General features: G+C 42.2%; 3 protein-coding genes across 6 annotated transcripts; 1 reads left to right on the top strand and 2 right to left on the bottom strand.

Annotated features, from left to right (window-relative positions):
* Positions 1–7,296: 7,296 nt before the first annotated feature.
* Positions 7,297–14,954, bottom strand: TFAM (transcription factor A, mitochondrial). Its single transcript, XM_084210579.1, has 6 exons — positions 14,650–14,954; positions 13,483–13,553; positions 11,569–11,718; positions 10,103–10,198; positions 9,224–9,280; positions 7,297–8,235 (listed from the first exon to the last, which is right to left on the bottom strand). The coding sequence occupies exons 1-6, from the start codon at positions 14,930–14,932 to the stop codon at positions 8,017–8,019; spliced, it is 876 nt and encodes a 291-aa protein (XP_084066705.1). The 5' UTR covers positions 14,933–14,954; the 3' UTR covers positions 7,297–8,016.
* Positions 14,955–17,336: 2,382 nt separating this feature from the next.
* UBE2D1 (ubiquitin conjugating enzyme E2 D1) lies at positions 17,337–31,598 on the bottom strand. The gene is made up of 7 exons (XM_084210333.1): positions 31,492–31,598; positions 23,598–23,661; positions 23,479–23,510; positions 22,464–22,541; positions 22,100–22,205; positions 19,828–19,921; positions 17,337–18,212 (listed from the first exon to the last, which is right to left on the bottom strand). Exons 1-7 carry the CDS (start codon positions 31,513–31,515, stop codon positions 18,167–18,169), a joined length of 444 nt encoding a protein of 147 aa, XP_084066459.1. The 5' UTR covers positions 31,516–31,598; the 3' UTR covers positions 17,337–18,166.
* A 1,272-nt stretch (positions 31,599–32,870) lies between these two features.
* On the top strand, positions 32,871–50,410 carry CISD1 (CDGSH iron sulfur domain 1). 4 transcript variants are annotated; one of them, XR_014616360.1, is made up of 4 exons: positions 32,871–32,949; positions 38,572–38,777; positions 43,089–43,327; positions 45,079–50,409. XR_014616360.1 is itself a non-coding variant. In XM_084210648.1 (4 exons), the coding sequence occupies exons 1-3, from the start codon at positions 32,919–32,921 to the stop codon at positions 43,176–43,178; spliced, it is 327 nt and encodes a 108-aa protein (XP_084066774.1). In that variant the 5' UTR covers positions 32,871–32,918; the 3' UTR covers positions 43,179–43,206; positions 45,079–50,410. The 4 variants fall into 4 exon arrangements, 3 of the variants coding, with proteins under 3 accessions (XP_084066774.1, XP_084066773.1, XP_084066772.1); XM_084210648.1 differs by having other exon boundaries at positions 43,089–43,206; positions 45,079–50,410; XM_084210647.1 differs by having other exon boundaries at positions 43,089–43,206; positions 45,076–50,410.
* The last annotated feature ends 4,068 nt before the right edge of the window (positions 50,411–54,478 follow it).

Genomic DNA, 54,478 nt, shown 5'->3' with positions numbered 1-54,478 from the left:
TCAAACTGATTTTGTTTTGTATTCCCTAGTCAGAGTTCTTCTGGTAATCCAGAGGAGGAGATGCATAGATGAATTTGGCCCTTTCCTTTTTCTAACCTCCTTTTGAGTCATTTGTTAACACTCCTACCAAAACCCAATAAAATCCTCAGTAACCACATTTTCTGGACCTTGCTTCCTCATATAAAAGAATTTCTTGATATGGGTAATTGAGGAGAAAGATTTAAAAGACAGTAACAAATAAATAGTTTTTAAGCATTATGAAAATCCATCCCAGAAACACAGACTGACTCTTAAGGGACCTTGCTGTGATTCAGTTTCTTATGTCAGAAAAGTTCATGCAGTACAAGCACCGTGCCAAGAAATTGTGGATGTCAGAAAGCAATGCTGACTTTTTTCCTTTATTTCTTTACTGACATTTAGCAGGTAGTGGGAGCACTCCTGAATGTGGGGTAAAAGCTGCCTTCCTGCTTTTTAAGGTGATGCTGGTAAGACCCTCTCAGGGAATAATCTGATTATTCAAAACTAGTGCTGGTACGTATATCTTAGGTTAAAATGTTAAATATTCAGCAGCAGCAATGGTGACAGATCTTTTGGGGGGTTTTGTTGTTGTTTAGTTTTTTGGGCTTGGATCTTTTTTAAGTTCTGAGGCATTGTGCATTTTCCCCACTAGTATGGGAAATCAAATGGTGGAATATGAGGGGAAATCTAATACATATTGTAAAATCAGTAGACTTCCAAAATTATTTTCCTCCTTTCTGTAGATGTATTCAGGAACAGAATGGGAGCCTGCCTTTGCCAAAGTTCAGCAACAGATTGCTCTGTTTGCATTAGGAAGGGAATTGTGAAAGCAGCTGGAGCAGAGACTATAAGGAATTCAAGACATAGGATTTCACTGCTGTCTGCTAATGTACAGTGACTGTGTGGATGGGGAAGCCAAGAAACTATTTAGAAAGTTCACTTTTTCCAGGCTGTAACATTCCAAGGTAAGCAGCGCTTTGACCCTCACTAGCTTTTCCTGTGTACCACACTCACTATGTTGTGTGGCACTCACTGCTTCCTCAGGGAGCTGCACCACCCCAGGCAATCTTTCTACTAATTTTAGTAAAAATGAACTAAGAATATTGAATGAAAGTCATCCTGCCTTACTGCCTTAAACAATAGAATTTCTTTATATGGCTGAGGAGAGAGACTTTAAAAAAAGCCCCGAGCAAACCTAAAACCGTGTATAAAATCAAATTAGTGTGATTGTAAACAAATGTCATACTGGGAAAATGCAGCCATAACCATGTGTGTTAGTCTTGAAGGAACTGTACCAACAACCACTCACTGTGGTTTTGTCAAACCCATTTTTGCCAGGTTTAATTATTGATGGTTCATGTCTCTATTCTTGCTAACTTGAAGGCAGTTTCTTGTGCTGTTCACAGGATGTGGAGCTTTTAGGTGTTACTCTGGAAGCCCCTGGGTGAAGAGAGCATTTATAGTAGTTCAAATTATCAGTCAATTGGCAGAGCAATCTCCTGGCCTTTGGAGAAGGCTACTGAGCAGAATAAACCTTTGGTAGAGGCCTGCAATTATCTAGTCTAGATTAAATCTTGATGAAAAACAATGCTTCTTTTAAAATCGAGGTCATGGAAGAAGGAAAGCTGCTCCCTTGTTCGAACCATGATAGAACAACTGCCAAGCTGTTCTGGTTTTCTCTGGGGGGGTCTCTTGCAGTTCCCCTTTGAGTGCCAGTTTGCTGGAGAGATGTGGCTGTATCCCCCAGTATCCTGCCTGGACCAGCTTCCTTTCTTGGCAGCCCCTTCTCTCCTTGGCAACATTTTTGTTGGCAAGCTACAGTTGATTTGGAAGAATATTTAACAAGCTCCCTTTGTGCAATAAAGTAGATAGCTGCATTCTTTTTAAAAGTTATGTTCTTCACATGTCACTGTATCAGACTTGCTAAAACACAAACATGCAGCCACTAAGCAGCAAAAGTACCAGTTTGTAAAAGCAGTATTTTCTCTTGTTCTGCCCTGCAAGGGCTGCTTCTTAGAGTTTATTTCCTTTATTTTGTTGATGGAGATTAAACTTAATGGAACTTTAATATTCTCAGTTCTCTCTGGTTTTGCAGGGAATGTTCTCAAAAAAACTCCAGAGTGGTTCTTATATTTTGCTTCAGGAACTAATCACTGTACAAGCTGTCTGTGTGCCTTGCCCTGTTGGGAAATAGTATTTTTAATCCACTCTGTTAAGTTTCTTCTCTTTGATGATTTGTGATTGTGCTGCCTCAGTTTAGACGTTGGATGAGGTAGAAAATATATTTTATAAAGAAACCTATAATTATTTGTAACTTTTCTTTTATTATAAATGCATGTGCACAACAAGGTACTGAAATACCAACGAGAGTGGCCCATAACTAGTTCTGAGCATTTTTATGAACCAAGACATTTTGCTGTAATCCCTTTCTGGTTCTCTTGAAGAGTTCAACATGTGTGTGGTAAGGGAAGGCACCAGGGATCACTTATTGTTCAGAGCATTAACTCTCTAAGTACTGCAGTAGTGAATGTGCATTATACTTAGTGAAGAAATTTGAATACCTGCTCATTGAAATAACTGTGGTGAAATAGCTATGCTTTTCACAGGTCCTTGTTTTAATAGCCCAAGATAAGCTGCCTTGCCAAAGCTTGGGAATTGGGGTACAGCTAATGATGCTTAACACACAGAACAGCTTTAATTTATTACAATGAAATTTCTGGGAGGAGACATGTTAGAATCTGTTAGGGAGAAAAGAATATGACTACTGTTGGCTTACCTATCAAACTTTGAATAAAACTATAATGGGATATAAAACAAGTGGGAAATGATAAGAGAATAATTTTGCTAGTTTTTATTATTTGGGGAAGGGTATATTTTTAATAAGAATTTTTTTTTTTAATAGGGTTACCTAATTGAACAAGAAGCCTACAAAGTAAGCCTTGCATCATCCCTGTTTTTTTGCTGGAATGCTCATTGGAAGTATCACATTTGACCTTTTGTCAGATAAACTGGGCAGGAAACCAGTGTATATCTCAGGTAAGATTGTTGAAAGGTTTTTCTTAAGTATTCTAATTTCCATATACTTCTTAAGTATTCTTATTTCCATGTATATGGGAATAAGAATACTTAAGAAGTATTTCCATATACATATGGAATATCTTTCTTGCTTGCCCCTGGGCCACCCTACTCAAACACTGCTCGTGGGTTCCTTGCTCTGTCAATAACCTGAATGAGCATTTCACTGGGAGTGGAGCAGCACTGGAACTGGTTAGTGTCAGTGTGCTGAGCAGCACAGAGGCCATGGAGTATTAATGGGAGGTGCAAAAAACTGTTTTTGCCATGGCTGTCTCTACTGGAGCATAGTATTCCACACATTACCTAACTATATTATTCAAATGAAAAGTATTTTGCTTCTTTTTCAGGGGGTAGGGGGGGCCACTTTACCTGAGCATCTTCAGGAGTGGGTTACTCATGCCCTGGTGTTTTGTTTTCCAGCTGTATTTGTAAACAAAGGGCCTTGTTAAATAAGAATGCTGTCTCAAGGAAATGCCAGGAATCTTCTTCCTCCTCCTTTCTTTGTAAGTGGTTCACATGCATTATAATGATAAGAAAAAATATGCAGTAATTAAGTTACTTTTTCTTGTTGTAGTTTGAGTGAGTAGCAAAAATGAGGATGACATTTTTCTTTATGGGTTTGTGAACCAAACAAGATTCAAATTATATTGTGCAGGAAGAAGGGGTGTTAAATGAAAGTCAGGGTTACCCAAAAGACAAGCTTGTGTTTCTGAATGCTCTTACAGCTGTGGTGGCCAGCTGTGTGCCAGCTGCCCAAGAAAACTTGATTACAAATCTGCTTGAGGAAGGGAAGGAAGGCCTGCCAGAGGCTGCGAGCTGGAGCGTCTGCCAGTAGCACTGCCTCTTGCCAAGGCAGGGTTTCAGCACTCCAGAACTTCTGGAAGTCATCCTAGAGGGATTTCAGAGTTTCTTTCCATGAGATGCATGCAAAGGGAAATAAGTGGGAGCACTTGAAAATACATAGCAGAACATGCTAAAAAGGTATCTGCTTGCTTTTAAAGTTCCTTATGCCTGTTCCTAGTGCTGGGTGCCCCTGTTTTGAATTCCTACACTGGCACTATCATAATAATGATTATGAACTCCTTCAGTATGTAAGGAGTTAAGTGCTAACTTTGTCTGGCCTGTGTTCTTAGAGAATGTTCTTTTAAAAGAAAAAGTTCCACACCTCGTATGTTCCTGATGACTAGTAAAGCTGTAGAAGAAAAAAAAGAATTAGTGTTGTAGGTTGCCTGGACATTAAAACAAGGAATGTCTGGCATACAGCACAGATTGAACAAAGCTCTTCTGATTTAGTTTTTTTAGGTAGATCTGCTCTTGAAAGAAGTTCTGTTAAAGACTACACTAAAAAACCCACCTCTCTTCCTGTAGTCAAAGAATACAAAGCCAGAGGGCATCATAAAGAAGTTCTGCATTATCTATTTTCCTGTATGGTGTTCTTTTTCTGATGAAGTAGAATTACTTCCCCAAATACTAAAAATACTGGGATCCTTCAAAGTAATGAAAGTTAAGTTAGGTTGTAGGATGTATATCTCTGTTGAGAGTGCCAGAGAAAATAAATGTTTTGTTCAAAATATTCCATTCCTTATTTTATGGCTCATATAAAAGCTGCAGCAGGGGGAAATAGTTGACAAATATTCACCTCTGGGGAATGGAAGTGTGATAAAAAAGGCAGTGAATGAAGCCACACAAGCACCATGCTTGTGAGCACAGTGTTCCAGGCTGCAAGAGGAGTGTGGCTGCCACACACTTGCCCAGCTCATGTTAGCAGTCAGAAGGTGCAAGTTCAACAAGAGCTGTTCGTGCTGCTTCCTATTCCTCTTCCACCCCTCTGTGGAAACCTCTAGGATTCAAGATGCAGAGAACATGATGGTAGATGCAGCAGAGAAGGGAAGCAGGGAGTTTGTGTGATTTACCTGTGGCAAGGGGAAGGTGCAGCCCAACACTGGGTTTTCCTTGTACAGCCTGTTTGATGGGGCAGCTGTTTGCAGCCCAGCCACGAGAGTTAAAAGTCAGCCACTTCATATATGCTAGAAGGAAAGTGAGTATTCCAAATATGCCGTGTGCAATTTAAATGGTGCTAGAAGAAATGGCTGCCGTAGGAACGTCTTCTGTCCTGACACTTTGTGAGATATAGCTGCTTGGACTGAGGACTTTGTTGAAGCTGTGTGAAAGTGATTGCGCTGGAAATCAGGTTTTACAGGGTAGAGGGAAGGTCAGCAAATGTATTCTTTCCTGGCACACCACTCTTTCTGAACTGCAGATGGAATTGTTTCACTCTAACAATGGACTCTGCCACCTTGAGAATGTGATGATGCTCTATATATTGTTGAGCAGGAACATGTGGATCACTAGTGTGATTTGGCTGGTTTACAGACTGCAAAGGGGCTGTGAAGGCCAGAAATGGCTTTTTGCTCTGGAACTTTTTCTTTGGGAGTAGTTGCTGGATGTTAGCTGCTGCGAGAGTTAGAGTGCAAGAGGGAAAGCACATATCTCCAGGGAGTTTGATGGAGTTCAGTGGGTTTGTGCCTATAAAGTGCAAAGCCAACAATGAAACAATTCCTCTTCCTTTCCCGCAGATCACATTGTGTCTCCAAGAGCTCTTGCCTGAACTGCTCCCACCGGAACGGGGCCCGGCCAGAAAAGCGCTTGGCTTTGTCTGGGCACTGTCCGCGCTCATGAGAACCACCACACGGTGGCGCTGTCGAGTCGCAAAAGAAGGACACGCACCGAGCCCGGCTCGACACCACCCCCGAGCGGAGCCAAGCTGGAAACATCCCTGCTCTCAAATCAGCTGTGTCGCGACGAAAAGATTTCCCCAGTCCTCCCCTTCCAAGAACACACCCTTCTTCGCACTACACTCAAAGAGCAGCACGATCTCCTTTGCCCTAACAAAGCTTTTTGCTCTCACAGATTCTGGCCACAACCTTGAAAACATCTGGCAAAACCAGAGCTCACTGAGAAAGCTGCCAGCTGAGAAAGCTCTTGCTGCCTGTAACTTCAATTGCACCCAGCGATTTACCAGGTCACACCCTGCTATCAGCGCTTTCCTTCTCAGCTCTAGGTACCATCTTAAGCCTTCAGTCTCCCAGAGTCCGGATCCAAACAGAATAGCACCAGCGACTGCTCGCACACTGAAGGTCCCAGGACAAAAAGCTCAGCAGAAGCACCTGGGTCTGATGGCACACTTCTCATCCAGCAGAGGCCAGGGCTTGGCCAGATAAAATATCCTACAAGCAAGCCTATTCATGTCAGTTGTGCAAATTTTCTTAGTATTATACATTTCTTGCACAAGGTTATGTGAAAGTTTCTAAAGCAGCCAGTTTGGTGTGAAACAGCTGGCAGAAGTGTCTCAGTCATCTATTTTTAGGTAAATAATACTGATGGTGTCAGTCACATAATGCCCAGGTTTAATCTTGTAAGTCAGCTCTGGTTGAGGCCTGAGCGTCAGCACATCTGTGCCACTTGGTTTGTTCAGCCTGGAAAACTGGAGATTAAGGGGAGACCTCATAGAGGTCTCTAATATCCTCTTGAGGGGCATTGGAGGGGCAGGTACTGATCTCTTCACTCTCGTGACCAGTAACAAGGCCCGGGGGACTGGCTGGAGCTGTGTCAGGCAGGATTAAGTGTTAGGGATCAGAAGGTTCTTACCCCAAAGGCTGCTCAGGCACTGAAAAGCTCCCCAGGGCAGTGGTCACAGTACCAAGCCTGTCAGTGTTCAGGAAGTGTTTGGACAACACTTGGGCACAGGGGGAATTCTGGGGTGTCCTCTACAGGGCCAGGAGTTGGACTTCATGATCCTGATGGGTCCTTAACTCGGGATATTCTGTGATTCTATGTGCACTGAATGGTCATCTCCAGCTGGTTGGCACTGGCATTCAGAGCTTGTCTGTAATTGCTTCCAGTTCATTTCTGCAGTCATCCCCAGGGCACTGACAGACTGATCAAACACAAAGGGTTTGAGGAAAATGCCCCTTTTTAGGTGACACTGTCCCTGGCCAGGTTGGATGAGGCCCGAAGCAACCTGATTTATTGAGTGGCATCCCTTCCTCTGGGAGGGATGGGGGAACCATTCCATGAATATTTTGTGGGTCACTCAGAACAGATGAGCTCCGCCAAACACTGAAGAAGTTGGCCTGCATTCTAAAAATAGATTCCTCAAAATACCTATGAGATTTTAAGATGGAGAAACCCCAGGAAAGAAACCAAACACTTCTTCAAAATACCTCTATTTATTACACGAAAACTTAAAGTCCAAACAGTTCACATACTTCTTTTCCTTCTAGGTCGTCCCAAATGTGACAACAGCAAGACAAAAATGTGTGTATGTATCCAAACAAAACCACAAAATCAAATATAAATCAAAATCAATAAAGGTACGTTCATACAAAACTGACATGGTCTTTAAATGCAACAGAAGTGGCATACACAGATTAACAGGTACAAAAAGACAGATGCATAAAATAAAAGCTAGCATTTTATGTTTCTTGTGCCTGATGAAATTTAGAACATCTCACTAGCAATAACATGGAGGGAATACAACACAGCAGTGTTATCTCAGATTGCAGCTCTTATTTACAGAATTTAGATGGTAACATTGCAGAATATCCTTTCTTTCATAAAGAAAAAGTAGTTTTTATTTTTCATTTAAAAATACCTTATAAAAGCTGGATATTATCAACCGTTACTGGAGAGCACTGCTGCTGTCAGTGGGTATCAGTATTCACAGCTTGATTAATCAATTGCTATTCTACAGTTCAGGCTACACCTGCAGTGATTATTTCAGTCAGTTCTGAGAGACAGTAACTCCTCTCTTACCTGATCACCTTTCCAAAGGGCCCTTCACGGGCTTTCCACATTTCAGTGCTAATGCTGACTGCAGCATTAACACAGCAGGATAGAAATAAGACAACCAAAGGGGACTTTCTATTCTTCAGATTTTTTTAATTTTGCCTTTTTTCCACTTGAGGAAGCTTTGGCTTTGGCTGTTTCAGTTTGCTTTGCAGTTTCAGCAGGTTTCTTTTTTAACCTTTGCCTTTTGGAACGCACCAGGTCTTCACGTCCCAGCTCAATCATTTTAGCTTCCCATGACTTCATTTCATTCTCATACCGAACCTTATCATCCTCAGCAAGCTGCAAGTACGGCTGAAAGAAAATAAGGTATCAATAAGTTACACAAGGGGCTTTCTCTGGAAAACTGCCACACACAAAGGTGACTTAGACCAACACCTGTGCAGTGAACAGCCCAGGCATTTGCTTTCTACCCTAGCTAATTGAAAAAAATAACCAAAAAAATCAAACTTGCAGAAAAATACAAAGGTTTAGCACTAAGTTGCAGTTATGTCAGCAGCTGGCCATTCCCAAAGAGGAAATTTATTCAGTACTACTACTAACAGTTAAGGCTTTTTTATTTGAGCACTAGTGTGAGATAACTGGACTAAGCAAGGCCCAAGAACAGATATTGCTGTGGAATTATTTAAAATTATTTTTTTACAGTAAGAACTTGAACCTAGGGTATGTGCTAAGTACACATTAAAAGCCACCTGGAAGATGGGCATTCAGAAGGAAGGACAACAGGGTACAGAATGCCTGAAAATGCCAAGGTTTAGTTTAGATTTCAGTACAGCACCCCTCCACTTTTGATTTGCTCATCTACAGGTTCATAGTTCAATAAACTCAGAAAGCTGGCAGAAAATTATCCCCCAGACAACCGAAGTTAATAAATTACCCTGCACATCACTTGTGGGTTTCTGTTACTTTCCCTTGTAAGAAGTCTTTCCACAAGCAGCAAATTGTTATGCTGGTGTTTAAAGATCTTATGGATGATTATAAAAAATCAAACTGTTGTATATTATTCCACCTTCTTTTCTAGATGTTACTTAGCATCCACTTTAAGGCACACCAAAATTCCATCCTATCCACTGACTCACATCTCAACAACACTATGGATTAAATGGTCACTACTGCAATAAAGGCAATGACAATCTTTTTCAAGATGCATGAAGATCTTGAGTATTTTCCTCAGAATTGTAATTTGAGCAACTGAGTTCAAGACTTTGTACAAATATATCGATTTTGACTCAAGTTTTTAATTCTGATGAGATCAGAGCCTCATTCAAATCCTCTGACATACCTGCTTTTGGGAAGGAGACATTTTTTGCCACGTATCAAATAGTTTCTTCAGCTTTGCCTAGGGGATACAGAACATGCAATACATGAGAGTTATTTTAGGAGTAGACTGACTTCAGAAGGGTACAGATGAATACTGCATGAGTGAAAGTCAAGCATAAACCAAAGCAAAAAAGCACAAAAGCTTGCTTCCCCTTACTTATCCTGCTAATGTAAGTAATAAACTATATAGTTCAAATCAAGCTTCTGGGCATCATCTGAGCCACATTTACAGTGCAGGCCTCAGCTGACTGGAGAAACCTGCCTTGTACATGGAAAACTGAAGAATAAACTGTCCACCATCCTGACTTCTGACTAAATGTGTAGGCTAAGGAACACATGAGGCACACAGGGTGGCTCTGCAGCACCTCCAGTGCTATAATCCACCAGTGTAACTTAAACCACCCCAAAGTTTAGTGAAGAACTTGTGAGTTTGCTGAGGAACTCTTGTATTTCCATAACACCAGCTGAACTATAGGAGGTACAATAAACTGCTACTGCTAGAACAGGAGCACACCATCACAGCTCTTTGAAAAACTGCATATCTACATCAAAACAAAAGCAAGAATAATTATCTCCTTACAAAAGGAACAGATAAAAGTCTGTAACATTGAGGTGGAAAAAATAGCACAAATGTTTTAAGTCTGTATACCCACACAGCATTTTTTTATACAGGTCATGCTAGCAGTATAGCCAGATGGCCACAGCTTAAACAAAATAACCTAAGCAATGCAGCATCCAGATAGTGAACTACTGAACAGTATCTCTGAAAATGACAGTATCTAAAGTAGATTTTTCTAAATACAATGGATATATTTTAGAAAAAGAATCTTTCCTGGCTTACCACAGGTGAATTTCCCTCACTTTCTTGAAAATTTTCTGACAGGAAGATGTTAAAGCCACTACGAGCTCTTTTAGGTTTTCCAAGCAGATTCAATTCCTTTAAAAACAACAAGAGAAGTTATTCCATCTACCAAGCATGCATTTGTTCCAAAACTAAACTCAGTATTTATATTTTATGCAAAAATCAAACACAAATTCTTTCTTTGGTGTTTTATTCTGTAAACTGGACTGTATGTCAAGATGCTCCTAGTGCTTTTCAAGACTAATGTTAAACTACAAAAAGCTAACAACTTGAGTTTTCACAAGTTGTTGAAAAAGCATTTAAAACTGATTCTTACTTCAGCTAAGTCTTCCAGAAACCAGAGTGCTACTAAATTCAACTCTGTAAGGAAGTCATGATGACAGATTTTCTATTATTCTTCAGTAAGAATCAGTAAGGCTTCAGTTTCTGGTGTGAAATACTGCCTGCATGCAGAGAAGAGGGCGCACACTTATCTGTGGGAGGTGAGAAGGTGGAAGAGAACTGTGTTTCTGTTATCAGCATGCTCTGCCTAAAGGGATGATGGCTAGAGAATGAAAGTACAGCAAGTTATAGATGCGATTACACTTCCTATTTTCTCCAGTCCTGACATTCCCACTGGAGCCTAGGTGCTGTAGTTTAACAACTGCTTAGGTATTGGACATGCCAACTGAATTCCTTGTGGTGCCATCCTCTAAAAAGGATCAGCAGAATCATTAAGATTACAAACTCCTTTTAATTAGGGGTCTTTTAAACCAAACTTGTTTTGCTTTTGTCAATTAGGGCAATGTCAGAGTTTAATTCACAGCAATAAATAAGCTATATGTAACCTCTCTGATCTTTCCAGACAAACCATAATATGGTACTGTTACACGTGGTTCTGTCTCTAAGGATTTATATATAAACCAGCCAAAAAGGAATAGGGAAGATGGTGCCTATGAATATGCTAGTAAAGGACACAAACAGATGTCACAGTAGCAGCTACACAGTGGCAGAGCCCAAAAAAGCAAGGAAAAAAGGCTACTTCAAACAGCTGCTACCTTGTAGGGCCTAATGAGGTAACAGATACAAGGTCTTTGTGAAAAGCCATTTCTGGATGTCTTCCCACCTGAAGAAAGTGTTGCTGGTCCAAATGTCTTTTAGTGCCTATTCTTTCTCTGGTAGCTCTAGAAATAGGGAGAAAAAAAGCATAGAGAAGCTACCTCTAACCACAAAGATCCATGCTAGTTCTGTGCTCTTCAAGCATGGCAAAGCCACAAAACTAGCTGCTAACACCAGTAATTATTTTAGTCCATGGCATTTTGGGGGGGTTGTGTATGTTGTGTCTTTTTTTTCTATTCTGAGTTGCTTTTGTATATCTAAAACATGCTTCAACTCTGCTTTGTATACTAGACAAACAGACTTCAGGCTCCTTGAGAGAAAAGAAACCTGAACTTCAAAATACTTACTCTTTTTGCCCTGATTGATCTTCTCCTTGCCAGTTGTTTTCTCCTTTCCTCTTTCAGAGCTGCAGCCTGGGCTGGAGTCAGTTGTGCTTTATAAGCAGCCAGCTGCTCCCCGTATCTTTTCCAGTCTGTCTTTCTTGCTTCCTCATAAACCTACAGCACAAACCACCACCAGCCTTAAAGTTAAGCTAGATGCTTTCAGTCAGAAGCACTTGATCCTTAGACAAGCTAACACTTCTAACCTATTAGTAGAAAAATTACAGACTGAAAAACCTACACCATAACATCAGGTTTTCATCTGTTTGATTCTCTGTTCCACATTTCAGAGAAGGGAAAGGTACACAGAGTGAGAAGTCCAAAAGGGATGTGAGAGCACCTCAAGTCTACTAAATATCTCCTTTAGGAAATGGAATTTAGTTCCTCTAATTGCTAACTGCAGTCAAGGAAGAATAATCATTACTGGGCTATAAATGGCATTTAAATCGACCAGCAAGTCCTAGAGTTGCTTTACATTATCCCTTGAAACTGCCACTCAGAGAAACTTCATTACTTATGCCTTAATTTGATTACTCTTAAAGAAATTTACATGAAGCAAAAGAAGTTGGTCCTTTCATCAGAAATAAGTGAGGTTTCACCTACCTTATACACAAGAGCAGAACAACTTTACAAAACTTGCATTGTACATGTCATGCAATATTGCCATTCAAAAAGGAGAAAGAATTGGTTTGCAGCCCCACAGCCACATGGAGTGAGAGCTGTGTCATTTCTCTGGCAACAGATTAAACTATTAAAGGTCATGTGCAAGTGCAAGAACAAGAAGCAAAGTATCCTCCTGTATTGTGTTTGCATGGCCAGGTTCTGGTGGCCAGGGGAATACAGGGATGGCTCCTATGAGAAGCCTGATGGAGCCAAGGCCAGCCAGCTCCAAGTGGCACCTGCTATTGGCCATCAGTGACGGTGGTGGCACCCCAGGGTAACAGAGTTAGGAAGGTGAAAAAGAAAACTGCACAACTTCAGCCAGGGAAAGGAGGCAGACCACATCAGAAAAACACTTCTACTGATCCTAAGGTCAGGGAAGGAGAGGCAGGAGGTGCTCCAGGCACCAGAGTTGAGCATCCCCTTCAGCCTGGAGTGCAGCCCAGGGGGGACAGAGATCACCTGCAGCCCATGGAGGAGACCCCACTGGAGCTGGGGGATGCCCAAAGGGGGCTGTGACCCTTGTGAAGCCTCTTCCTGAAGGACACATGCTGGAGCAGTTCCTGAAGAACTGCAGCCCATGGGAAACACTCACTGTGAGCAGTTCATGGAGGCTGTCCCCTGAGGAAGGGAGCCCAAGTTCTCCCACGGAACAGGAAGGAGCAGCTGAGGTCAGTGCAACACATGATGGACTGACCTCAGCCCCCATTCCCTGTGCTCCTGCACTGCTGCCAGGAGGAAGTAGAGAAAGTGGGACTGATGTTGAGTCTGGGAAGAGGGGAGAGTAGGGGGAAGGTGTCTTAGGATATGAGTCTTTATTTCACATTATCCTACTCTGGTTTCCCCAAGTGGAATTTGTTCTGCTCTGACAGTAGCTGGTGAGGGACCTTTCCCTGCTTTATTCAGACCCACAGACATTTTGCTGTGTTTTCTCCCCCCTGCCCAGCTGAGGAGAGCAGCTGAGAGTGGCTTTGGTGGGCACCTGGTATTCAGCCAGGGTCACCTCACCATACCTCCCCTGAGTTATTCAAAGCTCCCAATTCTCCCAACTGTTTTGATGTCTGAACCTTTGTCCACAGGTGCTTTTTCAAGCCCTTTAAAAACAAATCAACCAACCAAAAAACCCCATCAGACTAAATAAAAAAACCACAAGACATCAAAGCAAATAAATCCCCACCACCTGTAGAGTTCAAAGTACTCAGGGAAAGGACAGAACCGTACCTGTTTCTGTGATGCTGGTAACTCCTTCCACGCACCTGCCAATTTTTTAATCAGTTCCGTGTTGCTGGCTTCTGTACGTTAAAAGAGAAAGGCGGGAAATAAAGATCAACATTGTATCTTTAGTAAGCTTCTTCAACTTTTCCCAAGGAAAGCTGTCCCAGGTATCATCTTCCTGTACAAATGTATTTTTATCTTTTGTAAAACTAACTCACTGTGGCAGTTAAAGGGCACTGTAATATTTGGGGGATGGGGAAGAGTCACTGCTCACCTGAACACAACATGCAGTAATAAACTGAAGCACCATTTCAAGGCAGCTATTGTTACTCCACAACAATATCACATTTTTTGCCTTTTCAGCTGGATCCTTTTCTGTACAATGCAAGATAGTCTGAATTTGGAGGTGGGAGCAGGGAAGAAACTAAAAGTAAAATTTCCAGTTCTTTATGAAAGTGTGGAACTCGAACTGGTGAGCTGAACAGGGTATCAAATGGTTTTCCCTTCTAAAATTTTCCTCAGGATTTGCCCAATATGACCACAGTTCTTTAGACATTTTAATCTTCAAGAGTATTTCAAAACCAGCTTATCTTTCTATTCTGCAGCTCTCTGGCAAGAGTCACTGCATTGCCTGGAAGTGAAAAGTTTTTGATAGTAAATCAAACATATTCACAGGAAACCATTTTCCTCTAAATACACTTACTCTTTCTCCCATATACAGTGATGCAATCCAGTACCTGCAATTTTTCAATTACTAAGCCTCAAAATAAAATCACACAGGGCTCATAATATCAGCAAAAATGTACTTCAAATGCATAGAATCCAAAAATCATTGAGAATCATAAATCATTTGCTCAGATGTATTACCTAGGCGAGGTATTTCACCAAGCATTTTTAAAGTTACATACTCATGTTCATTATTTTGACTTATGAGGCACGGAAGGCCAAGCAGACACGTGCAGGCAACGAGCATGACCACGCTGGATCCACCAGGGGAGCGGCACGGATAAACAGACGGGCTGGGCCCCTGAGAGCAGAACTTTAGGTCGTCCCCAAAGCTCGGCTTTACAAAGGGTTTGCTGCTCCGGCTCACCCTGCTCCGGGGGGCGGCGGTACCGAAGCCCCGGATCCCAACAGCGCCAAGCACGGGCCGCCTCCCCTCCAAGCTCGTACCTGGGTTTTTTTCCCTGAAGGCCGGGCGGTTGTCCATCACGAAACGAAAATAGGCGGTGAGGGGCCGCTTCGGGCGCTGATTCGAGCTGGTCCCCCGCGACAGGCAGCGCTCCGCCGCGCCACCGGCCCTGCACAGAACGGCACCGCCGAGGAGGGTCCCGGCGCCCCGCTCGCGTAGCCCCGCTCCCGTTCCGCACCGGAGGAGCCGCCGCCCGCCCGCGGCCGCGACCAGGCCCAGCCCCAGGCCCGCGGCCCGGCCCAGCAAGGCCGCTGCCGCCGCCATGCCGGCCCGCCGCGCATGCGCGCCAGGGCGCGCGGCACTCTGGGACGGCGACGGCGGCGTGAGGGGCGGGGCCAGGGCGCCCCCCACAGGGTGACGCCGGCGCAAGGTGACCCCGGCAGAGGGTGACACCGGCACGAGGTGACACCGGCACGAGGTGAGCCCTCCGCGAGGTGACACCGGTACAGGGTGACACCGGCACGAGGTGACACCGGCAGAGGGTGACACCAGCACGAGGTGAGCCCTCCACGAGGTGACACCAGCACGAGGTGACACCGGCACGAGGTGACACCGGCAGAGGGTGACACCAGCACGAGGTGAGCCCTCCACGAGGTGACACCGGCACAGGGTGACACCGGCACGAGGTGAGCCCTCCGCGAGGTGACACCGGTACATGGTGACACCGGCACGAGGTGAGCCCTCCGCGAGGTGACACCGGCACAGGGTGACACCGGCACGAGGTGAGCCCTCCACGAGGTGACACCGGCACAGGGTGACGACACCTGCACGAGGTGAGCCCTCCAGGAGGTGACACCGGCACGAGGTGACACCGCGGCCCCGAAGGTTCCGCACCGCGGGCGGGCGGGTTCGCGGTGTGCGCCCACAGGAGCACGAGAGGCAGAACGGTGCTAGAGATCAGAAAGCAGCTGGGCACCAAGCGACTCGTTCTTTTGAGGAGAACGAGTCTGGCCAAAACCAAAGCCCACGGCTTCGCTGTTTCCTTCGCAATGGCGAGCTGTTGGGCACAGTTGTGTCTGAAACAGCAGGAGCCTCTGCTCCGACCAGTTCTCGGGGGAAAAGGAACATTTACTTTTTCTTTCTTTTTTTTTTCTTTTTTCCCATCGTAGTAAACGGCACTGGATAAAGTAAACTTTCCAGCCCTTGAAATAGAATTTGTGTTAAAAGTATTAACTGAGGAGCTCCGAAGGTGGAGTAGTGGAGGTGTTTATCTCCACAGATTGAACCCAGCCACTTCATAGCATGACTGAAGTTTTAAAGAATGTATTTATCATTTCATTCTGATAATTTCAAAAGTAGAAAGGCTAAACTGCTAGAAGTAGCAAAGAAAGACTTAGCTTCACACCTCTAAACCAGCATCATCATAAGACAAGTTTCTTTTTAAATATTAACATATGGTTAATATGTCCTACACATGGGTGTTGGTTGGTTTTCAGTCCTCCTGCTGGTTTCATACTGTGGTGGAAAGTCACTAATGCATGGCACAAAGCAGAAACATTACCAAGTAAAGTATAAATGTTTTCAAACCATCCCTAACACAAACTGATATACCAAAAGAAACCAAGTCAACTTTGATTTCACACAGTTCTGTATAGATACTCCAAAAATTTAAATAACTTCTAGTACAAAGAGATTGCTATTTTACCTAGAAACAATAAAAAAACTGAACACATTCCGATGGTCAGTCTTCTACTATCATTTGAACAAGAAGTATAAATGATGTCTTTGCTTTCCTAGCTACATTGCCCTAGTTCAAATATAATGAAGCACTCAGTAACAAAACCAAATCCATTTATTCAGCTTGCAGAATGTAGGAAACGGGGATATTTAAAGATTATTAGAACCAATCTCAATCAAGCTGCTGTTTCAAATGTCACCATTACATCACAGATAAAACTAGCACAGAAATGACCTTTTCCCATATGTGACCAACCTAAGGTGAGTAAATCAGGAAACATGAAGTTAATATCCCTGGTAGGAATAAAAGCTCCTACTGTGCACACTTACCACCCATACCCCACATTCCAGTTTGATGCATATTCAAATAAAAAAACAACAACAAACAAAAAAAACACCTCCAAATCAAATGTATCTGTCATGTTAAAAATGTATTTTATGATGACAGATTTCCCAACTGAAAGTTAATTTTTCTTTCATGTACAGAGAAAAACATTTTGTCATGTTTTTTAATTTTCAAGTAACCAGAAGAATGAATGGTAGGAAATCAAGTGTTTTTCTGCTTTTGACCTATGTTTTAAGAACAGATTGCGCCTCTCCAGCACTACTGGTTTTCCACATGCATAGTCTGAAGCAACCGAAGTGCAAGGCAATGGAAAAGTTACTTTCAAGTGTGAGTTTACTGTAACATTCTGGTATTGCAAATACACCACCTTAACAGACCCTTGTGATTCTCTCCTCCATAGATGAATATTGGTGTGGCATGGCATGAACCTATTTGGAATCCTCTATCCAACCATGGGCTAAATCCACTAGGCTAGAACTAGCATAAAAATTAACTTAGAGCCCAGTTCTAAGTAGTACATGATGCACGGCTTTATTGAACACTCTGTCTGCAAGACACATACACACTACTGGCAGTTCTCTGTTAGAATGTTGGAACAAGTACTTTAAAGATATGCATGAGTTAAGATAAAAAAATAGCCAAGGAAAGTAGAAAATGTATTTTATTTATATGGAAAAGGCTACATCTGGATTTGTAAAAGGTCTGTGATAGTATTAGGTTGCCCACACATCACAAATCAGTTGTGAATAGCAACAAAATAGTTACATATCTTTCTACATACCAGTGCAATTAGTTCACATTGCAATAAAATTAAGTCAAGTATGCAACAGAATCAAAACCAAGTGTTTCTCCATAATCAGCATACAAAGATTTACAGTGCAAAGATCATTTTAGGTTTTAAGAAGTCTGCAGTCAGTCTTCAGAATATTTAACGGGTGAGATACTCCAATTATTTTCAGTATTAGCAGTTGTATCTTGTCAATACTGTGCACAAGCAAGTCTAAACTGAAATGACTTACATCGTAAATAAAATAGTCTATACAGTAAAAAAATACAAATTATATAAGCGAACTAACAAAAAGAAACTTGAACACACTTATGAAACAGACAACATACTTCAATGACACACATACAGTATTCATCACATGAAAACAGCTACTTTTTCCAGCAAAAATAATTTCATTGATTTACAACTGAATTATAGATCTTGTAGTCTGAAGATGCCGGTGTCCAACTCTTAAAAACTATAATAAATGTCTTCTGCAAAGCATACAAAGAGGATAAATATTCTTACCAAAGCCATAAGGTTATTTTTGGAAGTTTGTTCTCTCTTGCTCCAGAAACACACTTACATGGGTGAAAAAGAATTCAAGGGGTGTCACATTGAAACCATAAACTGTGCTCCATTTCCTTCTAATTTTGAAAAAAACTAGAATTTACAGTACTCTGTGGTATATGAAAATGTCTTCAAAAGTTTACATTGCATATTTCTGAGTCCATTCTCTTGCATGTCTGTTGTATCTGTACGTGCAGAAAGAAGGCATTACAGTGAAGAGCTGTTAGTGATACATTGACAATGGCCATGTATTTACTTAATAAAGCTGTTACTGAGCTTTTCACCTCTGAGCAGTCTAAGAACACTTAAACAGTCTAAAAGCCAAGAAGTACACACCCACTACACATTCAGTTTCTCAACTTCACAAGTTTGCAACAAATTGTGCATCCTTCATTTACATTTCATAACTGGTTCCCTTATTTGCATCTTAACAGGCATTTGTTGTCAATTACTCCTAAAGGCATATGCTATTAAGAGTCTGACAGTTTACACATTTTAGTTCCACAAAATTCAGTATAATTAACTGGGATTTTATTCTCCGTTCTGCACTGCCAGCTGCATTTCAGAACTTGAAAAGAAAATTTTCTGAAAAGCATTTTTTACTAGGTTTTAAGTCTTGTGTCTTTTCCTTCTGGTATGAAGCTGATTATCTTGTAATTCCATAATCCCAAGGGTAAATGTCCTTAGAGAGCTGATAGGTTCCACTCTGGTCCTCACATTTGCTACACTCTACTCTTCAGAGTGGATTCACTTTCTTGAGTCAACCAGAGAAAAATGCTGACAAGTTTTTAATTCTTAAGATCAGTATAGCAACTCATTTACTAATTGGTTTTCTTAAGAATATGCTACCATACAAGTCTTTGGATCTTAGCTTATAACAAAATACTCATAGATAAATGCTCAGGGGTAACCAGCCATATCTTTCAATTCCTAAATCCAAGGTAAAACAAAAAAAAATTAATAGGTGATCATTTTAAGAAGATAAAGCTACAGTCAAGACAACATATTTTCTCACTTTCCCTAGCAATGATTAAGTTTTGAGATTTGTAGACAGAAAACCATCCCTCATTCCCTTCCTTCACAGCCAGGAGGCAAAACAGCTGAAATCACTACTAAGTAGGTAGGTGGAAAAAAAGTAGAGCCACAAATGGGGAGAAGCTGATGCACAACATCCCCAACTTAAACACTACCTACTTTGCAGAATGAGCTACTTCAGAAGTTACATGACTATACCAGACATTGAACTGTGAGAAAAAGGCCATTTTAATAATTCTTAGTCTGGGCAGAGAAATACTAGACCACAGATGTCCATGTAACTTCTACATCACTCCTTTGCTGTCTACTGCTCAAGGTAAAAGCAATACTCAAATCTTCCTGAATCTGTGACGTGTTGAGCCACAGGCCACTGCATGCACTGCAGAAATCTTCAATGGCTCAACACTGAAAAATAGGTACCAAATAACTCAGTCAGTTAAATAGAAGGTCAAAAATTCTTCTGTACAGGTTTTACAACCAGAGGATTGCAGTAGTGACAAATAACTCATATTTGGGAAAACAGTTTTTCATGCAATAAATCTGTTACAGAAAAGCATGAAGGTTTTATGTAATTAAGTACAGAAAAATTAGTTACCAACAGCTGTGTATGTCTACAGTTTTCTACTTGCCATGGTTATTCTGAATATTTAAAGAGCTAATCCTGTAGAAATCTAGGAAAAGAGCACTGCTAAAGTTAATATTGAAGGTGCACAGCAGATAGCCATCTGCAAGTACCACACACACAGTTATGTATGTTATACTCACTTTTCCTTGTCTGACTTGTAGATCTGTGCAATATCTGGTACTAAAGGATCATCTGGATTAGGATCACAAAGTAAGGAGCATATGGACAATAAAACTAAATAAAAGAGACACTAGATTAAACAAGTTAGTTTGCTTTATTTCTACAATCCTTTAATATATTCCAGTATACTGAAGGAGGTGGTAGGAGAGTATAGGAAAAAGAATGCATATTAGTATTAAGTTGTCATTTAACAGTTCTGTCCAGAAATGTTTATACAGCATCATTTTTCTAGGGCCTAAATAAACACCTAATACAAGCCCAGGGACCTTGCAGCCATGAACCTGCACCTTTTGTAATGATCTCTCTCCCACATCCTAGCCTAGGAACATTATCCAACTACAGACTACACATTTACATATAGCTATTGCTCAAACTAAGCTTTCCACCTGCATTACATTGCCATGCAGTGCTGTATTTGTGCATATCCTTTTCCACTTTTGTGCTAACAATTATTCTCTCAATCATAAGAACATTTTACCTACATGTGACTTCCATTTTGGGAAATACTTGATCAGCATTAAATACAGGTATTCATATACCTTATAATTTCATATTAATTTCCTGGTATTTAACCAAGGATGTTTGATTTTTTTGCATAACATTTTCAGGCAATTTCTATTTTTATGGTCAGAACTAATAAGCATACAAGAGTACACAGTTAAGTAATTCTAAATATGTTGTGAAAGGGAACTTCATGCTACCATAAGAATCAACTGTAGAATACCTTTTTTCCTCCCTGCTTTATCTTGTTACCCAAGAGCCCACACCTATTTTCAGGAGTAGAAAGTTCAGCCACTTCAATACTGACTTATTTTGAATGCCAGTAATATCAGAAAATCAGGTTAGAATACAGGGCCACACAGATGGTCAGAGGTGCTATAATATGCTGTAAACTTTTGATTCAGTCAAACAAAGACTAGAAAGGAGAATCTTCCATGAGTCACTGAGCTAATTTCCAGTTTATGAAATACATAATATCTGAACATGAGACCAGCAGACTGCTCCACTTTATAACCACAGAAGTGCTCAGCAAGTAAAGAGATAGAAAAATGCTGAAGATCTAAAAATTTTACAGGTTTTCAGTTGTAGATGCCAGCTGTTAAACCTAAGTGGCAATTTTCATTTGCTTAATAACTAGAAAAAAGACAATTTTGCATAGCTATAAAACAACTAATCTATGTGGGAAAAAATGATACCAATTACACATAAGAGTAATTGATGTCTTTAGCAATGAGTTCAGGAAACAGAATATTAGATTTTATATGGCTTGTGAGATTACTGCACAGGCCTGTAAGCAAGAGAAGTTGTTTTCCAAGGAGGTACAGCACCTGGACCTGCACAGAGCAATTTCCATTGGACAAAGACCCACAATTTGTTCTTTGCTTGTACACCCAGTGCAATGACACTTTGGCACATAGCTTAGAGAGCTCCCAAGTACATGAGATGTGATATGGCTTCTTGACCTTTTGAGTCACATGAGAAATTTCTGTAATATGACTAAGTGTGCCTTAGCAATCTGAAGATGGGTGAGGAGAAACAACAGCATCCACATTTTAAGCAGCTTTTTAAGTGACACAAAATGCCTGCAGCAAAAGAACTGCTTAACTGTTAACTCAATGCTCCAGAAATCTACAGTGTTCAAGTTCTGAGAAAGCTTAACTAAAGGATGAGAATATTTTAATAAAACTTTTACTGATGACTGTGAAAGGAGCTACATTTTGAAATACTCATCTTACAAAGTACTCATCGTACAAAGCAAACCAGAACAAATTACCTCATATTTAGAAAGTGTAATTAAGACCATAGTGCACACAATGATGCTCAGGCAGCCTGAAGAGTCATCAATAGGAAATCATGTAAGCTCACACAACCTCAGTATCAGGGTTTCACATTTACTTTCAAGTTGTGATTTTCAAGCCCTGCTTATCAGTTTCTCCTCCATTCAGCATGCACAGTCAGCTATCACATTTCAGGCTAAATGTACATTATTATCTTACCCAACCTGGTTTAGAATATTTCTTTGCTGTGCATGCATGTTTTTGTAATGAACTCCCAATAAACTGCACAAGATCTTGGATCATAACAAGAACTCCAATGGAATTTGCCTCTTCTGAAACATGCAGGATAAATGAGTTCCCACTGCTTACCTTTAAGACAGTGCAGTAATACACAAAAAAGTGCCATGGCAGTGTATGCAGCTTCACACATGCATTATCAAATCAGTGAGTTTACCTTTAGAAACAGTCAGAGCTGGTGACCATTGTGATCTCAAGATATCAAGACAAATACTCCCATTACTGTTTATGTTTGGGTGATATATTTTTGTTGTAAAAGCAATCTGTAACAAAAAATAAATAAAAAATAATATCAGATATATCACAAATAGTATCAGATTAGGGTTATTACATTTGGAATTCTTAACATCACCCCTTCCTTTCCAGTCGTATCAGATCTGCCAACAATTTTTTTACATCTTATCCGCATCCATGAAGAACATGTCTACTATGACTCACCTTTCTGGTTTAACTTCCAAAATTAAGCCTCAAAGCATAAATTCTGACCAAAAAACTTTCTTTCATTAAAAGAATGGACTTACCTTTGGTGGTTTGAAAGGATAGTCTGTTGGAAAGTGTACTGTGAGAAAAAATACTCCCCCTTGATATGCACTATCAGGCTGAGAAAAAAACAAAACAAATAAAACAGATTAATATATTTCAGCTGTTTTGGAGCTTTCCTTCTCCTAGAGAAAATCCACTTTTTTCCCCAGTACATAGCCCACTATGGGCCATAAACTGGGAAGGCACAGAGGGAACTGAACCCTCCCACTGGCCTGCAGAGTTACAGTAGAGCCAACTGTGGCTACTACTGCAGCAGCACAACACACTGCCCTTCTGGGGAGAAGAGAGAGGGAGCTCAATAGCTTCACTGCACTGAAGGGAATACAGAAACCAGAGCACGTCCTCCAAATCCTGTCTTTGTGCAAGACCACAGCTGATCTTCCTCCATTCTCAAGCTACAAACATACTTACCCTAAGAAGTGGTTTCTCTTTGCAGAAGCAAAGAGTGGGATTTTCCAATATAATTCAGTTCATCACAATGAGATCAGGGAGTTTTAAAATCCACAACATTTTGTGACCTGCACAAATCTGTGCACGTGCATTTTGTTAGACAACACGTGCACAGGTTTACATCCAGGCTGCACACTACCAAATAAAATAAGCTCCATCTAAAATCCCTCTGCAACTCCACTCTTGTTTACAGTTACCAACTTTAATATTAGATTTCACCCACTCTTCCCCCTTTCAGATGGGTGAAACTTCCAGGTTGATCTATGAAAAGCAAGCTCTTTGCTTTGTAGCCTATATCACCAACTCAAACACCACGGCTGACTAATTAAACACCTCTAACTTCACGAAGAGGAGGGATTTTTGGGAAGTTCAGAAAGCAACTGGTACCAGGCTAATGAGAGCAACAATGTCACCCTAAAGTTTTAAGCTATTCACAGCCCAGCTGAATGTGGCTGCTGTGTTTACAGAAACCCAAACAAATCCTTCCATAACAAAAAGAGAAGCAAGGTCTTACATTTTAAGGGGCACGATTCCTATACTTACAGGTCCCATAATAGTTGCTTGCCAATGAAACACTGAAAGGCAAAAAAAGACAGAACAATTAGAGATTTTATGAGTCTTTCCAGAACTGAAATGCACTGAATATACTAGAAAGAGCTTACAGTCATCTCCAACAGGTCCAGCAGAACAGTGGGCTGGGGGATCTCGCTGCAGATCACTTAGTTCCTGCAAGAAACACAGAAATAATTCAAAGATGTGAAAATCCATACCACTTGGCAGCATCCCTTCAAAAGTGGGAACACAAACCAATTTTATTAAATCCATAGGCATTTTTGTGGTATTTTGATAAAACAGTCAACACTTGAAATGTCCATTGAAACTGAAAAAGCTTTTTTGCCAGACGGCCTGCAGCTAACATTGTGCTAGAAATTAATATCTGCAAGAATTTAAGAGTTGCAACTAAGTTCACAGTAAGTTCAATATACTTGAAGGAGACTAAATAAAAAAGGTTTCTTGATTAGTCTGTAAACTCACAGTTTAATTTAGTTAGGTGCTAATCTGACCATTCCCTTTGCTTTTGATTTTACAAAAGTTTCTGTATTGTCCTAGTCTGTGGACATCAGCTGAGCTAAACCGGCTAATAAAATGTTTGCAGCCTGCCTGGAGATGATGTACGAACCTAATATAAAGCGTCCTATCTAAATTGGACACTAAACGAAAAATATTAGCTCTACACCTTATTTACCTTGATTCAATTCCCTGCATGCTTGCCTTTTTTTTTTTTTTTGAATGACTACTAAAAAACTCCCAAGTTGAAACTTAGCACTCAGAAGAGCTTTTGGTGGTCAACTGATTTATTTCTCTTGCAGGAGTCCACACAGTCCCAAATAATTTAAAATTATTATGTGACTTCACAAAACCAGCACTGTTTTTCATCTGATTTATCATCACTATTTCAAACAAGACAGGCAGTAATGTTAGTTCATTTTCCTCATTTAATTCAATATACTCCTTTTGATTTCTGAACTATTACTGTACTAACGAAAACTTTTTCCAATTCTAGGCTGATAGAAACTCTCCTGTAGGAACCTTAATGACTACATGCAAGTACTTCCTTTGAAATAAGTTAAAAGGTGTGTCTTTTTAAGTAACTCAATTCCTTACTCAAAACATGCACATTTAAGTCAACAATAGACATAAGCAGGTCTGTGAGTTTACCTTAGGGAGTAACACCAGAAACATTTCTACTCAAAATACATTAGTCAAGGCAACTACTTACAAAATCAAGGTTTGAATTGGAGCTAAGTTTAACTCAAGTTAATTGGTGTACTTAGTGTGATCAGACCTTACATATAATTTGAGGGGTTAAAGATCTGCACTTCTCAACTGCTGTGATGTGTTTTTCCATTTATGACATCAGTAAATATTTCAACTCAATTTACCATGAACCCAAATTTACCATGGACCCAACACCTAAATTCAGCCAGACTTAGAGCTCCACCCCGGCCCTGAAATCAAAGAAAAGCACTGCACCATATCTTACTACGGCTCTGAAGTCACTTCTCACAATCCTTGTGATTTCAAGGAAGACAGACACTTTTTCCTATACTGAAATAGCACAGGTTGTCAACTGGCATTACTTGTCTGCACGTTAACTTTATTTTGTTGATGACATTGTATGCTGATCCAGAAAGAACACTCTGGGCTAGACTTTAACTAATAAAGGCAGTTTAGAAATGCAGTTCCTATTTTAATCACAGGATTCAAATTTCGTTAAGGAATGATTCAGAGAATCATCTATTTATGCAAAGCCAAGGCACTGCCAGTACACACAGGGAGTCAACAAATCTCAAGTTTCCAGCAGTCACCAAACATGACCAGCAGCAGAGCTGTTACAGGCACTGTCTTCTCTAACTTGCAACTCAAGATCTAACCTAACAAGAGAAAATGAAATCTTATGCACACACTAAAACAACCCAACCAAAACCAAACAGCTGCACTACAACACCGAGACAGAGAACTCAGATTATCAATCATCCATTTTGCAACAGTAATTTTTGACTACTAAATTCAAGGCAGTAACTGGAAAAATACGTAGCTTAAACTTCTCAGAAAGTCTCTGAAGGCTATGCAAACATTCCATATGCATATAGGAACTACCAGGCAACCACTTAGAATCACAGATCTGTAACAGTGCTTTTGTTGCTATATGTATTCATCAAGATCTTTACATACCCCAAAACCACACAAATTTGTTTTTTTTCATATATACACATGTACTTCAGAATTAACAGAACTGGGGAATGCTCCTTGGGTATACACTTCAATTTGTTCAGGCAAAAAGGCACTGACATCTGTTCATGATTAGAAAAAAACAGCAAATACTTTTCATCATACAATGATGAGACCTACAACTATAAACCCCTGTTATTAATATTTCCTAACAACAAAGAAAAAAAGCTTCTCTTCAATCAACTTCACCAAATGACAGCAATGTTCACAAATACATTCTGAGACCTTCTGCACTGAAAAAATAAAGCCAGATCAAATTTCAAAATCAGTAGAGCAAATTCAAGCTGCATTTTGCATCCATATGTGAAGCTAATGTGGTTTAAAAATACAAGTGGTAACATGATCCAACAGTATGAACAGTTTGAATCTTTATATACAGAAATTCAGATTAAACTGTGATAAAAAGGAAGAACTATTCAGATTTACATTGTTGATTATGCTGTTTAAGCTTTAGGTTCAAAGCAAAATTATCTGGAGAGCTCTAAGATTTGGGCTTCAAGCTTTCCTAAACCTTTTGAAATGGGGCAAGGAGATAGTCAGATGTCCCTGAATCAGTATGACCTGCCAGTGTCCAGAATTGAACACTGCAGAACAGAAATGAGGATCCTCTAAATACACGTAGAAAAACTTCTTCATGACTTTACATACTCATGAAAGAACGAGAATACAAGAATTCTTTATACAAAGCACAGATGCTCCTTAGAAGAAGGCTAAAACTTTGCTTTGTTAAGGGACGAGGCTGAAGACTGACAAAGCCAAACATGCTGAAACCTCATCAAGAAGCACAAGATAACTGCATGTGAGACACTACAGTCAACACTAGAGATTGCCCTGAAGTTTTAAGTTAATTTTAAGTTAAGCAGCTTTGTCCAAGCTTTATGGATTATTACCACGTAGCTGCATGATGCAGGTCTGGTCACTTCAAGGGTCTGCACAAATACTTTTAGTCACTGGTATAGAAAGTGCTGGTGCAAGATGTACATATGCTGACAAACAGGACCTATAGCTCAAAGCAGATTCATTTTCAAGAGAGAAAGTCACCACAATAAATTACAGTGTACACTGGTGCAACATCTTTTATGAGACTGCACAAACCCAAAATTCTGTCTGCAAGAGATGCATCAGAAGGATGAATTATTTCAAACACTGGTGAATGTGACAGCATAAAAGCACCTCTCAAGAGCTCCAACACATGCCACACTGTCCCAGCACAGCCAGGATAAATGTGCACAGAGAAAAATACCTAAGCTGGGGACAGTGGTAGGAATAAATCCTCTAATCCTCTCATGCAAAACATTTCAGGGTAGAATAGAATACTAATGGTTAACATACTACCGGAGATGAGCAAAGCCTCCAAATTATCTTTCCTTGCAACACACAAGCTCCTGAACTGCCCTATAGACAGAATGAAGCAAAAATTCAAGTTTAACAGCTGTAAAAACCAGGCTGTGGTAAGCTATAAACGTTGGAGACATTTCTGAATGTGCAGACTAATATCCATGGTCAAAGAATATTACAGGATGTATTTCATAAAAGTATGAATTTGAAGACTGCAAGGCAAATTTAACACTTACATGCTTGATTAGCACCCAGGCTTTTCTCCCAAAAAGCTATTGGGACAACATTGTAAAGGATACTTTGGTGATAAGGAAATAAATGTTCTCAGCATAGAAGTCCTAAACATGTCTTTTTTCAGTCTAAAAAAAATTCAGAAAAAAAGACCGCAGATTATCTGAAGACCAAAATTAACTGCAGACAGCATCACTAAAAGCTAGTTTCATTCTCCAAACAACACAAAACCACAACCTTTCTCCACACTATTATTTAAAATATAGATTTATATTTGTCAGTTGTCTTCTTAATTTCTTGCACAAAATGCACTGTAGACCACAGATTTACTTCCTACCAATTCCATGCATACACTGCTGCTTGGAACCATTTGTCATAAAACCCCACAGTGATCATGCTTAAGACTAGTTAAAGAATTCTCTGGTTCTTCACAAATTTGGTAAATACAAAGCACATACTTATAATATGATTTATTGCTATAATGGTTAGTCAGTAATAAATAATCTATTTCCATACATTGTTCTAATGCAAAAATATTGCTAAAATATGTAGTATCCCAGCTAAGGTTTTGAAAGTAAATTCAAACATTTTATGTTAGAGCCAAAAAAGTTTCCTTGTTATGTCAATTACCATCTAAAGGCTGCAGGTTTAAAGTCAAAATCTAAACCACAAATATCAATAATTTTTATTTGAGTCATTTGACAGTAACAAAAGTTATTTTCAACATAACTTTTTAAGTTAGTATGTCCTGTTAGCCTATGCATATATGAAACACATACTGAACGACATAGTTCATTGTCCATTGAAGCAACTCAATGTTTGAATGCTTCTGTCCTTACTGAGTTGTAGAAGAAAACCAAGCACTATGTATCAATAAGATAAGAATGACAACTATTCTTAAAGCAGTGTTCAAATCTATCTCGTCCTTCCTGGTTTCAAAATGTCTTCTAAAATCTCTTGAAATCCTGAGCAAAAGTATGTACAAGACAGCCTGAGCATTAACAAGCACACCAAACTCCCACTAACACTGGAGGAGCACCCAGGTACATGACTTATGATTAAAACAATCTCAGCTGCAATATGGAACTAACAGGGCGGCAAACTCTGCAAAGGGAGATACATGAACAAAGAATTTGGAACAGGAACCCCAGAAAAATGGTTCTGCATAAGACAGATGGGCAGAACTGAGACCTACACACTATTTTGCAGAACCTGACAGCCTGACTTATTTTCCACCTTTCACAAAAGTCATGGTATCTCACTTTTCCAGAGGTGGCAAGAATAAAGGCTACCGTGCACAATATTTCTTCTCAACTAAAAAACCTACACTATTTGTTTTGCTTTAATCATTTGCAACATCTGGAATTTACACTGCCCACAAAAACGTGTTGTTACACTGCCCTAAGGAACACCAGACAGTGTAACTGAACTTTTTTGACAGTGTAGAAACTTAGTGCCTCTCTCATACAATGGCAAAGCAAAGCACTCACATGGCAAATGATTACAGGATCCTCAGCTTATGATGAGTAAGAATCCCCCAACCCCAAACTCTCTGAGGAACTCTGAGATGAGTTTGTCATGGAGATACTGCTGACAGCTGTGCCTGCAGAGCAGGGCTTCATGTCCTCACTGTTCTTCCACCTGCACCACTAGGATCAAATGCCTCCATGTGCAGTGACCAGCTTCTTCCCTGGTTACTCAGTCGCCCATTTTTAAGAAAGCTCCCAAGCACAATCTGTCTTTCTGTGACTAGGGTACAGTCTTGGAAGTCCACATGCTGTCCTCCTTTGAAGAGCCCCTCGAAGACAGTCAGCCAAAGGCAGGATGCAATGACACAGATCCCACTGGCAATATTACTTAGAGTCCCAACTAGTATGACAAAAAATATGCTTATTAACAGGTTGATATATTATAGCTTTGATTCCTTCAGAGGTGTTGTAACACTGAACACAGAAATTATCAAAATTACTGTGAACAAACACTCAAGCTTGACAGCAAAATCCCTTAGCTTCGTTTAAGCACAATTCTGAAGCACCCTAAACCCACTGAAGTTTAACTTCAGACAGTATGTCCAGACTGATGAGCTCCCAAGCAATACCACTGTGTTTGCTGATAGTATTTTGTTCTCCAAGGAATTCCTCTAGGCACTCTGAAACCACAGCATTTCCTCTACTCCAGATCTTATCCCTTCCTATCCTTCATATAGAACATAACTATCAACCTTTACAGCCAGTCTGAAACATCAGGAAAGTAGAGAAGACAAACACACCAACATACAAATACATTTAATCTAGCATTAAACTTCCATTTCCGTGAATTTTTGGGAAAATTTTATGTATTACAGTGATATCAAAATAGTTTGTCTTCAAACTTCTCCACTTCATTTTAACTTTCCATTTGAAACAAACTTATTTCCTTGCCATTCCCTTTCCTGTTCTACTTCTTCAGAGACAGACTGCTAGCCAATTCTAGTAGAATTTTTTTATTCTCCTGGAAAGGCAGAAGAGAGTGATGAGGATAGTTAATGGAAAAACCAGCAGTAGTAATTTCTGCAGCAAACTAGAAGCAAGTGGTAACTAGTTCTGAATTTAATCTCAATTCTTCTTAGCGGTCCTTACCCAATATCTCTTCATGTTTCAGGTGGAAGTTACTGTAAAACCAAGAAATCTCATAGCATCTTGCAGTCAGTAGGTTGGAAAGCATCGCTTCATTTTGAAAGAGTAGAAACACAATTTAATAAGGCTAACAAAATGAAAGATACTTAGATAAAAAGTCTAACCATAATTTCACATCTATAAAAATTTCTTAAATGTCACATTAAAGAAAATTGTGGCTTTCCAATATGTATGAATGTCTCTAAAGCAGAAAGAAAGTTAAGCAGGTAACATGATAAAAGTATGAAGACTAATTCTATTCTAGCAGGACTAATCTGGAAAGTCCCAAACCTTCACTCCATCTCAAAAGTACTAGATTACCAGACTCTCCCCTTCATCTGTTTATCTTAGCAGAAAGAAGCTGGACAAGAATTGGAAAGAGATGGTATTCAGACCAATCCTTTTCTTGAAACTAGGGTAAAGAGATGTTCAAGAAGATGTGCGAAATTAAAGTGGCAACAAGAGGCAAACCATTTGTATAATATGTAGAAGCACGACAAAGTTATTGCTAAAGAAAATCACTGTAGTAATTTGATATACTGGTCGAATGCAGCATTCATGACAAACATGTGATACGAAGGAACAAAATTGTCCTGCAATTGCACTATGTGTAAAGGCATAAGCCTTGCAGCATGATACAGGACTACCAGCTTCTCGTAGAAATCCATCCAAAGTTGGTACCTACGGTAGGGTATCCCAAATCTGCCTACTGTGGGGTTAATCGGTCACTATAGAATCCTACTTCTGCAATACCAATGGCTTCCGATAGCAAAAGGGAATCCTGCACAAGAAATAATCGCACAGTCACGTAACCAGGATAGCACTGATACCGCCTAAACATGGCACAGCAACAGCAACCAAACACCACGGATTCCGTTCCACGGCCAAAGCACGAACCTCAACTAACTCCCCTCCGGTGCTGGCCGCGACACCCGGTCTGTACTATACAGCGACCGGCTCAGCCTTGCCAAACAAAAGGAAACCGGGAATTCACAACTTGAACCAGGCCATTTACAAGTATCAGCGCAAAAGACTACAACTGGGATACGCTCAAAGGTCACACCAAGAACTATACTGACAACACTTCTTAACCCAGGCAGCAGCCCAAGCACAGCGTGGACCAGCCGTGCACAACAGCGGCGACCGACGCCGTCCCTGCGCCCTGCTGAAGGCTGCCCATCAGCACCGCGGCTTTCGCCGCTCCCGCACGCCGCTCGGAGCACCGCGGATGCTCCGCGAACGGCGCCTTAAGGCACCGACTCGGGCTGCGGGGCCTTCAAGGAGGCTGTGTCCCGAAACCGTGAGGCGGCCGACGAGAGCCCCCCCCCTTCCCCATCTCACACCCACTCTTCTTCCCCGGCTGTCGGAGAGGGAAGGACGAGTCCTGGCAAAGAAAGAGCGCGGCAGCGGCTGCCGCGACACCTCTCGCTAAGCCCGCTCCGGTCGCCGCCTCAATCTCTGGCAACAAGGGGGCAGCCCCGGCAACTACCCGAGAGCAGGGGAACCTTTCCACCCCCTCCCACGGCTCGGCCCCACTCACTTTTTGTATCCGCTTCAGCGCCATGGGAACGCGCGGCGGAAGCGCGAAGCAGGCGGCGGGAGCGCGGGCGGGAGCGCGGCCGGGGCGGGGCGGGCGGCGGGAGCGCGCGCCGTGGAAGCGGGAGGGGCGGGGCCGCAATCGCCGTGCCCTTTGTGTCCTCCTGCGCATGCGGAGCTGCGGCCGCGCGCGGGGCTCGCCGGGAAGCGTAGTCCGCGCGCGGGGCGGCGCTGCGCGGGTGCGGAAGTGTCGGCCGGGCCTGGCCCATCCCGGCCCTCAGGGTCTGCGGGGCCGAGTGAGGCACTGCGAGTGTCAGTGTATAGTGAGCGCGGGGGTGAGCGTCACTGCCGGCACTGGGAGAGGTGAGAAGGAGGAAAGTGACTGTGTGAAGCTTCAGAACTGCATACAAGGAAAAGGTGTGTCATATTCATGATGGTGTGTGTGAGAAGCAGTAGACGTGGGGGTTGAAAAGTCTGTTGAACAGGTCATAGAATCATTAAAGCTGAAAGAGACTTCTAAGATCGACTTAGTGCGGAAAAATCACGCAGACTCCGCTGGGGCACATGCCCGCAGGGTTTTCTCTCTCAAGGTCTGGGAGGACACAGCCCCTTTTACCCTGAGCTCCTGGCTGCACCTTGCCCTCTTCCTCACCCCATGGGCTGAGGTACTAGGAAGGTACAGCCTTCCCAAACTGCCTACCACATATTCCCCCTTCGTATATGCAATTTTCCCCCAAAGTTCAGAAACTCAGGGGCCCATTTGTCCGTGGGCCCAGTGAAACTCAGTGGGCCCACTTGTCTGTTCCAGAGTCAGACTGTCTGGGCTCTGGAACAAACCTGTGGCTTGAAGTTGGTAGAGACATTAACACCCATACCCTTACCCATGGAAGTATGTTGTAAAGACATAAGCACACATCTTTCCTATCAAGTCCAACCATAAACGAGCTCCCAGAGTAGTGAGTCCTTCATCAGGTATAGAACTTCAATAATACTTTTTTGAGGTAATTTTCACATCAATACCCAAGCTTATGAGGTTCGAGGAGGCTGTCACTCGGTGGACGTCGCTTTTCAACTTCATCTTTCCACAACTACACAGGAAAGGGCTCATACAGCGATCTGCCTAAGCGTTTTGCAGAGCTGTTGGGCACTGACAGCACCAGGCAGAACCAAGAAGAGCCAGTGTCTGCACACGACGCACAGCGGTACCCAACACCCATTTTACAGCTGCAGAGGCCCCCCTGAGAGCCCTGTGCCTGTCGTCAGGCAGGTAACAGCGCGGGTCCGCTCCTCCCCCCTCCTGTCCCCAGCCCCGTCCCGCACATCCCGTCACCTCAGCCCCGGCCCCACGTCTTGCCGGGAGGCCTTTAAGGGGCGGCCCCGCGGCCATCTTGGGCAGTGGCGCGTGCGCGGTGCGGAGCGGCAGCCGGAGCGATGGGGCCGGGATCGAACTGCACCTTGAAGGGTATGGCTGGCCGGGAGCTGGAGGTGTGAGCTGATCGGAGAAACGGGGCAGGGCCGGGGGCCCGGGACGTCGGGCGAGCAGGACGGGAGGCGCCGCTCGGGGGTCGGCTGCGCCTGGCGCCCCGTGCCCCGTCGGACCCCCGGGACAAGATGGCGGGCTGCCCGCCGCCGTGCCCGCGGCATGCGGTGGGTCTGGAAGCGGCCGGTGGGACCCGCTCGTCAGTAAAACCCCTGCTGCGGTCAGCGAGGGGAAAACGCGCTGTGGTGGCTCGGCCTGAGGGGTCCCCTTCCCCCAGTCCCACCCCACTGCCGTGTGAGGGCCTGGAGCCGCCGAGCTCCGGGCCGGGCCCTTGCGAGTGCTTCGGCCCTCGCAGCGGGCTCGGCCGCCCGCCGGGTTTTATTTGTAGTGGGGACAGCCCGTTTCAGACACCGCTTTTTACTTTTGTCGGTCCACCTGTCTGAGTGAAAATTTCGTGAAAACCTGTAAATGTCAGAGGTTTTGTCTGGCTCTCAATGCCCGCTACTGTACAGTAGAGGTAACGGTGACATTTGCGCTGTGTAATGATTGACTTGAACCGTGCCTGAGATAGCGCTGTGTGTTTTGAATGCTGTTGCACAACCAAGACAGGATGAAAGAGTTGGGCTGGGTGGAGGATAGAATAGACTAGAAAGATTAATCACCTAATTTTCTCTAAAAAATTAGCTTTACATGCACGACTGATTTCCCCTTGCAAATCTGCTCATGGTTTATGTCCTTGATTTAGCGGGCAGATGGTTTGGGTTTCTTTTTTGAGGGGTGGGGGAAGGTGGAAGCTGCTGATGCAGAGGATGGTGACAAAGACATTAGTCTAAAATGGGCTGTAGTGGTGGAAGGCTGTGCTTATTAAAATAATCAAATCACTGAGGATCACTTGGATCCAGGTTATGTTCCCAACGGCAGCTTGCTGTCATTTATAATCTTGCAAGAATTAGAACAGTTCCTAGACACTGGGAGTTAAGCAGAAAATCTTTGTGGAGATGGGAGAAGAATATGCTCCTAAACAAACTGAAAATATCCTCATTATCTAACAAAAGAGCAGCTGATGGCACTAGTCTGGAGGGTGCTCTGTTTGAGAGGAGACAGCATTAGGTTTTTGTGATTTCTGAAGAGATTAAACTTGATCAGTGCCTTGTGACTGGCAAGTTACAGTTCTTCCTCCAGCTGGCATGTGTCTCTGGCTGGTGACTATTGAAAGTCATTTATTCTCTACTGAAAACTAGACACCAGAAACTTACCGTATTTTTGTGAGATTTAATTCACGGCAGCAGTTAGGGGAGTTAATTGCTTCTGTGCATGTGTGCCCTTTGGAGGGCAGTGAGTAGCACAGCGAATGCTTTTGTTCTGAGAGGTGTGCTTGTTTGCAGGTGTGACCCCACACCAGCCACAGATCTGATCATGGTGATGTGCCTTTTACTGCTTATTGGTGAAATCCAGCAATCTTTTTCCCCCAGGTGGCCTCTTTACTCTACATTTTCAGTTAAATTTAACGTGCCAATCATAATCTCATTTTTGTGGATGCTGTGGAATGGTAGAAGTGATTTTGTTGGCTTTGACTGGTTGACTTTTAATGTTAGGCTTTTTGTGTATCCAGTTATCTTGGATGACTCTTCAGTAAGTGAGTATCATGTGTTTCTCCATCATTGGCTTTTATTGTGGGCAGTGGCACTACTGGGCTGTCATGAACAACTCTTGCACAATAATAGTCTCTTCACTGGAAACAAAATGAGAACAGAAGTGCTTGAAAGTTACAAGCACTTCTGGAGACATAAAATACAGTTTTTCGTGTCAGGCGTTATTATTCTGTGACTTTTGAATAACATATATTTTCTAAGCTGCAGAGGTTACTTGATTGTTGTCTCTTAGGGTGGTCTTGGACTAACTTTTTCAGGGTGTAGCCCTCCCCCATATTGTTGATAGTTGCTAGAATGTAAATTGATCTGGGTTCTTAAGAAGGATCTTGGTGGAGGCAAGACCACTTCACTTTCTTAGTCCGCTTCTCAGTGCAGTTGGTGAATGTGTTTTCCTGTCTCAGAGCTCTCCAGCACGTCCAGATCCTCCCTCTGTAGCATAGATCTGGAAATATCCAGAGCAATGTTCTAAATGTTTAGAGAATGAAGAGAAGAAACTTTGATCAAAATCTCTTTCATTAGGATATGTCCAAAGAATACAGAAGAGAATAAATTCCTGTCAGTGTCTTATTACCGTTCTTGTCTTTGATTTTTTTGATTACTTCTGTGCACTGGCTGCTCTCCTGGGGCCTCATTCTTTGAATTTGTTTCCTTCTTTCCATCTCTCTTGCTGTCTCTTCTCTCCTTTGTGTTTTAATTTTTTTGGAGTTTTAGCTGAAATTTTTTCCATTGTTTAGTGCTTAAAACACAAAACCATTTTTTTCTGCCATGTTACACTGACCTGTTTTGTCTTGTCACACTATGGTTTGGTATTATACCAGAATTGGGAGTTCTTTAATAATAACTAAAAAGTTGTTCCTACTGCTTTTTATTTTAAGAAGAAATAAAAACCCCTTGACACTGCACATCAGTGTCACTCTGTTAACAGATGCCTCATGCATGACCTTAGGAGTTTGGCAGCAAACTATTGAATTGGCACCAGAGGTCTATTGAAACAGTTCAGAGTATTTAAAAATAAAAGTATTCTTCTTCCACATGAATTTTATGGTTAACTTAGTTAGTAAGATTAAATGGGTGTTCCAGCTTTTCCAGATCTGTGTGTGAAACAAGACAAAACTTACTGCATCTGAAACCCTGTAGGATGATTTACTAGAGAGTCTATTGAATAAATTAAAATATTTCTTCTAAATTTTCATTATATTTTTTAAGGCAATTCTGGAATTTGAAGAATAAGACTGCTTTAAATGTTTTGATTTAATGCATTATTTGTTGATATAATTTTCCATCCCAAAATGGGAAAAGTGAAGTGGCCCCAGTGAAGCCACTACCTGAAAAAAGGTAATGCAGTAGAAAAGACATTCTTCTGTTGTAAGAAAAAGTACCTGAGGCTGTTGATTTGTATACAACTTGCCTGTGTGTGTGAAGGATGACTCTGGCGCTTGGGAGAAGAGGTAGAGAATCACTGCAAGATGAGATGAAAATTCTTTTTGTGATCTCTGCTTGCTGAGCTGGATCTGATGTGCACAGTTATGGGGGATGGCCCCGGGGATGTCAGAGGGATCTGGGTTGGCTGCAGATGTGCAGAACAGCTCTTCTGAATGTGCTGCTGCATTTTAGTACAGACTTCTCTTGCTTGTACTGAGTCACAGAAATATTACCAATTTTTTTTCCCTCTTCTTATTTGCTAGGTTGTCTTGAACGTTTGGATAGGTACAAGTAAAGATCAGCTTCCTTAAGGTGCCATACCTTAAAGGGCTCTTCAGTTACAGGAGCCACCTGTGGTCTTCATTGAAGTCACTCTTTCCCCTTGGATTTCACAAGTTATTGGTCCCCCTGTGTCCTTCTCACTTATTGAAAATGTAGGTGAAGGTTTGAACCATGGGCAGTGCATTGGTAGCAGCTTGGGCAGTCCTTGCCATTGCTGTTTCCCCAAAAGCCACACAGTGAGCAGCGCCTCGGATTTGCTTTTGCTCTTGGAGCTCCACTTGGCATTTCATCAGGGGTCACCTCAAAGTGGTCAGACCCAGCAGGTCCCTGAGCTTGTTGAGCTCCTCTTCCCAGCCACACCCCAGGACTGGGGTGCTACAGTGGTTTTTCTTGGGAAAGCTGTTGTCTTGGATTTAAACTGTAGTTGTCTTTTTGATTAATCTGGGCTGTTGTGCTAAATTAAAGCAGATTTTCATAGAATCCTTTTAAAATTTTAATTTCCTCAGTTCTTTATCAAAGTTAATGCATTACTCTGGGGAATAAAGGATGAGAACTCACTGGATGGATATAAAACACAGCATTCACAACATGGTCTCTGGGGCTTTTATTGTTTTAAGGAGCTGGGGAGCAGGGAAACATGCCTGTCCTAAATTCTTCCATGTTAAAGATGATTTTTCTGTATCTTAATATCACCTTACTGTTACAGGAAGGGTTTGTCATTCATTAGCAGTGGAGGTCTCAGTGCATGTTGGTCTCTTCTGTGTCATTTACTAAGAAGATGACCTCTGAAGGATCTCTGCATCTTTTACTCCTTTAGTAAGAGTCTGAAAGAGTGCCTGCCTTCCCAGGGCTGCAGGCACTGTATAGACAGCTGTCTAATTCCACATATTGCTGCAGCCAGACACCTCTGGATCATCAGTTTGATGCCTATCAGTGTTTTACCTGAGGAAAGAACTTGATATAGATTTTAGGAAAGTCTGTGGGACAGGGACAGAAAACCTTGATACTTTTAGTCCAAGCTCTCAGTGGAAATACAGCAAGTCAGTTGGTCATGGAAAGCAGCAAGAACTAATAAAGGTTTTTGTTTCTTCCTAGACATGGACATAGTAATGTCTCTTGCTCCACAGATGCCATCTAGCTTGGCGTCTTACAAATCCAATGAAAACATAGAAGAACAGGATAGAAATTCCCAACTGGAGACAGTTTTAATTTTATTAAGTTCTGTAAATGTGCTAAAAGTGAAATTCCTGTTTATTTGTCTGTAAACAGAACTTGCAGTACATGTAGGAGTGCTGGATAGAAAGCAAAGAAAGAGCAGCCACTTGTTACTCTGAGAGGAAACAACCGGACCTGGTGCTGCAACCTGAACCTTTGAGCCAAAGTCCAGCTTATTTTCATGAAGCAGTGAGAAAACAGTAGAGCCAGAAAAAGTAGGAAAATCTCTTGCGGGAATGGACATTGTGCTAAGACAGACTGCAAAAATTTTACCGATAAAGGGAGGAAATGTGAGGATGATGAGTTGTGGTAAGAGGATTTTTTAAATGAAAGTTGTCTTGCAGAGATTCAGGGTTTAATCTAGCTAATCGAAACGTGTGCTACGATTCCTAAGAATAATCTTTTTGGATCCTTGTTCTTTCTTCTGCAGTATGGATTTAATCCAAGATGGCTTTTGTTACAGGTGGTAGCATATTTAATAATTTCCCCATTGCGAAACAACTGGTTTTAGTTTTTTTAGGTACAAGATGGATTTTATTAAAAGCTACTCAGTGCCCATGCCTTTTTGGGGTTGAAACCTAGTTTTGGGTTGTTGGCACTGACTGTTCTTCTATAGTGACTTTCTTGCAACTGAAACAAACACAGGATTTTGCTGCTACAGGATGTACTAGCACCTAATTTAATATGCTGAACTTTGAAATAATGTACTACTGATCGTAATATCAGGGTTTGCTAAGTAGAAAAGTTAAAAACAAAACCAAACAATGAAAACTCTGCCAGGTTAATTCTCACCCTAGTGTAGAAAGGATTTGGGTGAAGTAGAACTCTGATCAATAGAAAGAGCATTTTGACTAGGTGGCTGTCCAAGGAAAATACTCTTTTAAGGTAGAGAGTTACTACTACAGAATAAAAAGATCTGTTGGAAAGTAAAGAAGTGTTGCTGCAAGTAGGAAAACATTTACTGCTGAGTAGTTTTAATAGAATGTTGTAGTCAAAACCTGACAGTCTCCTGTTTTTTCTTCTTTGATTCTAGCTGAATGGGTTGCTGCAGTCTCCATAGCTGCTGGAGCAGCTGCTTTTGGATATATAGCTTACAAAACACTTCTTTGTAAAGACAAATCCTCCAAAACAATGGTGAATCTCCATATCCAGAAGGATAACCCCAAGGTAGTCCATGCCTTTGATATGGAAGATCTGGGAGACAAGGCTGTGTACTGTCGTTGTTGGAGGTCTAAGAAGGTAAGAGAAGAATGAATGGGTCCAGTGTTGTTCATGTTCATTGTTCATAAATTACTAAATCTTTCAGCAAAGCTATTTTAAATCTGCTTTATTTAGAGCAAACTAACCTCTTTTCACCTAAATGGTTCTGCACAGAGATGTAGCAGTATTCTAATCTGTAGAATGATGCACATTTGTTCTGATGCTCAGAGTAGAGCCTGCAGATCAGTACTAATAGTGGACGAAATGTTCCTGTAGCTCTGAAGAAGATATCTTGAAAAGAGAGCAACTGTCTGGAGCATGATCATGAGTGACAGATAGCGGTTTGTGTACTACCTGTGCTGATACTGGGGCTTATCCAAAACTATTTGCCTGTTGGCAGTAGGAGCTCAGGAAACAGTCTGTGAGGATCTTAAACACCTCTTTTTGGAGAAAGTTGGAAGCTTAGTCAGAAAGTACTTGCTAGTAGTACATGGTGTATGCCAGTGCAATCACAGTGGCATGCTTTAAACTTCTATTTTTGAGCAATTTTGAGCTTCTATTTTTGAGCAATTAAAAGCCTGGCCTAAATATTGGTCCAGCTTGCTTGCATTTGAAGTTGGGTTGCTTCAAATGCCTTAAACTAGTGATAACCTAGCCTCTCAATAGCAGTACCTCAGATTTAAATCTGATCTTGGGGATGTGTGACACCTGATGTAGCTGAGATGTATGTATTTTATCTATAAAGGTAATTCTGGGATCTGTAATGAGAGAAAGCAGACTGCATGGTTAATCCTGTCCATTTACCACTGGTGCATATTTAAAAGCTTTTTTAGGAGGGGTCAGTCTGTGGAGTCTGAAATAATACAGACCTTCAGAGCCAGACAACTGCCTTGAAATTTAGCTCTCTCTCCTCCAAGGAGGTGAATACTCAACTTCTCAAGTCTTAGACATTGGCCTCATCAGGCCAAACTCAGCGATTTCCTGATGCTATAACTTTGGGTTCTTGCTCTTGTCAGATCTGACTTAATTACCTTGCAGGTAACTCAGGAGCTTACACATTTGTACATAAACAGTGTAACACTGCTAAGAATTCAACAGCATTATGATTTGATGCTGAAATAGTCTTGTGGAGGTGGCCTTGCCTTCTTTATTCTGTCTGGAGTTTGAACTGAAAAAACCCTAATTGAACCCTGGTGTTTGTACTTTCTGCTTCCTATTCAGTCTTCTAACAGAAATGGAAGATAGCGTCTGATTCTGCTGGCTGCATTGCAGCTCCTGCCAGTTGTTTGCTGTTGTTTGATGTTACCTTCTTTTGGTGTGAAATAAGAACCTTAATAAGTACATTTTGGCATATGTTTAAGGGATATTGTCAGTTTAGGAACATATTGCCCTACTGAGTTAGAAACAAAGTAGATGAGGCTATAATTAGTGCATTCTTAGAATTGTGATCTGAAAGGTCTTGTAAAGGCATTTAGGAGGTCAGTGGAAATTTTGGAAGGTATTTGTTTCCTTTTAGTGCTGTTTAATGATAAGTATTTTTTTCAACATGTTCCACCTCAAAGACTGTAGTTTCCAGTTTTGTTGCCTTCCTCTTGCCTTCATGGGCTGACCTTGCAGCATGGGTTGTATAACCTTTAATAGGGTTTGTGTGCTTCTCATATTTGTTATTGTGAAACAGTAATAAAGTACATCATTCTTACGTGCTTGTCATAGTTGGAAGTTGTCAGCTAGCCTGATCTGGCTTTTACAGTTCTCAAACTGTTTAAATTTTTAATTATATGGTGTCGGAATGTGGAATGTGTGTGCTTTCAATGCAGGGAATTACAGTTACTTCAAATGCATTAAGTACCTGCCATGTTTTTGTTAAATAGGTGCATCTAAAGGCTAGAAGAAATGTCCTTCTGTGTCACTATGTGCACTTCTCCTGACATTGAGGCTCACCTGAGGCATGGGGCTGTTGCTAGAAGCTGTAGCATTAGGAACCACAGGATTTTTCTCTTGCACTGATGGTGTGCATGTACTTAGAGCTGACCCCACATGGTGCTCCTCCTCTGTATGGAATAACAAAGCAGTTGGACCACACCAGAGTATTTTAGGGTAACTCTTGAAAAAAGAGCAGTGGTTTGGGGTTTTTTCTCTGAAAAAGTGTACTTAAAGAAAGGGCTTTGATGCTGGCCAAAGTCTTTGTGTAATATATGTGTTTTTAAAAATCAAACATGGTATATTGAAATAAGTTTGTCTTGACATGTAATTATATGTTAATAATAAATGGCTGGTTCTTTAAATGACCCTTTTCTATTCAGTGTTGTGCTCTGCAGGCACTTTATAGTTGTCCACTTTAGTGAAAAAACCCAGTGCCCAAACTTACCAATGTAGACACAAGAATTTTGTTTTTTAAACTGTAATTAAAGTTAGAACACTTGTTTTCTTACTTGTCTTCATTTTTAGGAGCAAATTGGGGGAATGGGAAATTTAATTTGCTGTCTTTTTACAATGACATGCAGCTCCTGTGTCTTCCAGAGAAGTATTAGTTCCCAGGCTGTGGGTTGAGGAATACTGCTGCAGACTATCAGCAGAAATAGTGATAGAGAATCCAAACATGTTCAGTGTCAAGGGAAATCAGCTGAGCTGTCCAGATCACTGTACAATTCCCCTGGGGTTTGAGCTTTGACCGCTATTGCTGTTAGCCTGCTTTATTTTTAATCAGGGATGAACACATTGTGTCAGGCCAAATATCCTCTGCAGTATCTGGTCTTTGAGGTGACCAAGTGGATGCTCTGGGAGAGTGGTGTTTGGTGTGGTCTTTGTCCCTGAGAAGCTCAAGTCCAGTGTACCAGCTCCTGGGAGCCAGCGTTCTGAGCCAGTGTTCAGTGTTCTGAGACCAGTAGAATGAATGCAGAGCAGTCACTGTTGGTAGCCGTTAAAGATGTCTGCATGCTATCTGAACCTAGGAATCCCACCATTTTTGTTGCTTGAAAACTAGAAGGGATAATGTTGCTGTAGCTGCACTTTGGGTTGCCTACTTGGAGCTTGTGAGATGTTAATGCCTGATGGAAGCTGTGTTGTTGCATCTCTGAAGACCAGTGGACTGTGGTGTTAAACGGGGAAACAACTGGCCCAGGAACTTCTGTTGAAAGCTGGTCAATGTCCCAGTAACACAGATTCCTGTTTGCTGAGATTTTGTCCAAGTGTCTGTCACTATTTATTCATTGAGTCACAAATGACTGATGGGATCAGAAGGTTTCTCCATGAATCAGCTTACATGAGCATTCTCTGAGTTCAAGGTTTCTTTATTCGGAAATATTGCATGCCATTTTTAGCCTAGGTTTTGACATTTCATTACTGTGAAAAGCCAGAAGAAACCCCTACATCTCATCTCTCTCCTTCCCTCCCAGTACTATCCTACAGACAAGGTGGTGTTATTTTTAAAACTCTGTATATTGTTTAATGTATTGGTTTTTTGCAGTACTTTGAAATATTTTGTTCTAATGAAGCATGGGTGGTAGGGTATTAATGTTTTTCAAAAGCTGTGACTGAAGCAGGAACATTGAGATCAGTGGAATGTTGAGTACTGACTGTGATGGTACTGCAGGAGAGTAGTACTGTTGCAGAGGCAAAAGCTGAGTAATGCCCAACTTTCAGCCCCATTACTTCTAAGCCAACAAAATTGTAACTGAATGCAAAATACCAGTGTGTGATTTCTGTGATTGTCTGCAGAGTTTCCTCTGCAGAGGGGGTGTAGCCCTGAAAATGCATCCTTGAGAAGTGATGGGATCCAGCCTCACTCTTACTGCCTCACAAAGTGTCTTTCAGCTCTTCCATGTGATAGGAGTTTCCCAGGAGCAGTAGTAACCACTTCTCTGTGAGCTGGGCAGTTAGAGCTGGCTAAAGGAGTCCCTGTAATTCTTGCTCTGACCAGCCTGTTCTAGGGTGGGGTTCGTTTGGGGTGTTTTAATGGAACAAGTATTTCTTCAAATTACTTTCAGCTGATGTGGCTCTTAAGGGCAGCACTGAGGAAGCATGGGGCAGGGTTGAGAGTAAGATAGTCCAGGTAGGTTACAGGTGAAGGTCTGCTCAGGCTGTAGTTTTCTCCTACTCACCTGGGGCAGGAACACCAAAAGGGTGGAGTTTGGTGGCTGCTTTATTAGAGAAAGCCTCTTGTCTGCTCTACACTAATAAGGATAAAGCTAGCATTCAGCCAAAACTCAGGGAAACCTGAGATGCTGGCATAAAAGTTGTGGTCTGTGGTTTCAGTGGATTTAATGAGAAGATGCCTAATAAACTTTCAGCCTAGGTTCTCGGTTCTGACTCTGGATGTACTTCAGATGTGTTTATTCTTTCTTTTTTCAGTTCCCCCTGTGTGATGGCTCTCACACAAAGCACAACGAGGAAAGTGGTGACAACGTTGGGCCTCTGATCATCAAGAGGAAGGAGGCGTAGAGTGGACACTAGAAGCTACAGAATCAATGTCTGACAAATCCTCTGTTCTCTTGTAATTGGGGGGGAAAAATCCACAAATTCTTTGTCATGTCACTGAAGACTTCCCACTGTAGTATATACATCAGGCTTCAGCATGTATATTTTCTCTGGTACTTGTTGTCTTTCAATCACTACAATGCATAATTTACTAAGTAGTCATGGTTTAAATTCTTTGTCCTGTAAAATGTGTGTACCCTCTTACTGAGTGTGAAACTAAAATGAGGCACAGAATGTACTTCATCAGGAAATAGGTTTCAAATACATGTGTATTGAAAGGTAGATAATAAAATCCTGGAGAGTTTCAGAGGTAGATAGATATCCATGTAAAAGGCAGTGGCAGGGAAGAAATCACAGTACCATCTTAACCTCTGATTATGCTGCATTCTCTGCAGGTGTCACATTTGTCCTGTTACACTACAGTGCTCTATGGCTTATGTAAAAGAAAAAATTCAAATTGCTAGCTATGAACAGACAATAGAAAAGGCTGAAAGATGGGGGTAGAGGGCAACTTTACCTTTTGATTTTACAGCAGCATTGAAACTTGATCCTACTTCCATTTGGTATCAAGAAAACACTATCAAAACTGCAGACCTGTATTTAGAGTAGGATTAGGGAGATAGTCTCTAGAGATTTCCTAATAGATGAGTGAAATGACACAAAGTGCTCCAGGAGTGATAGGCAGGGGGGGTGGCAGGGTTGTTATTGCTGTTAGAGAAAGCCTTAGTTTCACTTGCATTCTTTCAGTGAAGCCTTCCCCAGACCACAGGATGCTTCTGTGGGGTGGCTATGCTGATTAATTCCAGAAGCTAAAATAAAAACTAAAACCCCCACCTGTCATCACCATCTGCTTCACCATTGCACTGGCTGGTTCTGGAAAGCTTTTCCCACTGAGAAGGGAGGAGGCATACCTTTCTTAATATGTGGCCTTAGGCTCTATGTGTCTTAACTCCTGCCTCCCTGGGCTGCTAATGTGGTTCAGCTGATTTTACCAAAAAACCCTGGCATGGATGAAGAAAGGCTTTGAAAACAGAGAGAAACAATAAGGGAGGGAAGGATGAGACAGAGAGAGCTGTCACCCTCCTTACCCATGGCACTTATCTTCTTGTTTGGCATGGTTGCATTAAAGGCTGTCACATTGGTTTCCTTAAATAGCTTTGATTTAACATGCATGTAAGTACAAAGCAAAACCCAAAGAGTGGGGCAGCAGGGGGCAGTTTTGCACTAAACCCAGTCCATTAGTGTAACTGTGGCCTGCATAAGATTGAGCTCTGAATGTCTTTGGACAGAAACTACCTCAGGGCTACATGAAAGGCCTTGTTAGGATGCTGACATTTTAGCCTGGACCCTTAAGGATTCTTCAGATGACCAGGGCAGGAGAGTTCTGTTTGTTTTATTTTTTTAAGGGTGGTTGCTACAACTCGTTAAAACTGAAGATGTTTTACTTAGTCTCTGTGTGAGGCTTTCAGAGGCTGAGGTCTTGGCCAACTGGTCTGGATTTGGGCAGAAGGCCCAGAATGTAAAGAAGGAGGCACAGATAGATAAAGGTGGAGTGTCAGAGTAAGGGCACTACTGCCCAAGAGACCTCTTGACCTGAAAGAAGTTGCAGTCAAATACGTCAGTTTGTCTTTTCTGTCTGAGTGTAAGGACTTGATATTTTTTACTTTGCTGAGTACTAATACATATGGAAAGTTGTTTTAACCTTAAATTATCAAATACATTTTATCCAAAGCAAAGTAACTTCTGTATTATTAGAATATGACAGTGGATATTTCTGTATTTTTGTCAAATACACATTTGAGCTCATCTTAATCTCAAGGTTGTAAAGTCTGTGTTCTCATGGCTATGCTCTTTCTTTCAGTAGAGCTGTACAGTGCTGCTGTAGTCATGAACCTGTGTGTGGAGTGGATTTTCCTTCTGAGACTCCTTTTCCTGACAACATCAAAGCCTGGCTGCTCCTGAAGGAATAGAATTTCAGTGTTAATGGTCTGAGAAATGAAGTCCTGAGGTTTCAGATAAGTCTCCGAGTCATAAAACTATTTTGTGGAGTTTGCCAATAAAATATTTCCGGGAGTTTGGGCGTCAGGAAAGTGGGCCCCATGGGAAATTTGTATTCCTGAGAAGCAGAGTCTCTGTTGATTTACATCCTGGTGACTTTTGTTTTGGAGAAGTTTTGCATTTCTGAATGTTGGTTTGAGTGTTCAGATCTTAATTAGAGGCACATACAATTCCTGTACCTTATTTATGCAAGCTGTTCAAATGTGATGATGAGAAGAGAGTTTTGGATTTGAGGAAACAAACTTAACGAAGCAGTCTCAATGAGCATCACAGAGAACGCTTCATTTTTTCTCTTAGTACCATAATGTACTTATTACCATAAAGTACCAGATGCTACTAAGGTACCATAATAGGCACTACATTCTAATGGGTGGAGTGCTTGACTGTTCCAGTGTTTTCCTAAGTCTTGTTCTTTAGTGCTTTCCTCAAATAATCTCTAGAGTATGAAGTGCATTGGTTACATTTCTACCAGTTTTAACCACAAATTTAACCACATGATTCGTATGTGCGGTTTTGACCTCAGATTGAAATTCCTAATAGAAATCCTTCAAAAATTAAAGCAGAGAAAAATCCCTGCTGCAGAATAAAACTATTTCTGCTCCTCGTTATTTTCAGCTTGCAAGTGTTTGTTGGGAGGGTCAGGCAATTAAAGTACTGATTCTTGAGTAATTGAGTGTGACTCATTGAAATAGTGTAAATGTCAGGTATTTGAGTGCTTCTACAGTCAGGATATTTGAAGGAGAAAGGCTGTCAGTTACAGGTATTTCCTGCAGTTTTCACTGGAGCACTCTTAGTCTGCAGGCTGAGGAGGCGGTGAAGCCAGCAGCCAGCACTGCAGCTCCACTGCTCCACTGGATGGAAACAAGAGGCCACGTGTTGTGCTTTGACCCTGGCCAAATGCCAGGCATCCACAAAAGCCATTCACTCACCCTCTCTTGCTCTCAGCTGGGCAGAGGAGAGGGAAGAAAAAATTAATGAAAGGCTCATGAGTTGAGATGAGGACTGGGAGAAAATACTCTTAAGGGCAAAACAAGTTGAGATTTAAAGGAATAAAGTAAATTTATTATTAACAGAGTCAGAGGAGGATAATGAGAAGTAAAATAAGCTTTAAAACATCTTTTTTTCCCCCAACCCCTCCCTCCTTCCCACTGATAGTACAAGGAGACAGGGTGTGGGGGTTTTGGTCAGTTTGGCACTGGACATCATCTTCTGTTCACTCAGGGAGAGGAGTAGTTCCTCTACCATGCTGTGGGGTCCCTCCACGAGAGACAGTTCTCTGTGAATTTCTCTAGCGTGGCTCTAATCTCATGAGCAGCAGTCTTGCCAAAACTGCTGCAACATGAGTCCATACCACGGGCAAACAGTCTTCCCAAAACTGCTGTGCTGTGGGTCACTTCTCCATGGGGTGCAGTCCTCTAAGAATTGGCTGCTCTAGTTGGGAAGCAAGGGCCCTCTATCTCTGGAAGCAGCGGTCCTCTCTCTCCATTCAAGTCTCCCACTAGATCACAGCTTTCTCTGGCATCCACCTGTTTGAGTATGAGCACTTCTTCCACAGGCCGTGAGTGGATCTCTGCATCCCCCATGGACTTCGTGGGCTGCAGGGGGACAGCTGCTTCACCATAGTCCTCACCACGGCCTGCAGAGGAATCTCGACTCTGGTGCTTGGAGCACCTCCTCTCCCTTTTTCCACTGACCTTGGTGCCACCATGTTCTCCCTCACATGTCCTCACTTCCTCCTCTTCTCTGACTAGAAGAAAAACTTTTGCCTCTGCTATTGCCAAGAAGTTCCACCAATTCAGACATTCTTGCAGGATCCCACAGCACTGAGAAGTTGATCTTGTCTGGGTTCTGTGCAGGACAATCGCTCGCTGTGTTTCTGCTGTTGGCCCCATGGCCGCTGAGCGGGCAGTGCCGGCGGCGCTGGGGCTGTTCGACGCCTCTCGTCAGGCAGGGCTGGGAAGGAGAGGCCACTGCCACCCCTGATCCTCCTGCCACCCCTGCCCCTCCTGCCACCTCTGCCGTTCTGCCCATGGTGTGGCTGGCTGGGTGTGGCTAATCAGGCAAGGCTCACTGCAGGCCATGCTGCAGCACATCATTGCACACTGCACTGGGATGGCCCTGGTGCTGGTGCCTTGCCACCTCTAGAAAAAAAAAACTTTGCTGTTTTGATTTTCTTCTTAAATAGGTCATCACAGAGGCACTTCCACCTCTCTGACTGGGCCAGCAGTATTTCCATCTTCAGAGCCATCAGAGATTGGCTCTGTTGGACATGGTGAATGCTTCTAGCAGCTTCTCACAGAAACCACTTCTGTGGCTCTCCCCCGCTACCAGAAAACCAGACTGTGCCAAATTAACCCCATTGCCAAGTGCAATGGGGCTTCCATGAGCACTGGTCCAGGGGCTTTCTCCACAGCCATGGATTTAAGGGGTTTCAGCAGCAGTGCTGGCTGGCTGCGCCCAGGCAGCTGGAAGTGCTGCATAAATAGGTAAGCAACTAAGCAGCGTTTCATGCCCAGAGTCCAGAAGTTGTTCTGCCAGTTCCCTGACAGTGAGCCTGCTAAAATTACCATATTGATGCTGTTTGGACCTTGTTCTGGTGCTGTTGGAGTTGGGAAGACTTACCTTGTGCAATTGTGCAGCAGTTAGATGTGGATTTTCCTTTCAGTAATGCAAATAAAGACTCATGAAAACATGAGTCACTGTTGTATCATAGTTGCTGACATCCAAGAAACGGAAGAACATTTTATAATAGCAGGAAGGATAAGAATGTAGTTCATGAAACTAAACATTGGTTTTGCAGAGGAACCTTGTCAGCTGGCTTCTCCTTAGCCACCCTGGACATGGAAGTCTCATGCTAAATCTTTTGTTTCAACTCCAGAAGGTTCAAGGTTGACAAAACCCATGCTGAGCCCTGACTGGATTAGGTGGACAAGCACAATGTCCCCCTTGCCTGTGGCAGAGAGAGGATGCCCAACACCTCTGCCAGGGAGCTGAGTTTATTGGTGTTCACCATTGCTGTTTCAGCCCAGACAGAACATTTCACACAGATCTGCACTGACACATACTCAGTCCAACAGTGTCAGATACCTGTTCCCCCAATTGCTCTCTGTATCCAGGCTTTTCTGCCGTGGTTTTCCAGCATTGATGAGTGGCTTCTTTGTTTTGCACTGTCATAATAATTTTCCTAGAGTCATCATTAATTTACAATGAGTGCCTGGGCCTGCTGCTTGAAGTTCTTTGATGCTTGTTTTCTATAGCTGCTGAGGTGTGTAGTGCATTTCTTGCCAGGATGATTTCCAAGCTGCCTAATGCTGAGGTTAATGCAGAGAGCAGCTGAATAAAAACTAAATAACATAAAAATAAACAAACAAATTTATGAAGAGAATAAGAGGAAGAGGAAAAGGAAGAAAAAATATGTGGTAGATGGGAGGAGAGCATAAGCTAGAGAAGATTAACCATCATGTCACAGTGGGAGCAAAAAGGGATAAATCAAACGACACAATGGTATGTTGCATTTCATTACACACCCTAATAGAGCCAAGCATTAGAAGTACAAAGTGGTGGTTCTATTAGCCAAACCCGTGCTTCTCAGAGTTGAAGGGTTATATGTTTGAGCAGACATGTCTTACTGGGGTTTTTCTTCCTCAACTGTTTGTGAAGTCCTGAAGTACTGGACAGAAAGCAACACATACCAGTCCTGTGGGTGCCTTTAGCAGTCTCCGGTTCCTCCACACCCCACTTTGTAAGGTGTTTAATAGATGTGCAGTTGTAATAAATGGAAGGAGAATTTAATGATATGTCCCCAGAAGTCAGTAAAATCACAGTAGGTTTACAGGACTAGCTAAGCAGGATGCAGTCCACCTTTCCCATATGCAGTGTGGAGAAGTAAGAAGAGATTTACCAGGTTTCTCAAGCAACTTCTGTTTCCTTCAATATATAGAAGCTGCACAGGTCTAACATGAGCACAGATAGATCATGTCTCTTGTTATGTTTTTCCCAGCTGAAGACTCAATCATCCCTCTTTCCTATTTTACATTGCACTGCCCTTAATCCACCCTGCTCTGCATTCTTTTTTGTCACGCAGACTGTGATTTCCTTTTGCTGTTTTTGTATGTGTGGCAGACACCAAAAAAAAAGTGCCTTCTCCTCTCCTGGAGCAGCCTGTGCAAAAAAGCTTCCCGAGCATCCCAGAGATGACATCTTTAATGCGTAAAGCATTCAGAAATCAGTGTATTCCAAGGGTCTGCTCAGTAACTGCAATGTTTGTTCTGTTCAGTCAAGCTAGCTGGCAACAGGCAGCAAAATTAATGATAAGGCCACACTGCATAACTTCTCTCAAATACTTTTCTACAGCTGGAAAATATCACCATACATGGGTAAGACATGTTCAAGACGCACTGTCTGTTCACTGCCAGGGCTCTTGCTCAAGATTCGGGTACCAAAACAATGGCCAGCACAGGCTTCCACAGCAGTAATTATCAAATTTGATGCTCTTTTCAAACAGTGTGTTCTTTCAATCTCATTCTTGGCTCTAACAGCTGTGCAGGTTAAATTACTTTTTAAGGGTTGTGACTGTTGTTTTGCAAATAAATTTTGGAAGTAGAATATCATTTAATACAACAGACTTTTTTAATGCCAGCGGGTTTAATCAATAAATAAGTGTTTAATTTTACTGCAGGTGGAGGCAATCTAAGTCACCTCTAGGGAAAGACAAGCATTTTAAATAAACCTCTTGGCATGTTAATCACCTTAAATCAAGTTCTGGGCTTATCCTAAAGCATTAGGATGTGACTGGTAAAATCCAAATGCCATCATGCATTTGTAAACCCTGAGCAACCCCGATAGTGATACAACACTGTACTTGGAAAAAATCCCTGTTTAGAAGGACAAAAGGAGGATCTGTGTCTGCATGTAAGCCATGAGATCAACAGATGGTACCAAAGACTTTGATCTAAAGTTTCTGTTTCAGATAGAAGCTCAGCTTCTTTCTCAAGGATGTCAAAGCACACACATCTGTCATTGCTGTTTTCTAGAACTGGAGGCAGCTAAAGCATGCTTCAGCTCTCCACAAATCATGGTTTAATCTTTCACACTGATAGTTAATGGTACGTTCCTACTCTCTGTGAGAAACCAGGCATGGAAGTTGGGCTCAGTATATGTCATGCTGAGGCTACACAGAGCAAAAAAATGACACCTTTTGTCTTTCCCTCAACACTCTTCCTGCTGCTTCCCAAAAGTTTTGTTGGCTTTTTTTGGCTGCAGATGCACACTGGGCTGATGATCTCAGGCAACTTCAACAGCAACTTCAGGCCTCTTTCCTGGGCTGTGATGGCCAGTTCCATCATCAGAGCATCAGTTCCAGCATCAAAGAGCTTTGCTTTGCATTATCTTCCTCTACATGTGTTACCCTCCATTTATCTATATTGAACCTCCTACGCCAAGTGTGCCTTTAGTTCAATGTTGTGAGATCCTGCAGGATGTTGTCATTGGCATGGCATTTGACTGCCCTGAAGAGGTCAGGAATACCTGTATACCTGGAGATTTTGTGCACTCTCCTTTCTGCAGGTTCTGAATGAAGATGTTGAATAAAATTAGTCTCAGCAAACACTCACTGCTGCCTCCTCTCCACCATCAAAGCCCTTTCATTTGCCTCCCAGCCCTTAATCTACTCTCAGTTCAAAAATGAACTTTTCCTTCAAATACTTGGCTTGGTTTCTTAATTGATAACCAAGAAGAAAATAAAATCTAAGGATTCTTCTGAAGAAGAACTGTTGAAATGTGCTACTCCCTTTTATCGTCCTTGTATCTTTCTAATAGAAAAGAAAAGAAAGAACAGACCTCCTGAAATTCACAGCTGCAGTTATGATTGTAGAAGAGGTGATCCAGAAGATACTCAATTGCCATGAGTTAACTTTGCAGTAATTTTTTTAAATGTACCCCATTATCACAGAGAGTGTAGGTTGGCTTTTGACAGCATCCCTTTGTTTTCATTCTAGAAAACTCAAATGGACAAGTTGCCAGGGAGGAGAGTAGGGTCACAGAGTTTGCATCTATTTGCCAGGTAAAATAGTACTCATTGTGGGACATGATGCCTAAGTGACAAGGCCATAGCTGGGAAAGAAAGCAGGATGGCACCCTTGAATTTTACAGTTGTAACAAATATGGGTACATTTGGATTTTCCTTCACTTTACAAGAACAAGACAGGACAGAACTTCTGTGAATTTAACAAAGAAACGCCCTGAATGATTTTAAGAGGGCGCAATACAGCAACACTCCTGCTTTGAAATGGCAAGAAAAAAAGAGTTGCAATGCTGCTACAAGTTCCATGCTGCTGTGAAGGTGTCTGCCTTGTGTTGTGTGAGTGGGACAGGCCTCCTGCCTGCAGGAGCCCCACTGCAGATGCTTCTGCCTGTCCAGCAAATAGCTGGTTGGGTGATGGACATTGCTCTCAGGCCCACATGTATGGTCCTGGCTGGCTCTGTTGCAATCTGTTGGGCTGGCAAGAGCTACACACATGCAGGAGCCTGATGCAGGAAGTGGCTCTGTGGGCAGCAGGATCCACATCTCTCACACAGACCTTGCAGAAAGCACTGCTCTGGCAAAAGAGCAGTACTTTTGGTGAGGTATGGAAGAGGTGGCTGTGAACCATGTGCAGGTACAGTGAAAAATCCAGCAGAGTTTGCTGTCAGCATACTTCTAGAGGACCAGTATTTTGGCAAAGACCCAGCCCCACTCCTCTGTGTACCTAATGTCCTCCTGCACTTCCACTTAAACAGGAGCTTATTTCCTGTTCTAAACTACTGTGCATCTTGTGGTTAGTTATTAACTAGCTTTTGTGTTTGAAAAAGGCCTTTATTTCAGCAGAAGGGGATTCTTTTGTAATCCTCGTTCAGTTCAGGGCAGCTGTGCAATCTGCCCATGACACATCCTCGCACAGCACAAACACAGTCCTGGTATCTTCTAGGCATTGTTAGTCTGTACATTGTCATCAGACTGACTGAGGTAAGATTGATCTTCAGCAACAGTGGGAAAGAGTAATCCAGAATTAAGTATAATTTTGCCAAATGCATTTTGTCGGGGGAATTGGAGGAGATTCTCAAATGCCCCTCCTTTAGAAGCTGTTGACAGCCTCTTCTGCAATCTCTTTGGAGTGCAGACACACAGCCTGGAGATGAGAAGTTTTCTTGGGAATCTTGCTGGTAGGTTCAGTTTTCAGTGCAATCTCTTACAGGATCACACTGTGGAGAAAGGAATTATTTGCCATTTCTGTTATTCTCTCTGTTTCACTTGTTTCATTTTAGGAGAAGTTCCAGAAAGATTAGTGAACTCCATGTGCTGAAGTGTGAGGGTGAAATGAGTGAGTGGAGGATAGTTTCTCATCACTTGATTTCTATATGCATAAATCTGACTAAAGCAAATGTCAGGGAAAAGGAAAGAGTCAGTGTTTGCTTATTGCAATTACTCATGCTTTTGTATTTCTTTTAATGCCCTCCAGGGACACTTCTGTTAACTGCAAGAGTATCTAGCAGCTCTGCTGAGGACTAGGTGCTTGAATAATCTTTAAATTCCAGGGGGTTTTGCCTTTTAATCCCATTCTTTCTTCCACTGAGATTTTTGAGTTCAGGCAGACTACAGTGTTAGATGGGCACTTAGACAACTTTGAAATGCCATCTCTTTTTCTCTCAGTGTTTAGACCCAGATTAGCTGAAGTGCCTCACATCTTTGCAGAAGGAAATACCTTTCTGCAAGGCTCAGGTTGGCATCCAAACCTTGTTGCAGCTACTGCTGTCAAGACTGGGAGCCTTCTTTCTGCCAAACACACATACTTGTGCATTTTTTTTTCACTGTACACCTCACTAACTCTTGTGCAAGAATTGGCCAATCTGTGGAATTTCTCTCCTGTGCCAGCACTCCCCTGGGAAAATTCATCATTGGGTATCTGGAGATAGGAGCTTACTTGTGCACCCATCTGGCTCCTAATCTTTAGGGCTGTACAGTAATGACTGATGAGAAGGGGATATTCAGGAGGAAGAAATGTTTTCTGCCCAGCCTTGTTACTTCAGGAAGGATCTTGCTGAGTTGAAACCCCTGTCTGCACCACCTTATCCAATTAAGTGTGTAAAACAACCTGTTCCATGAACAATGAACTAAGAAACTCAGTTTCAATAGATTTATGTTTTGCTCTTTTCTCTCACTCTTCAAGTTTTAATTTTCCCTGTGACCTTCGTGCTCTTTTGATACTCTAATGTCCCCAGTAAATCCCTTAAATTGCCATCACTTCTCCCAACCACCTGCCACATCTCCACATCTCCCAGCTATGGGATGGGGAAGAGGTGGGAATAGCCAAGCTCATCATATCGAGGTTTCTCTGATGTTAGTGCCAAGTCTGGAATATACATCAGACCATTCTATAAAACCCGGGAAAACGACCTATATCTGCTAAAATTAATTTTCCTGTCTCTGGCCTTTTTTTTCTTGTTCCTGTCCTACTAATGGTAAGCAGAACTTCATACTGGCAGATATCACAGCAAAAGTGCAGATTTAATACTCACCGAGATCTGCTCATTTTATAAGGGATAGAAACCGTAAAAAAACCCCGCAGTAATAACAGGCTGCCAAACAGAGCTGACATGAGCCCTAGTGAAGTGTTAATGAAGTCTCCTAGCCAAGTTTTGGGGTCCTGAGCGTGAATGCAGGGCCATGCATACCTTCCTCTGTCCGTGGGGAGGTAAAATTCAATTTAGAGATTAATCTGTTATCCAGTTTAATCTGGTGTTGGGCCAGGTGCACTCATCTATAATGCACGACCACCACATACAGCGTGTGGAAAGGTTCTGGTTTAGGCAGCTTTAAGGGCTCCTTGTCAGCTGTCAAGGTTTACACTGTTTGCACACCTCGCCTGCATCTCCCTTGCAGTCACTCCGATCTGCTGGAGAAGAAATTGAACAAACCTCGGCGTGACGGTAGATTTATTTAAAAACGAAGAGGATTCGAGGGTATTTCAGGTTACGGAGAACCAGTGGAGGGGAACGCCCCCTGCCCGTCACCGCTCGGTTCTGCCGGCTCTCGCGGGGGAGCCAGGGCTGGGGGTGCCCGCGGCTTGGGCTCCGGGGCCGCTCCGGCGGTTGCGCCGGGCCCCGCTCCCTTCTCCAGCGTCCGCTGAACCGGCGCTGCCCGCCTAGGCCTCCTCCCGGGGCCGCGCCCC

The sequence above is a fragment of the Fringilla coelebs genome (genome assembly GCF_963513975.1).
Source record: "Fringilla coelebs genome assembly, chromosome: 8".
Classification (NCBI taxonomy): domain Eukaryota; kingdom Metazoa; phylum Chordata; class Aves; order Passeriformes; family Fringillidae; genus Fringilla; species Fringilla coelebs.
The sequence above is the reverse complement of the archived record's forward strand: the minus strand, read 5'-3'. Positions and strand labels throughout refer to the sequence as shown.

Excerpts from the sequence above, each read along its gene's own strand:
- TFAM (XM_084210579.1), bottom strand. The coding sequence starts at position 14,932 with ATGGCGGCGGCAGCGGCCTTGCTGGGCCGGGCCGCGGGCCTGGGGCTG. Across the intron at positions 13,554-14,649 it reads CTTCAGGGAAAAAAACCCAG|AAGCCAGCAACACGGAACTG; the intron begins GTACGAGCTTGG and ends TTTAACGTACAG. Across the intron at positions 10,199-11,568 it reads GATCAATCAGGGCAAAAAGA|GAATTGAATCTGCTTGGAAA; the intron begins GTAAGTATTTTG and ends TTGTTTTTAAAG.
- UBE2D1 (XM_084210333.1), bottom strand. The coding sequence starts at position 31,515 with ATGGCGCTGAAGCGGATACAAAAA. Across the intron at positions 22,206-22,463 it reads ATCCTTTCAAACCACCAAAG|ATTGCTTTTACAACAAAAAT; the intron begins GTAAGTCCATTC and ends TTTTTGTTACAG. Across the intron at positions 19,922-22,099 it reads AGCTCTGACTGTTTCTAAAG|TTTTATTGTCCATATGCTCC; the intron begins GTAAACTCACTG and ends TCTTTTATTTAG.
- CISD1 (XM_084210648.1), top strand. The coding sequence starts at position 32,919 with ATGGGGCCGGGATCGAACTGCACCTTGAAGG. Across the intron at positions 32,950-38,571 it reads ATCGAACTGCACCTTGAAGG|CTGAATGGGTTGCTGCAGTC; the intron begins GTATGGCTGGCC and ends CTTTGATTCTAG. Across the intron at positions 38,778-43,088 it reads GTTGTTGGAGGTCTAAGAAG|TTCCCCCTGTGTGATGGCTC; the intron begins GTAAGAGAAGAA and ends TTCTTTTTTCAG.